The sequence below is a fragment of the Callospermophilus lateralis genome, chromosome 3, assembly GCF_048772815.1.
Source record: "Callospermophilus lateralis isolate mCalLat2 chromosome 3, mCalLat2.hap1, whole genome shotgun sequence".
NCBI classification, from domain to species: Eukaryota; Metazoa; Chordata; class Mammalia; order Rodentia; family Sciuridae; genus Callospermophilus; species Callospermophilus lateralis.
The window spans coordinates 27,732,370-27,804,458 of NC_135307.1; the positions used below are offsets into that span (position 1 = coordinate 27,732,370).

At 38.7% G+C, this 72,089-nt stretch overlaps 1 protein-coding gene across 7 annotated transcripts; it reads right to left on the bottom strand.

The window, feature by feature from the left end:
* Window positions 1–2,777: 2,777 nt before the first annotated feature.
* Gpatch2l (G-patch domain containing 2 like) lies at window positions 2,778–58,962 on the bottom strand. 7 transcript variants are annotated; one of them, XM_076849813.2, is made up of 10 exons: window positions 58,903–58,962; window positions 56,014–56,685; window positions 42,717–42,781; window positions 37,942–38,118; window positions 36,158–36,237; window positions 32,511–32,578; window positions 31,387–31,441; window positions 29,253–29,338; window positions 17,110–17,204; window positions 2,778–11,989 (listed from the first exon to the last, which is right to left on the bottom strand). In XM_076849813.2, the coding sequence occupies exons 2-10, from the start codon at window positions 56,673–56,675 to the stop codon at window positions 11,829–11,831; spliced, it is 1,449 nt and encodes a 482-aa protein (XP_076705928.1). In that variant the 5' UTR covers window positions 56,676–56,685; window positions 58,903–58,962; the 3' UTR covers window positions 2,778–11,828. The 7 variants fall into 7 exon arrangements, with proteins under 7 accessions (XP_076705928.1, XP_076705930.1, XP_076705929.1 ...); XM_076849815.2 differs by lacking the exon at window positions 31,387–31,441 and adding an exon at window positions 31,498–31,537; XM_076849814.2 differs by having other exon boundaries at window positions 58,919–58,948.
* Window positions 58,963–72,089: the final 13,127 nt, after the last annotated feature.

A 72,089-nucleotide genomic window follows, 5' to 3' on the forward strand; every position in this document is an offset into this window, starting at 1 on the left:
TTTAATCTGTGGTATCTATAATTATTTCCTTCTTTGGTTTGTGGTTTTTAACAGTTATTTATATGCTACATGACTATCTGTGGAAGTTCTTCTTTTTGTGTGTGTATTTGTTTTTTGTGGCACTAGGGATCAAACCAAAGTCCTATACAGGCTAGGCAAGTACTCTCCACTAAGACACATTCCCATGCTTTCATTTCTTATGTGCACTTAGGAAAAAAAATTTAACACTGGGGATCAATGATACAACTAATCCAAATAGTAAAACAATTTAGTAAAGAGGCAGGGTATAAAATTAGATACAAAAATCAATATATATATATATATTATATAATATTTTTTTCCTATATAACCAGTTAGAAAATAAAAAGGCAGAGAAAACCTCCCACTTACCAGAAATAAAGAGATTTAAATATTCAGGGATAAAGTTAACTAGAAGTGCACAACACCTATAAAAGGGATATTTTAAAATACTACCAAAAAGGAACAAAGATAGACTTGAACAAATGAAAACACATCCTCTATTCTTGGAGATGTGTTTGGGGTCATGGCAAAGGGGTCAGTTCACCTTAATTAGTTAACAACAAAACAATATCAATAAAAAGCCAACACACTTTATTTTAATGGAGTCAGACAAGTTGATACTAAATTTCATATGGAAAAATAAACATGTAAGAATAGGCAGGAACACACTAAAAGAGAAAAATTATGAATGGGACGAACTCTACCGGTCATTAAAACATATTATTAAAGTCTCTAAAATTCAACAGTGTGGTCCTGTCAAAAGTAGACAAGTAGACCATGGAGCAGAATATCAGTCCCAGAAAACACAAGTACATATGGATCTTGCACTGAATCCTGAGCCAGAAAAAAGAACATTAGTGAGAAAACTGGTGAATTCTAATAAAGTATGTAGTTCATAGGATTGTGTCAATGTTAATTTCCTAGTTTGGTAACTGCAACAGGGGTAGTTAACATTAGGAGAAGCTGGGAGAAGGGCTTAAGAAATGTCGAGAGGAGGCCCTGTGTCACACTAATGTGGACACGAGAAGGACCATAAATCATTACCGCTCATGTTCCCTAAACTGTTCTTACTTCAATTCTGACTGAACTTTTGCTTGGACTCTAAAATACACATCTTTCAAATAAATTCTATTTCATGCTGAAAACTAATACAACAAAAAGTTCTTAAAATTTTTCCATATATATATATATATATATATATATATGTATTTTTTGAGAGGGTCATTTGAGGTATGTCATATTAATACAAATAATACTTTTATTTCTTCATAATAATCAGTACATTAGACTTCTCTCTTTCCAAGTCATTTTTGGCAAATTATATTTTCCTTAAAAAATTATCCTCTAGCCCAAGTTTTCAAAATTATTTGCATATAGTTGGGCAAAGTATAATTTATGACTCAATCCATTTTAGTGTCTCATGGTTCTACCTTATTTCACCTGTGTTCTGTTATCATTTTATCACATATTTTTAAAAATGAGCTCTATTAAATCTATCTTCCCATTTAAAAAATTAATTTCTTATCTTTATTTTTTCTTTTAAAAGATTCATTTTGCATCTTTTTCCTAATATCTTGAGCAGTGTTTAAATTTTTATTTTTTTTTGGTACACAATATTAAGGCTATGAATTTTCCTCTAGGCACTGCTTCATTTGAATCTGATAGGAACAAGTGTATTTTTAGGTATAAAATAATGCTCTTTAATGCTTTGCAGTTCCTCTTCAATCCAAGTTTTCCAGTTATATTCTATTGCATTCATATCACTAAATGCCATTGGTACTACTTCTCCATTCTGGAATTTATGTATATACAATATACAATAAATTAGGGGGAAAAGTTCATGAACACTTGAAAATAACGTGTAGTCACTCTATTAGGGCACAGTCTAAATATATAAAATACTTTATTTAAATGTTCCCATGTTCTAGTTTTTATCACTTGATCTGTCATAAATTGATGACTGCATTAAAATCTCTAACATTGTATGTTTCTTCCTTTTATCCTATGGTTGGTAATATATGAATGGCTATTCTGTTATTTATGCAGGTATCTATTATATTTTCAGTGTTAAGTGCCTTCTTTCACATTATATAATGCTCTTTTTTTCTTTTAATTCTTCTTTAGTTCAACTTTTTCTGATATTAAAGTCTACCACTGGTTTTCTTATTGGTTTATCTTGCTCAACCTTTCTGAACCATTCTGAATCTTACAACATGGAATTAATGTTTGATATTTTTGTCTTCTACTTATTGGTAAGTTTACTTTAATGTGACAGATTTGTTTGGCCTTATTCTAGTTTTAAAAAATAACTTATATGGCTTGGTTGTGTATACATGTGTTTTTTTTTTCTTCTCATAATTAACAGTCTGAATTTTCCTTCTAGCAAACTATTTTAAATGCTTTTACACAGAATCCCCTAAAATTCTCTATTTCTTAATTCCCTACTATATAAGCAATGATTTTTTATTCTCCCTACTATCTTAATAATGGGGCATAAAAGGCATTTTCCTATTTCTATATACAAAAGCTGCTAATTTAAATGCTGGTCAATCAGAAGCTGTTCAGCAAAAATAATGACTAAAAACTCACACTTATTTCACTTTTAGTTCTAGAGGACTTAGAAAACTTTGCTTACAGCATGGTACTAACGAGGTGGAAATTAAGGGATCAGAGATTAGGGTGGGCCAGCTGAATTGGTTTTACTCTATGGATGGAGTACTTTATGCAGGCTTAAAATATCAATGACTGAAAAGGTGTAAATGGATCAACACAAATTTATTGTCACTACTGAGAAACAAACTAAAAATGCTTTACAGATAGTAACAACTTTGTTACTGAAGAAGAGTATAGGAACAAGGACCATCACAATGTACATTAAATTCTACCAAAATAAGTACGTGGTTCCAAGGGAATAATCTCAGACTGGTATCATGCTAGAATATGTAAGGCAATCAGACAAGTCATGGGATAAATCTTATTCCCAATTCATTTCAATCTTAAACATATCAGTAGTTCCTACCAATAGGTGGGCTGGTTCTATTTCCCAGGGAAGGTGATCAAGGGAATGCAAACCTGTTCAGCTCTCAGTTCCAGCTTTGCACAATGGCCAAACAGTAGCAGGGTTTCCATAACCACAGCTGAACTCAGCTGAAATACCACAGCTCTCCAAATCAGCAAGCCAGGCCGCCACTACCATCTACCTCAAGCACAAGGGCCCATCGCTCCCTCTACCTCTCCCTGCTTTATATACTGGCCACACCAGAACATGTGCCGTGCTCTGAACAAAGCATGCTTCCACCCTCGGAAGACTTCAACTTTTCCATTTAACTCCTGTTCGTTGCTCGAGACTCAGAGTCATGGTTTTTTTGACTCCTTCTTCTGCCCAGTTTTAATTAAAGTGCCCTCAACTGTACTGCCAAAATACTGATATTCTCCTCCCGCACAAACCCCCAGCATAATACTTGTTTTTCTACTCTCTTCCTCATCAGACTATGAACTTTATGAAAGCAGGAATTCCACAGTACTCAGCTCCTATTATGTATGGTTTGGCATAAAATGTATTCTTTACACATCTACTGAATAAAGAGCATTCCTAAAAGCCAAGACTTTAAGACAGCTGTTTTGCTAGCAAAGAGATGTCTAGCAAGATGTTTAACAGTCCATCACTACCATTAACAACTTGAAATACATGTCGTTCTGGCTGAGAAATCTGTTGAACCTTAGTACACAAAGGACAATACTTCTCTCTTCTTTTTTTCAGACAGTGTCTTCCTATGTTGCTGAGGTTGGCTTTGAACTCACAATCCTCCTACCTCAGCCTCACACCATACTAAGGTTACAAGTGTGCACCACTACACCCAGCACAGGGCAGTACTTTTTTATTGCCACAGCCTTGATTTTATTGTCTTTTCCTTTGCTCTGGCCACCTTTGAAACAAAAAAAATGGGTTGTAATAAGACAATGTCCCAGAAATTGTCTATTTCCTTTCAATGATGTAGACAGAGAGAGTGAATCCACTCACAATTAGCGGATAAATAGCCTACCAGGAGCAACAAGCCAAAGGTTTAAGGGGTTTCACCAGACACCTGGTCCTGGGCCCAGTGACCCACAGTGTATTTCTTCCATGTATGGCCTCCAACAGTTCATTTGTATTGTGAAGAAGCAGCATAGGTACTGGCTGGGATCAGTCACTCTAATATCAAACAGATGAGATTGAATCTAGGCAGACACTTCATAACTACGACTTTGAGCAAGTTAATCTGTAACTATTTCCTTACTTTAAAATGGATAAGTACCAACCTTAGTTGTTGAGAAATAAATGAAATGCTAAGATGGCATATAATAATCACTTGGTAAATATTCTCCACTATCATGATTAAGGACAGCAGATAGGTTCTAGTGGTTTCAAAGGCGTATATCTAAGGGACCCTAGAATATTCCCCTCTGGGGCAGCTACTCCCTTCCCTAAGAGGTTCCTGAGGAGGATTGGATTAGTGCCAGTGTTCAGCTGAATGAGGGACTAGGGCAATGACTCCAGTGGACCCATTTTATTTTGGCTGTCCCACATGTGAGGTACCTTCCTGTGTTTAGTGCTAGTTTCCCATCCCATCTTTTAACACATTAGAATGTTAAACACTGCAGAAGGCTTCTCACTTTCTACGGCTAGGACATGACTACTAAGCAGACCCACCTACCCTAGACATTGAATTAGAAATTAGTAATTTGAAGGAGCCAGGTACATATAAGGTCCCTTCTGAGTGGAACCCCTACATGTCCAGGGCAGCATGCAGAGATGGCCAAGCAGGAGGGCCAGTGTCTAAAACCCCAGTAAGTCACGAGTAAAAAGAGCATGTGACGGGGGAGGGTACTGTTCAAGCCTGACTTTTCACGAATAGCAGCTCTACCCTCTAGTCTACAGGGTGATCTCTTAGATTCTAATCTGATTAGCAAATCCTACCTTATGATTTGGAGAAACTCCTGGGCAGGATGGGCACTTGTAAAGAAGCATAGGAGACCCTGAATATGCTTTTCTCAAAGCTTACAATAATTATTAATGAATCTAAGTGCCTCATTCTAAACCCATGCTTTAAGTTGATGCACAAGGTGGTAGGGCAAAGGAATTCATTAGCCTATGGGCATCAATTAAAATAACAGGTGGAATCAGAGACAAGACATCCAGTCTGTGCTGGACTCACCTACCAACCAATCTGCCCGCTTGTGCAAATAGAGAAAGTGCAAACCACTTCCTTCTAAAATTCTTCCTTTTCTGACCTTGCTCCCGATAAAGAAAGTAGTCTAACAACACCAGCATCATAAAGATCAACCCAAGGACTAAATATTCGCAGTGAAAAGTTACTGCTGAACCCAGCAAGAACAACTTCAATGGTGACAACGGTAACAGGCAGGTTTTATAGTAGTTCTCAGCCCTTGCTGCAGTTTTTAAAAGAATAGTCTGTTCCCTCTTTCTCTGATATAATTGGTCCAGTTGGGGAATTCAACTTTTATTAATGCTCTCTAGGTGATCCCCATGTGCACCTGGGGTTAAAAAAACCCACTGCTTCAGTGGACTGCAGAATGAGTGGACTCACAGGTAAGGGTGGTATATTTCTGCAGTCTTCAATGGTAGCAGGGGTTCAGAGCTGAGGAATTTTTGTTTGAAGAGAGTCTTTTAACACATTAGAATGTAAAGCTGTGAGTGGAGAGGCTGTAGCCAGAGTAAGAGTGCAAGGGGTAGAGAAGGGTTCTCCTGGGCAGGATGGGCATTTGTAAGAACAGGCGAAGACATGTGCATGGGAGGACGAGTGAGCAAGAAGTGCTGCCTAGTGCTGCCTCAGAGAAGGTGGAGGTAACAAGGATTTGGAATGGCTGTGTAAAAGCTCCTACCAACAGGAGAGGTGTTGACTGAGATTAAAAACGGAGCAATCCAATCTCAATCACCATGATTTTGGGGTGGCATCAGTTTGCTTGGTCATAAAATTTCTTCCATGGAATACCAGGAGGAACAAGATATAGAATCTATACACAGTAAAGCAGGTTGATTTTAAGTTAAACCTACTATGGCCATTTTAAAGTTTTCTAATATTTGCTTTCACTTTTCCAATTAAAAATATTTGACTGAATAGGCTGCAAGGGTCACAACTTTCAGAGAATGAAAACATTAATCTACATAATTCATATCATAAAGGGCTTCTTGATAATTTCTAGTAAAACTGAGTATTTTTGGCCAGAGGTAGTTTTAACTGATCTTTACGGAGGAAAAGAAAAATTGGTGTAGACTGCAACAATTGAAATGACATTTAAACAACTCATCATAAACACCTAAGGAAACATTACAGAACTCCTAGTACATCTCTGCAAATACAAGAACTCCTTAACCACACATATCTTCTGAAAGGGGACTTGATTTCCTAGGCTTTGGCAACAAGCTAGGATCCAGCCTAATTACTAAAAATAAAATACAAAAATGGTCATTATGTCTTTTCGAAGCTTTAAAATTACAGTATCAATTTGAAATGTTGAATCCAGAGTCAGACAACAGAAATAGCATGATATTGCTGTTAAGTTTCCAACCCTTAAAGACTCAACTAGCTGCAATGTAAAACAAAGACAAAAGAATGTTAATGGAATTGTGGAAAACTCATTTTTGTATGCTCTGAGGTACTAAGATAAAGCATTAGCAGATGATTACCAAAAACTGAACAGATATTGATTATATATATGCAATGTTCCCTAGGAGTTTTTTTCCTTCCTTTTTTTTTTTGGTACCAAGGATTGAACCCAGGGGCACTTAACCAGGAAGCCACATCCTCTGTCCTTTGTTAAGGCTGGCTTTGAACTTGCTATCCTCCTGTCTCAGCGTTCGAGTCACTGAGATACAGACATGAACCACCACACCCAGCAAACTTTTTCATTTTTATAAGCCACACTTTAAAGGATTCATCATTATCATGCTGGATATGTGATATTCCCTTGAAACTAAGATTTAATGAACAAATATGTTAAACCAATAAGTGGTAGTATCTTATACAAATAATGTTTTTACTGTGAATTGTGAAAATGACTATCATTCAAAGGCTAAAAATCTACTGCTATATTTATACCCATTTAAAAAAGGTTATTTCCGTCCACCTGAATATGGCCTTGATGCCATTCTCCTCTATATCATCCTTTCTCGATATTTCCAATCTTTCAAGTGCTCGTGGAGGAAAAAACATGGGAAATGAAAACATGAATAATTTCTGCAAAGCAGCATACACAAAACATCCCTTTACTTATACAGGGAAGAAAAGAGCGCCTCAGAGCTTAGGCACCATTAAAACATTTCATTGTGGCAAAGCCTGTGGTTCTCAGATGTTGGCATGCACAGGAAGGCAAGCTAAAGGCTTGCTGGGCTAACCCTGTTTTTGATTCAGTAGGTCTGGCAATGAAAACATAATCTAGGGACCATACTCTGAGAACCTCTGCTCTATGCATCTCCCCTTCTCCTTTTGCCTTCCCACATCTTTATCTTGCCAAGATGAGATGGTCAGTGAATATAAGAATGTTTTAATATTACATCAGGATCTTTCAATACTATACTTTGGAAATTCACCAAATCTGACCATTGTGCTAAGTGATTTACACAAAAATTTTTTCTTTTGACCATAATCTGTTTTACCTGGCTTATTAAGAATCTTATAATCCACAATCCAACAACATTGCTCATCATCTTTATTTTGCTATATAGTGATGTTTCCAGGAGAACACATCTGTGTCCTTTGTTTAGCGCCTGGTGGTAAAACTTACCATTTTCTTCACCTTTGCCTTCTATTGTAGTTTTCTTTTCTTTTTATTTTTTTAAAATATTATTTAGTTATACTTGGACACAATACCTTTATTTTATTTATTCATTTCTATGTGGTGCTGAGGATCAAACTCAGTGCCTCACACATGCTAGGCGAGCGCATTACCAGTGAGCCCCAACCTCAGCCCCTCTATTGTAGTTTTCTGATGGATTAGGAACTCCACTGACTATTGCCTGCAAGAGTAATTCTGCTAAGAGGAATAAGAGATAAGGAAATACTGACAAGTAAAATTGGCAGCTCAAGCATCAGCAAAGAAAGCAGCGACAAGAGCAAATTATCCCCACCACCATCCCACAACCCATGACCCATCTAAACTATGTCTCAAACAGATTGCATCCACAGCTGCTAGCGTAAGCCACTCTGTTCTCAGCTCAGGTAAGATTCACAAGACACGGGACACTGCATATAGCTTCTAACGTGGAGACTTTCACACGGCCTTCACCCCCAGGAAGTGGGGGTAGGAAACTGTGGCTTGGAACCACAGTAATGAAAACCAAAGAAAGTAAAGACCTAAAATGAATCATGCATCACCAGGAACCTTCACCTGGAGCCCAAGCGAAGCACCCAGCACATCAGCGAAGACTGAACCAGTCTAGCTCCTTTGTTGCAACACTGGCTTTCTCAACTCCAAGTGGCTTCAGGGATAACTCAGCAGCATCAGAACTTTCTAGGCCAAGGGAGAATGATATATAGCTATGTGCATAGCATCTCTAATCCTGAAATGCAGATCTATGTCAGATTAAACTATCTGAGATTCCTAACTAGTATAATTACTGTTCTAGGTGTTGCGCTTTACTTAACAAAGTATGCCAACCACAAGCACAGCAGATTAAGCCTTACTTCAGCATTGGGTCACTTGGCTGCAAGAACTAGCTTGCTTGGAGCCTATTTCACAGCCAGAAAAACAGTATTATCTGAAATCTTTAACTGAAATTGATTTCTAAAAAACTCAAGGCTAAATGTGGCCTATTTTCCAACCACCTACCACTCAGTAAAAATTATATTCTGCCTCCTCCACATTTGGAAACATGTAAAAAGCTACTAATTTCCTCTTCTCATCAAGCCTTACCAAAAAGTGAAACAGAAAGATGGGAGTTCATATCCCACTTGAATCAAAGTGTGAAATATGATATATCAAGAACTATGTAATGTTTTGAACAACCAACAATAAAAATTAACTTAAAAAAAAAAGTGAAACAGAGTTTTGATACAAATTAAATTTTTCCTTTAAAATATTGCATCCGAGAAACAATGTGAAAATTCCCTAAACTCATAAGTAAAACTTACTTTTTTATGAATGGTCCTCATGCAAGTGGATAATGTCTTGACTTCTGCCCATTGTGGAACACACATAAGAGCAGAGTTCAGAGAATTTGTGTAGCCAGACCCAGAAATAAAAACCATGAAACTCAGCTTCAGTTATACTTTTGATCAGATCAAACATGTGAGCTCATGATTATTCTCAAAGTATGTTCTGCTTTCATTTTTTTTTTCAAAACTGATTACAAAATCTGATTTTGAAACTACATCTTTTCTCAAAAGGCAACAGATTTGTCTTAATTTATAACATTATATATTAAAATTTAAGATTTAAAATACACTTGATTCCATGGCGAGCCTCTGGCATTGGTTAATACAAAAAAAAAAAAAACAAGCAGAATAAGTTGATTAATAATTTTGTATGCACATTCAGCACCTTAAAATGAGGAGCACAATTTGCCACCCTGTATTGGAAAGTATTTGTGTGCTTAAATTTCTATTCTCACAGTCAACTAATTTTATCTTCCCATTTATTACAGGCAGATGTTGCATTCTTGAGTGAGTGCTGTTGAAAGTGTTCAAACTGTATAGCAAAGCATGTCCAAGAAAGATGATAAACATTCATGGCAAACTGTTTCATAAACATGGGTCTAAGACTGATTATTTGGGTCTACAAAGGAAAAAACAGATTATAACCCAAGGGAGAAAAGTCTGAAACTATGGAATTTTAGTCCTGGCTTAGTCATGTGATAGGCAAGTCACTCAACTCCATGACTGTTTTCATCTCTGTAAAATGGCATAACTTCACAGAGATGTTTAAAATGTAAATAAGGCTGCATATATAAATTATTTTAAATCATAGGTAGAAAGGTAGGCAAATGTCATTAAAAAAAGATGCTGGAACACCTTTGCACCTGAACCGTAGAGGTCTTACCAGGTCATGACATGATCAATCTCTGCATGAATCACAGAGCTTGGCACTAACAACAACAAAAAAAGTTATATCCACAGATTTCTCCCTTAAATCAAACTATGTAGGTTGGATTAATGTGCCCCTGGCCACTATGGGGAGACTGCACACGGCCACAAAACCTACCTTCTTCATTAAGAAAATTCAGCAGTGCCATTTTATATCCAACAGACATTACATTCTCTATATTTCTTGAGTATAGCCTTAGACTTCTGTTGGTACACTCCCTCCTGCCTGAGAGCCAGGGATGATTCCCAGGTGCTGGGCTGGCTTCAGTCATTGCAAGAACTCCACCAGCCCCTCCCTCATTTTCCTTGTTATGGTTAACTGTCATGTTCTCAGTCTTACATAAAGTGCTATGTAAACTCATCTTCAAGTTCCCCTTTTCAACTAGATTCCTACCCGTCCACCTGCCCACCTCATTCACCAAGACATTCTGGAGTTTCTACTGATAAGAACAATTTTTAAAGGGTACACAATAAAACAACCCACTATTACATTCTGTGTGGGAGGAAGAGAGAATCACACTTTGGGGGAAGGAGGTGCTGCTCCACTCAGCACCTCTTTTTAAGACAGAAAATATCCAGGTGCTGGGGTGGATGGATGCTCCTCTCCCATGTGACCATAGCAGTGAGCATTTAACAAACAGTCTCCATGTATTTCAGAGTAAAAACACTCAATTCGTACAAAAAAAAAGAGCTCTTCTGTCAACCAGGCCCCCGAATGACACTCTTAATAATACTTTTTGAGAAAGTGTGGCTTTTCTCCAGCAGCTCCAGGCAATCACTTATTCCTCATTTTGACAAAGTAGCTTCCAACTTCAGGCACGACTGTATATCTACCTCTGCATGCAGCTGAGCCGTCATAAACACGCCAACTATAAAGGTATGTCAAAAAGACACTTTTTCTCACCAAAGTATGGCCCCGAGAAGCCATAATTATAATAGAGTATAAATTTCTGCTATAGGTTACTGACTTATAACACTAGCAATAAAGTCCCACTTAGAACATAAAGGCTTACACTGTAACATGAAATAGACACAATTCATGACTATTTTAAGTTTGCTGTATACCTAAACCATCTTCCTCATCTTTAAGTATGGATATGTCCTCTTTCACTAAAACATAAACTTTGAAGATGAGGTGAAGTACCATGCAGCTGCTGCTGATCCCATTAGATCATCTGCAGAAAAACTGAAGTTCCCAATGGCCACACTGCTGGTGTCTCTTTTTAGAACATGACAAATACAGCTTATTGGCACTCTGAATGAATCAAGACCTGGCTCCAAGGTGAACCTAATCTCCTGCAAACATAATTCCATTCAGGAATGTGGAACTGGCTGCAAATTTGGGACTTCATCAAGTGATATTAAAAGCTCTTCACAAAAGGTATGCAAAAGCAGTTATCAGTTTTTCAAGAACAAAGACATACCTGCAAAAGGCAACAGCTCTGTAAATGGAGCTACAGGTAAATGGTGGGATAGCAATAATGTACCAGATGGGGCATAATAGGATGACCTTTTTTTTTTCTTCTTTTTTTTCTCTTTACATTGTTGCCTCAATACTTCACTAGCTTAAAAAAAAAAGATTCCCACAACATGATTTTCTAAGAGTTTGCAGCTGTGTGAGGAGTCGTCCATCCCGGTGATAAAAACACTGGAAAGGACTACACGTTAGGAAGGCTAATGCTTCTTTCAACACCAAGTCAGCTCCAGGTGGGTGAACAGTGCTCTCTAGCTGCATCCAGGACTCTTTTCTTGTGGCATTTTAAAAAATGTAGCTGTAATTGAGTCAGTGGCTTTCTCTGTGGCAGAGGTCCTGACCAACCACTCAGGGTGTGGAGTCTTCTGGGCTTGTGCTGCTGGTGTGGCTGGCTCCATCGCATCCAAGTGAACTGGGTGCAACAATAAAAGCAACAAGGAAAACAATCAAGGGGAGACAAAACAGAATGAGAAATCAGAATAAAAAATATTTGGAAATAAATTTTTTTTAATCCTTACATTTCGTGTCCTGTTAACCAAGTGGCCCCATAAAGTTTTTTCCTTCATTCATTCATTCATTCATTCACTCACTCAATTCATGCATATGTACATTCATTCCATTTTGAAACACAGCCTAACTTGCTGAGGCTGGCTTCAGTCTTGTGATGCCTCTGTCTCAGCCTTTTGGTTTCAAGTAGCTGATATTTACAGGCATGTGCCAAGGTAACCGGCTCTTTTTTCTTTATGGAAACCAAAAGGCAAGTAAAACCTGAAAAGAAAAATGGGTTTAACTGAACCAATTAATAAATTGGGCAGTACAGATTCATAGTGTAGTAAACATCACTTATTGAACATTTAAGTGCCAGGCACTGTATATCTCTAAATACTGAACACTCATGACCCTATTTCTTAATGCAAACTCTCAGAAGTAGAAATAATCACTTCCATTTTCTGAATCAAGAAACTGAGGCATGGAGAGATCACATAACTTGTTCAGTAATTCAACAAAACTGGTTAAGTAGCAACAGATACTTGATCCACATCCTATGCTCTTTATGCCATACCTCAGGCCACCAAGGTGACAGTGTCCCCAACAAATACTATACAAGGAAAATGATACAAAAATAATGCAATCTGGCCAGGTGCATGGATCCCCACAGCTTGGGAGGCTAAGGCAGGAGAATTATATGTTCAAAGCCAGCCTCAGCAACAGTGAGGTGCTAAGTAACTCAGTGAGACTCTGTCTCTAAATAAAATACAAAGAAATAGATTTGGGATGTGGCTCAGTGGTTGAGTGCCCCTAAGTTCAATACCCAGTACCCAAAAAAACAAAACAAACAAACAAAAAAACCCACAATCAGGCACAATATTTTTCAACAAAGTTACTAAAGACATCTGGACAGAATAATCATTGCTGGTGCTTGGTTGTGCTGGGTATTTCAGAACATTCAGGATTCTGGATCCTATCTACTGAATGCCAATAGCATTTCCCCGCCTCCTACTATGACAACCAAACATTTTCTTCACATTTCCAAATGTCTCTGAACAGAGTAGTACAAACTACCATTGTCACCACTCACTCCATTGAGAACAAATATAACAAAATACAGTAAAGTTTAAATTTTACCCTATCACTCAATAATCCTACTCTCAGAAATGTAACCTAGAATAGTAATTTTCAAACGAGAATCGAAAAATTAACTTAATGGGTCATGACCAGTATTCCCTTTTTCTTTCCTCAGTGAAAAAAAAGAAAATATCAGAACACACCCTGAATTTATTTCAGATTTACATGTACATCACAAACATATTCAAACACAAATTTTTTACTACAGTCAATAAATATAAAAGCATCTTGAAATCTCTTACTTTACAGCACATACATAAAAGTTTTTAAAATCAATGACTGTGCAAAATGTATTTGGAATCTCAACTATAGCAGCAAGAAATACATATGAACAGTTCAAATCTATCTTTATGTCTCTCTCTCACTCTAACACACACACACACACACACACACACACACACTCACACAAACTCATGCATACATATTCATATTTAACAGAACATAAAATTCACCACAGTAAAACATTAACCCTCAAAAAAAAAAATTGGTGTTGTGTGTGTGTGTGTGTGTGTGTGTGTGTTCCCTTTTAAAATTTTAATTTAAAATTTTTTGCAGAAGTGGGGATTAAATTCAGGCTGGGCCTCACCCACGCTAGGCCAGCATTTTACCCAACCCTGTTACTGAGGATTGAACGCAGTGCCTCACATATGTGAGGCAAGTGCTCTACTACTGAGCCCCAGCCCCAGCCCCAGCCCCCAACTGTCATTTTTTTATTATGATAAAATATTCATAATATTTACTGTCTTAACCATTTTTAAGCAGAGTTTAGTAGTATTAAGTTCATTTTATACCATCACCGCATATACATTGCCAGAAAACTCAAATGGCAACTCTGCAACCATTAAGCAATAACTGACTATTCTCTTCCTTCCCTGGGTTCAATTCCCAGCACTGGAAAAAGGGGAGGGGGTGGGCACCATGTGTTTACTTTGTGAAGAAATGGAATTTGCATGCCAGCAGCTCTGATTTACTACTCTGATAAAGAAAATCATTTCAAGGAAATGAAGCCTGGTTTTCAACCAAGTTATGTTCCTTTAAGCTACTTAGTCTCAAATTTGGGAGAAAATAATCAATTTTTTTTTTTCTTTTCCAAGTACACTCTTAAAAGCATATTCAGAAGTTCACTTTAACATGAGATACAGACTTGCTGGGCAATCCCTATCCTGGGTATCAGTCTTGGAAGCAGGTTTGCATGCTTACTCACTAAGGTCCAGGGTGTGGCTCTGTGCACTAGATACCTGCATGCAATAAAGAGGTGAGGGGAGATTAAAAAGAAGAAAATAAAGGTGCTGCTCTTTCAAGAAGGTTCTACATAAATAGCATTATGAAAGGGGCCTTTTCATGGCCTTTTGTTACTATTAGACAAAAAAGACTCACTGTTCCTTCTCACTCTTTACCTCTACAGCCTTATTAATATCTTTAAATTCAGTCAATTTCAACTCAAAACTTTCTACCAGTGGGGGAGGGAGGAAAGAGAAAAGATTTGTGGCTGCATGTTTAAGAAAGAAGCTGAATTCATCACAATGACAGGGGAGAGTGTTGGCAGAGATCTGAGCTATTTATTCTTTTAGGAAAATCCTATAAAGAATGACACAAGGAAGCCTCTATCTGCAGTCTTGTTCATCACACTGGTGAAGAGTCCGATAACAGATGTATGCAGGAGCGTGATTTAGTGCCAGGAGCTGGCCCCTGATGTGTATTAATACAGCGGCAAAGCAGGACGCACCTCTCTTCATCACTCATTTCTATAAAAGAGGTGGAATCCGAGATGGCCCGATGTTAGGCAGAGCAAGCCCATTTGTTCTACTGACTGATGGCGCAGGCTTGGGCTATGTCCTTCACCTCCATGGGGCACTCAGGTTGTAGGTAGAAAAAAAAATGCTCAGTGAAGCAGGGCTTAGTCAACAAGTGAGATGAGAGTAGTTGGGTTCAGTAGGGGAAATGTTTAACACTAAGGTCTTGTTTAATTCCCCCACTACATTTCCTGATTTGAATATGGAATAAGTATTTTATACTCATCCCAATGGCTCTGTTTTTATAAAGAATTAAAAGCTAAAAAAAGGAAGTTGATATTAAGGAGAAAAAAAGATGAGAGGAAGTTTTGTTTAACACTTCAAATACACAGACTGAATGAGGACATGGGTTTTGATGCAGGGTCACAATCTGGAACCAATCCTGCCGTATATTAAAAACCAGAACATCCACAGTGTTTAGAGGGCAGCTCTACGGGCGCTAGACTCTAATATTAATCAATCACGTGAACTTGCAGAAGTGATTTAAGCCTCAGTTTTCTCATGTATAAATGGGAATAAAAATAGCATCTATCTTATGAAGATGTTGCATAATTTAAATGAAATAATGCATGCAAAGTATTCAGTGAAAGGCCTGGCCATATGGCCATATTAAAAGCACTATATAAACTTATCATAATCATTAAACCTGTAATTTAAGATTGTCCTATATGAACCACCATCAGGCAATCATCTCAAACAGAAGCTCAAAGAGGTTGATACCAGAGTATGCTGAAACTCACTAAGTAAAGGCAGGCAGGTAGAATTCCATACCTGCCTAAGGTTTACTCTTCATTCAGCTGTCAATCATGCTATACTTGTATGGTACAGACTGAGTATCCCTTTCTAAAGATGCTTGGGACCAGAGTGTTTCCGATTTGAGATTTTTTTTTTCAGATTTTGGAACATTTGCATATATGGAACATTTAGGATGGAACCCAAGTTCAAACAACAAAATTCATTTTTATTTCATGAACACTTTATATGCATAGCCTAAAAGTAATTTTATACAATATTTTTACTGCATCTGCATTTTGGCTGCAACCTGTCACATGAGATCAAGTGTAGAATAATCCATTTATGGTGTATCACGTCAATGCTCAGAAAAGTTTCAGATTTTGGAGCATTTCAGATTTCAGATTTTTGAATTTGGGGTGTTCAATCTGTATTTTCTAAGGAGAATAAAACAATTTATTATGTGCTCAATATCCAATGTATATTTTTAACAGTACTGGATTTGAACCCAGGTCCTTACATGTGGTAGGTAATGCTCTACCACTGAGCTACATTCCCAGCCTTTCTTTTAAATTTTATTTTGAGATAAGGTATCACTAAATTGCCCAGGCTGGCCTTAAACTTGCAATCTTTCTACCTCAGTCTCCCAAGTATCTTAATATCTGACATTTTTAACAATATGCATGTAGTGAATTACATAAATCTTAAATGTCTAGCTCAATAATCTTCACAGAAATTATGCAGCTATATAAACATCCAGGTAATCCCTACCTGGTTCATGATATATAGCATTTCCAGCATCCCAGGTTTTTTGATATCCTTTCTTGGTCATTACCTCCCACACCAAATATAACCACTATTTTGGCTCCTACCAACTAGTATTAGTTTTGAACAGCAAAGTAAAAAGTTTTAACCTGAAAAAACTGTTTTTTTATTAAAAATTTCATGACTTGTAAAATACTACCACTCTACTATACATAAAGATAGTAAGACTGTATCACACTACACACAAAAATAAGAATGTAAATGAAACCACAATTCCCTGGCTACTTACCAAACTGCCACCCCCAAATGGATTTTCTATTAACATGAACCCAATTTCCTGTCTATGCCAGAACAAGAGTCAGATAACTGAAGACTGATAATAGTGGAATATAAGGTTTCAAAATCTAGAAAGCCACATGACAAAGTGAAAGGTACAGACTTTGGGATTAGAGAGAATGGGGCAGATTACTTCTCACAATCTGTTTTCCTATGTAAAATGGGAATAAAATGACCTACCTAATTTGTAAAGATTACACAAAAAGGTATATGAAACACATTATAATTTAGTCCCTGAAACACAGAAGGTACTCAATAACTGGTAACTACATATAATCACCTGCACTGGGGCTGGACAGAGATGCTGCAGCCACAGGTTTCCGTTTCCTCTTGATGTCACGTGAACATGGTGGTCCCCAATGTACATTTGGCTGCCTGCAGAAATGAAAAGAGAAAATGTGCTTTTAACTTTGTACTTCTTATTGTCTGAAAGACATTATGTTTAACCCAGATGAAAGCCATGACCCGTTACAAACAAAACGGGCATCATGTGTCATTAAGCATTAGCACAAGATTATTCAGAAATTAATCAAAATTCACTCTTTACCCATAATACACACCATTCTAAATATTTTTACCTGCTCTCAGAGTAGCAGACATTCAAGATTAATTTCAATAAATGTTTTATCACATGCTGATTTTTATAAAGTTATTTTTCATAAAAATGATAACTGCAATTGTTCTAAATTCACTAATGAAATACCTACTCCCAAGTGATAATATATTGAAAAGTTTAATGCTGCATGAACATAGATATTTGCACAGAATTTAAATAGGAAGTTTAACCCTTCTTCTATATATCTGGATTTTTAATACTATCTGTATCACAAGTTAAATAAATTGGTGTCTGAGACTTTTTAAAAAATATATTTGTAGTTGGACACAATACATTTATTTATTTATTTTTATGTGGTGCTGAGAATCGAACCCAGGGCCTTGCATGTGCTAGGTGAGCGCTCTACAACTGAACCATAATCCCAGCTCAGTTTCTGAGACTTTTAAAAATATAAATTATGTACTAATATTGTGCTCCCTCATCCAAATATTTAGTTTATTTTTAAAAACAATAGACTGAGAACTTAAATCTTGGGGGAGAAAAAAGATTCTCTGAAAGATGATAGACTTAACAATGAAATAGCTTACATACTATTTTAGTTCCTCACTGTTCCCCACTTTCTCCTTTCTCTTGTACTAGACAGATCCTGCCCCTGTTAAAGGACCAAGTAGAGTTTCACCTTTACATAAACCTTTCAAACATCTAAGGCCTTATCTACCATGAGTTATTACTTAACTGGTGTACACATATCTTGTTTTCCTAATGAAGCTTAATCTGAAATTAAGAGCAGAGATCCTGAGAACAAGAACCATATTTATTTATACTTCTTTCACAATTTTCCCATGATCTACCAACATCAGCACAAGGCACATCCTTGATGCTTGTCAGGTACGTATTGACTAGAATAAAAATTTTAGTGAGCTGGGGATAATGATTCAGTGGGAGAACACTTTCTTGCATGAATGAGGCCCTGGAGTTCCATCCCCAGCACCACAAAAATAAAAAGAATAAAAATTCTAAAAACCAAATGGCCAACAGAATACTTAAAAGTGGTTTAAATGGTAAATACAGTAAATTTTAAATGTTTTACCACAATATTAAAAAATAGCCCAAGTATAAAACATAAAAAGGAGCTTGGTGCCGCATGCCTATAATCCCAGGAGCTTGGGAGACTGAGGCAGAAGGATCAAGAGTTCAAATCCACCCTCAGCAAAAGCAAGGCACTAAGCAATTCAGTGAGACCCTATCTCTAAATTAAATACAAAGTAGGGCTGGGAATACGGCTCAGTGGTCGAATGCCGCTGAGTTCAATCCCTGGTACACCCCCTCACCCTCCCCCGAAAAAAACACATATAAAAATGAATTTAATAAAATTATACAAGATGAACTCCTAATTTGTAGTCCCAGCTGGGGATCAAGTCTCATGGCTGAATAGTCTTAAAACTAGAACCTCAAATCTAAAAGAATCTAGGTAATAAGGGAATAATAATAAGACAAAAGTCAAATGGACAAATTCTCCTATTCAGCAGGCCCTCAATCTGGCAATTTCCACAGCGCATGTACACATATGGATGTTTCTCTAAAGAGCAAAAGCTTAAGAGTTGATTCAATTTATAAAAAGAAGAATATAAGTATCTGACTGGAATCTTAGCAAGATTTTTAGAATGCAAAGAATGTTATATGATGAGATTTACAATGTAAGGCCAGTGGTCATGAAAATTCCATCCAGATCACCTTTTATCGATCAGTCCCCCCACATGGAAAAAGAGTTCATTTTAAGTTATATACTCCATGAGTAGTTAATTCTCAAAGCTGAAATAATTAATTCTGAATAAATGTGTAGAGAAAACAGTTCATTTCTCATATCCTGTGCAAATCCAGGGAATGAGTCTAAATTCAGCATGTTGATTTAGTAATAAATTAACACAGATGACAGAGCATCAAAGTTACTTCTGACTGAACAGAGGTGGTAACTCCCCTTGAAGCCAAGAAACAGGCAGAAAAGAAAGTGGCACTACAAAATTGTGTTCCTCAGCCAAAGAGAGGAGAAAATGTGCAGAAAAGAGCTTCCATTTTTTCCATCAACAAGGTACATGGGCCCCAAACTCAAACTCCCAAGAGCTTTTTCCTAATTCAGTCATGCTTAGTTGCAAATATTACAGAAACGGAAATAAAGTCAAAAGAAAACTGTTTGTATTCATACTTCTTTCTTCTTTAACCAAGCTCACTAAAGAAATCTCCAGAACTCCTCAGAGTAAGTGTTAACACCATTTCTTCAACCCAAACTATGTTATTAGACTTCAGTAAGGTGTGAGACGGAAAGGACTAGAAGGGTTCTTTTCTGGTAATGTTCATTTTCTTGATCTGGATGCTGATTAACTTAGTTATGACTTTGACAAGTCATCGAGTGTATATTTCTTTGTATACTTTTTTGTGTATATTTAAAATTTTAATTAAAAATTGCTTCTTTGAGATCAGTATTTACAATTTTCTGAGTTTTATGTGAAAAGCAAAATGAGAAGCAAAAGAGAAGTACTCAAGAGAATGTTAAGACATTAATTCCTAGAAGATCAACTTAGGCCAAACTCATTAAGTTCTGGCATTTTTTCTACATTTCCACCATCATTTTCCCAGCTTTGCATGTTTCATTATGTCAGTAACAAGGTTCAGGATCCATATTCTAGAATCCTTTATGGATCTAGTCAGTAACACTTACCTCACAATTTCAAGGAAGTAAAAAGATGAAACTATTAATGTACCAAAATGTTCATAAATTTTGGAGTTTTAAAAAACATTTTAGCAAAATGAAAATAAGTATTATCTACCTATTATTATGCACACAAGTTATTAAACAGTATTACACTGTGTAACATTCTCTGGGGGCCACCTGTGGACTCACTGACTCAGCCAGTCATCACATTTCCCTGCCCAAAGGTGATGGTTCTTTGGTGCCCATCCATGCTCTATTCAGTAACACTAAGCACTTTAGTGTTAACATTGAATGAACCCTGACTGCTAAGCCACCAGCCTATTATTTCTCTTGGCGGTAAATTGTCTACATTTACCATGTCATTCCCATTTCTAATTGTTGTTGAGCACTCTAAATCCTTCAAATTTTATAAATTCCTCTGGTTAAAACTTAGGAAAAAAAACCTGTCATCTAAAGAAACCAAGTAACAAAGCTTATTAAGACAATAACCTTATTTTGTTGTAATAGTATGTTATTTTTGTGTGGACTATTTTCTTTCTACTCAGCAGTTTTGGTTCTTTCTCTATTTACTAAGTTTTTACTGAACACCTCCTCTGTGCTAAGCATTGTACTAAACACGAGGATACAGTTACAAAGCACACAATCTCTGCCTTCATGGGTTTTAACCTAGTCGTACAAGCAGCCGCATAGTTTTTCTGGTTACAGGAAACAAATAATGGAGAAACAGAAGTGGCAATAAAGAGGGGCAAGTTCATTCCTAAAACTCAGCTTAAATATGTCACTCCTCTTAAAACACTTCTCTCAAGACTCATCTCCAGTTTGAAGAGCTATATCACAGGAGGCAGAACACAACAGCATAGCTCTGGGCTGAGTAGATGAAGAAAATTTTTCATTTTCTATGTCCCTTCCTATATTTGAGAGGAAAGAAGAGAAACTGTTGAATTGTTACAAAAGAACAATTAGGATATTTTTCTTCTTTTTTGATTTTAAGTAAATGCTTATATTTAGGTTGTATTTATAGCCCACATGAGGGCTCCATGTGCTTGGGAAGAACATCACAGAATAAAGAAGGAAGTGGACCCAGAATAAGCCTGGGAAAAATAAAAAAGAATCTGGGTGCTTGGAGCAAAAGGATGTGAAGGCAACTGGAAGTGGAACCAGCAGGCCGTAGAGCACACCAAGAACACCAAAACGGCCCTGCTTGGGAGTAAAGAATATTAAGTGTGGGACTGGATGGGCCCCTCATGTTATTCTGTAAAACCTAAGCATGTGGGTAGGCAATTACTGCAGTCTCCACCTCCTATTCAAGAGGCTGTTCCAGGTTTATTTTAAATTCCCAAATAATTCCATATGATCAAGTGTATACATAAAAAATTTAGGAAGGAGAAGAAAAATAAAGAGGTTGATTTCCTCCTCATACCATTTTCATTTAGGCATACAACTACCTGGCTCCCTTTCTTATTTACTCAATGTGTATATAACTTTTTACCATCACAAAATGGAAACTAAAAAGGGACAATGAAGAAATGAGGTAGCAGAAAGAATTAAAAAAAAAAAAAAAGAGTTGAAGCTTCCCCAACACAAAGACCTTTCCTGCAGACAGAAAAGGCAGAAGATTTAACCAGATTTTTAAAAATTCTCTTGCAAGAGAAGTATGTAACTATATACTGTTGTTCTTGTACTACAAACCATGTCCATCAGGGGAAGGATCTTTCAGCCATTCAGGATACAACAGAAGCTAAGTAGAAATTGAGCTAAGAGCTCTACCACCTTATAAAACTTCACTAAATTAGAGTGGTAAATGGTTACCAGAATCATATAATATATAGAGCATTTATAAAATACACATGTCCCATCAAACTCCTTATTTAATAGGCTGGAGTGGGAATAGAATCAGTAATATACTTGTTTTGAAATTTGTCCTGAGATAATTCTGGTTAAGTGCCTACTTACTGTAGAAATGACTGAGTTAAAAAATCTACCAAATTCCCAAAGCCAACCTAGTCAATAAAAAAGATCTAACTATTTAGCCTAAAGAATAATAGAATGATTAAATGAATATAAATTTAGATAAAAATATTGCTCCCTGGTACACAAGCAATTAACCTAGAGAAAAGACAGGCTCCACTTGCTCCATTTCATCTGATCAGGGCCTCAGGGACAATCTACACTCAGGCCAGTGAACACTTGGGGCACAGGCTTCTTTTCTAATGTGAGTACTGGGCTCCAGGCTTTCCCTCTGAAGGCTGCATTCTTCACTGTGGCAGCATTTGCCAGAAAGGATGCAGAGAAGGCAGAGGAAATGAGCATTAAAAGCAATAAATATAACTTCTTTAAAAATTCTTACTTCAGAAATGGTCACTAAATTCTTATAAGTGTGAAGGTGAATGCTGAAGATTAACAATTAATTGAAAGAGTATTCTTTACATCTACACATAAACACAACATTTCTACTTTATTTTTACTGCAGGGAACTGAAAGATCAGGTGAGTTGTTTAAACTGCAGTGTTACTTAGGAAACGGGGCAGATCACCATGTCCCTGGGGCAGGAATGTACTTTTAGGTGAAAAAAAAAAAAAAGATACTTTGAGAAATACATGCATGTTTAATAGAACCAATGTTGGCAAAAAATAACTGAAGTGACTGCTTTCAGTTTAGAACAAAGATGTTGAGTCACTCCTAAGGAGCAAAAACAGTCTTTTTCTGCCAATGGCACACTAATTTAAGGGATAGTTCACCTTCAAAAAATCACTTGTTTTTAAAAGCCACTGAGAAGTTCACTTTTGTATGAAGTAGAAATAAAATTTAATGTAAAAAGTATTGCTGCACCTTTTTAAAAATATAAACAAATAACTACTACTATCAGGGGGAAAATGTGATGTTTTTAAGGACCAAAGGTCTATCTATCATATACTCCAACTATTCTCTTTAATTACTCATCTATTCACCTCAATTATTGTAAAAAAATTTATAGGGGCCCACCCTGGTTGTAAAATACTATGTTGGCTGTGGAAAGGGGAGGCACATAATAACTGAGCTACGGCCTTGTTCCCCAGGAGCTCATGACATGGGGGAAAGTTTATTTGTAAATACAGAAGTAATAATTAGAAACAGTGAGATGTAATCAAGGAACAAGTCAAGTGCTAGGGTAAAATGAGGGAGAGGATTAAACTTAGGGAAGAGACATCCCTCAGTAAGCTGTGATTTTTACATTTGAAGTTAACTGTCATTTATTAAACACCCAGTACTGGAAAGACTTTCATGGACTTGTGCATGGGAAGATCCAGTCTAGGACACCAGGAGCAGCTAGAGAGAGAAAACCACTTCACAATTACCATAGGGAACAGAGAGGATTTGTTTCGGAGGAAGAGAGCCTCAATGTCTTTCACTCAAATCTAACACTCAGCAATCTGTGACAAACTGCTCACTAGCCCCTGAAAAGCCTCTTTAATCTACTTCCGTCAGCTGGACCAAGACACAGGACAACATCAAGCTGGCTTATTCCAGCCAAAGGAGCAGAATCACTTGGCATCCACTTGGAACATGGGTAAACCACAACAGAAAAACTGGAAGAGAATTCTTTTATCACTCCACCTAGGCAGTAAGATGCCAGCCAGCTGAGAGCTGCTGTAAACAAGACCTTCCAACAGAGGACAAAAGACCCAAGGACTGCTCAGTATATTGAGAGGTTCCAATAGGCTTGAGCAGTTTTAAGGACAACATTTTAGCAGAAGCATTACTTCACACACAGCTAAAACTAAGGCACCAGAGGTGAGCAAGAGCTTCTGCACATCCTAGCATCCCAACACCCCGGCATCCCAGCATCCCAGACTCTTGACAAAGAACTAACTAAAGGTTTCTTCCTCCAAGCCCTGGGGTAAAACCTGAGGCTGTTTATTATGGCTCCAAAGGTCAAAATTAATAGCATGAATTGGGTCGTCTTCTTGTTCTTTGAAACTCCTTGTCAAATGGCACAGCCAGCTGGGCACACAACTCTGATATGCAGATCATAACGTTTTTGAACAGATAAAATGAATTACAATGAGTGCAGCCTATCATATTTCAACTCTCTAATGGGCAGGAAGGTCTCTCTCTTCTTTACCCAACACTGTCCAAATGCCTCCTTGTACAGGCTATTTGAGGCCATTTAAGGTTCTCAAGAATCTGTACTACATCTTATTAGCAAATGACTCTGGAAGCTAATTCAAAGTTCTTAAAATTACAATTACCCTAAGGACAGGATAGGGAAGAAACTATAAGAAAAATAATGTTTGCTACCAGGATATCAAATATTCATGTATATTATTTCATTTCGATCCTCACCAGCCCAGTAAGAAAAGTATTAGTACTTTCACTTTAAACATAAGTAACTGGAGAATGGGGAGGTTGTCATTTGCCCAGGTGAAGCCAAGAGTCTTACCTGTGTCTGCCTCACATTCATACCCACACTCTTAATCTCATACTGACTTTGCCAGGATATCACAACAAAGAAAAAAAACATAAAAACTATGAGACTTTTCATTTGTTCATTAAAGAACACATATAATATCTGCATACCAAACTGGCATCTGCCACTCTTACTGGAAATGAAAATGAGATTTCTCAAATGAAAAGCTGTCTATTTACAAAGGAACTGACCTATGAAAATAAGATATAAAACAATTGCTTTGCTATTTTAGAACTTAAGAAAGAAGAAATGGAAATAGTGGTGCATTACCAAATCACCATCCAAAACAGAGGAAAAGTCATGAAAGTTGGAGAAAAATCTAACTGCTATGAAATACTCAATAATGACAACTGGTGACTTGTACATTATACAGAGAGCAGACAGTAGCAATTGGTTAAGTTCTAGTTAGTGTTTCCTATAGGTAATAATGGTAAGAAAAGCTATCCATCACAATCAATCTCTCGTTTTGGGAAAGGCTGCCTATAGCTATAACGCTAGTCTCATCACAAATCTGTGACTGTGTCCTTGACAACAATACCCCTGCCTCTATCAGAGCACCAATCACACCATCTGCTGTTTGAGCAGCAGCAATTTTAAACACAAAGTATTACTACTTTAATGGTAAATCTCAGTACTAGCAACCAAAACAAAACAAAACAAAAAAAAACAAAACAGTTAGTTTGTGAATTTTATCCACACACCCAGCCAACTATATAACTGTCCACTCATCTATCCAACAAGCCTCCAACCTCCCCATTTATCACTATGTGCTGGGCACTGTGCTAGATACTAACACTTTCCTTCATCTGCAGTGGCTTCTCCAAAGCTAAGAGAAGTCTAGAGGCCTACCTCCCATGAGGAGTCATGCTCATGATGCCAAAGTACAGAGATTGTGCCAATTCTGCAACGTGAGTCCTTATTAAGCAAACTACAAAGCATCGTCATTCAAACCATATGCATTTGGGATGACAGTTCTTAACCCTGGCTGCATATTAGCCACCTGAAGAGCTTTAAAATAATGCCAATGCCTGGGTCTCATTCCAGACCAACTAAATCAGAATCTCTGGAGGTGGGGCCCAGCATGGATATATTTTTTAAAGCCTCTCAGGTGGTTCCAAAGGGCAATTCCAGGGTTGAAAACCCTAAACTAAGTATTTTTAGAGTGGTATTTCTGAAAACCCCTTAATTCACAAATCTATTAGATGGTATAAAGACCACAAAATTCCCCCTGCACCCACTGCCTGGCCATCTGAGCTGCATTAAAATGATACATCCATAGTGTTATCTTAAAATTACAGTCCCATTACTTTTTGTTTATAGCAATGAAATACTAAAAAAGAGGTTATTCATTGCTGCCTCCCTCCAGATGCCCCCAGGCCTATGCTGAGAACCACGAGCTGCATGTGGATCTTGAGGTGGCCTTGTTCTCGTGCAATAGCTGAGTGCTTGGTAGAGTGCAACTGGCAGTGTCCAGGCAAGCAGCAGCCTCAGCTCAGTTCCAGGACAGGAGGGAACCTTCATAGTCCAGGCATGATTATCAGACTCTTTGTGCTCTTAAAGGAGAGTAATTATAGGCATGTGAAAAAAGGAAAGCTCTCCCGGAGGAACTCTTCCTCACATGCTTCCCAAGAGGCATGAGGGCCATTAAAAATTCCATGATGAAGAGGAAAAACAGCCTGGGAACAGCCAGGAGGCAATACAGCAAATTAATACACCAGCCCTCCTCGGGGAAAGCTGTGATAAAACAGGAAACACTTCTCTCTTTGCAAAATAAAATTATACCACTAATGATAACATAGTCACCACACACACGAATTGTTCTAATGATGGGTGTAAAATTCCCACTGCTGCCTAAATGCTTTGAAAGAAATATTTTCTTACTACAAATAAAATGGGACAAGAAAAAGAAAAAATTTCCATTCAAAACACTTTTTAACATAAGTCACTCAGCTGCCTCTTCTCTGCCATCACTCCTCGTTTACATTCCCTCCTTGGGGCCAGGCTTTTGTTAATGGTCACCTCTTCACAAAACCCACTGTGCTGTTCCAAGTCCAATCTCCTCAGTCCCTCACACTGGAGATGGACTGCACCTTCTCCACTGACCCCTTGCTAGGCAGGAGTACCCCCAAGAACTTAGTCTTTCATCATTCACATTTCCTGGAAACTGCATAGAGGTCACTTGTGCTGATCATTTCCCACAGAGAAGTGGTTGCTAAACTTGACTGACTGACCCTCATTCAGTAAAAACTGTGAGGAAATAGTTATTATATATAATACATTATGTGTGTGCATATTATGTATGTACACATTAAACATGTGCTAGTAGACAAATAGGTATACAGTTTAAAACAAAAGAAAAACTTCAAAGATAAGCTAATAAATAAATGTGAAGTTTAAAAAAGTTTTTTACCCCTACCTTCAAGAACTTCATGCATGCAACTTAGAACTCACCAGCCTGGGAATGCTACCCAGGAGTAAGGACAAAGATTATCCATAATTGTTCAGTTTCTCTCCTTTGCTTTTAGCAGTGGTCTAAAGCAACAGCCAGTATTTCCCTAGAGCCAAGTGTACCAAAGCTCGGCTGAGACTTCCTAGTATTTCCCAGCCCATCTACAAGCAAGCCAGGTAAAGGAATGAAGATAATGATGTGGATAATGAGATACACAAAGAAATAAGAAACTGCCACCTATCCCAGCCAGAGGGCTGAGACTTTTAAAGGAATTAAAATCTAAGGAAAGTACTGATATTGACCCTAGCACAGCACAGCTCTAGGCAGCAGAGGAAAAGGGAAGAGGGCAAAGTAATCTGCTTTGAGTACTAGATATGACAGGGTGAAGCTCATAAGCTCATACCTTCTTCCCAGAGTATACACAGCCATTAATTTGTTTGGTATCAAGATAAAAAGCTAGAGGACTGCTCTCCCATGCAGTGAACTTTTTTTTTTTTTTTTTTTTTTTTTGGTTACTGGGGATTGAACCCAGGGGCACTCAACCACTGAGCCACATCCCTAGCCTTTTTATATTTTATTTAGACACAGAATCTCACTAAGTTGCTCAGGGACTTGCTAAGTTGCTGAGGCTAACTTTGAACTCACCATCCTCCTACCTCAGGGTATTACAGGTGTGTGCCACCACACTTGGCTTGGAGTGAACTCTTGAGGCTTTCTGAGCATCACCACCTCTACGAAAATCTCCCCTAAACCTTTAAGTTAGGGCTCTCCTCTGTACTTTGTATCATCCAGATACAAATCGCCATTGCAGCTGTCAAGTTTCTATAAATGACTTTCCCACAAGAATATAAGCTCCTTTAGGGAAGTACCTGAAAAAGAGGCTGGCACATAGTAGGGAGTCAGCAAATGTTGAACGAATGAATGATAAGTAAACAGCATGATACTGAAGGAAAGGCCTTACGGTGGCAGTTTACATGGGCCCACAATTTTCCACATTCTTATTAACACCATTTATGATGAACTCTCTCTTTTTTTAAGTTGTAGATGGAAACAATATCTTGATTTATTTTTATGTGGTGCTGAGGACTGAACCCAGTGCCTCACACATGGTAGGCAAACGCCCTACCACTGAGCCACAACCCCAACTCCTAATGGTCTCTTTTCAAAAGATTTTTCCCCACTGAAATGCTACTTCTCCAAGTAGAAAGAGCTGGCAGTAGGTTATGGTACACAGTTCCAACTACTTCCATAAAAGAACAACTTCTTTGTGTAGCCTGCACACAAAATTTATGAGTATATCTATTTAAGAATTTATTAGAAAGAAAGAAAATTATCAGAACTTGAAAAGAAATTCTTTGTTACCAGAAATAATAATTCTAAGGTCCACCAGTTAGCTGCTCTTTTGTCCACAATAAGCCTGCTGAGGAATTCTATAAAACTATATGTACTTTCCATGACACCTAAATTAAGAAAATTCACAATGAGAGGCATAAGATTCATTCATTTGACAATACCAGACACCTAACAAGTGCCAGACACAGATGCTAGAGGGAATTATTAGACAATAAGGCAAGACCCCTGCCCTTTGAAGCTGCTATTCTAGTTCAAGAAACATGTGGGGGAAAAAAAAAAACCTAATACGTAAAAGCATTACAGATTGTGGTAAGAGCTAAACAGGAAGGAAACACAATGAACAGAGAGTACTGCAGGTTGCCCCTTTAGGAAGGTGGTCTGAGTGGTCCTCCCTGAAGAGGTAACAACTGAGTTTTGGTGAGTAGGACCTCGAGGAGGTTTCCAAGCAAAAGAAACAAGAGTGAAGGTCTGAGGCAGGAAAAGCCTGTTCTTTTTGAAGAACAAAATGGAGCTCTCCAGTGCAGATGGATCTCTTCCCCAGAGACGGGGAAGAATTATATGAAAGGAGGCTGGACAAGTAGGCAGAAATCAGATTATGCAGGGTTTTGCAGGTCATGGCAAGGAACATTAATAATGTTCTTTGAAGATGGGGCTTTTAGCAGCAGAAATAATATGAAATATGAGCCAGAAGACTGAGGTCACAGTTGAGACTTAATCACATACTAGCCATGTGACCACAGCAAAGACACCTCAGCCCTCAGCCTCAGTTTCTGCATCTGTAAAACATCTATTTATCTCTGAAGGTTGTATGGATAAACCTGGACCTATATACAAACTTTATAATCTGAAGTGTTATAAAAGAAGAAAATAATGTCCAGAAGAAAATAACAGTCACTAAACAACAATACCTGGCAGAGCAGTGTGCTGGTGAACATCTTCGATGAGAAGCATCAGCAAGAACATCCAGGGAGTAAAGAGGAGAAAGGGGATTAAACTGTGGGGATAAATAAGATTTTTTTAGTAAGGTTTAAATGAAACAGACCTGTTCCAAAAGGGCAGCCTACTATTTACTTTTCTTTGACTATCTAATTCTCTGTCGTACTAACATAGACACCATTCCATAAGGTTGTGCATAGTTAATAATGTGCCCAGGAGTGTGGCATAACTCATCTAGCACATCTCCAAAAAAAGAATTCCTTGTTAAACAATAGTTCTTCAAAAACTTCTGATACCCAGTATATATTTAAGTGGCACAAGTGTGTACTTTTCAACTGTCATCACAGGAACTTACATCTAATGATTATCAACTGTTTATCAGCCCCCTTTCCCAAGACTAGTGCAAAATTACCTTTTTTGTTCCCTTATTCTGACAAATGTTTTTAACAGTAACTAGTGAGCACAGACCAGCAGCACAGTACAGCAAAAAGAGACTACACTACACTACACTAGAATTGAAATACCTAATCCCAGTCCATCAAGTCACTCAGTATTTAAAATGACAAAGCCTCTTTGAGTTGTATTATCCTCATCTGCAGAATATATGTTATAGGGGTTTTGTTTGTTTTTTTTAAAGGATAACTGAAATATTGCTTTAAGGTTTCAAAATAATTTCAACTTTTCATCTGTAAACATTTATTGACCTCAAAAGGTAAGCCATGAGGAACAGAGTAATAGTTCAGAGGTGGAGTACACGCTTAGCATGTGCAAAGCCTTGGGTTCATCTCCAGCAAAAAAACAGAAACAAAAACAAAAAGGAGGCTGTGAGGTCAAATGGAATACAGTATGTGTAAAAGTACCTTGCTTTATGTTTGTTAGCTTTCTTTGGACTTTTCCCAAAATAGCCCATTGTCAGCAACTTAATGCATCTTAAGATTGAAAGAGGGCTGGGCTGTAGTTCAGTGGCAGAGCACTTCCTAGCATGTGTGAGGCACTGGGTTCAATCCTTAGCACCACATAAAAATGAACAGATAAAATAAAGGCATTCTGTCCATCTACAACTACAAAACAATTTCTAAAAAAGATTGGAAGAATTTTGAATGACAACTTCAAAAGAACATAAGAATGTATAGTAAACCATAAAGGTGCTGGACCCAGTTCTACTTGCTGTATGACCTTGGGCAAACATTTTACAATACATGGACCTCCAGTTCCTCATTTGTACTTAACAGATCTGTAGTAGGTGATGACCACAGGTATCCTTCTGCCTGTGAATTCTCTGATATGAACATGATCAGAGCTCTAACTTAAGAATACCTAAACAGCAGTCTGTCACATGTTGCCTTCGTGATTTTTTTCCTTACCTGACTCCCCACTACATAGTTTACCTAGTACTTTTCTTTATGCCAATTATTTTAACGTGGACTTGTCCTAACTATGTTTCCAACAAGTGACAAGTTTGATGTAGTGATTACATTTCTTTGAATACATAACTTAAAATTAGGTGAAATCAACTCATGAGATGATTACATCTTCCACTACTTTAGTACGTTTTGAAACAGCAACTTTACAATGAAAGTTCCAAGTCTAAAATGTACGTCAACTTGGTATGCTACTAAGTAGTCCAAAAAACAAACCAACCACTGAGCAACAGAAGCCTGAAAATTTTTACCCATCAGTCTTCATCAATTCTACAACTCATTACTAAGATAAAGAAACCCCTATCCCTCCCAAAATGAAAGAGTTTCAAACATGAATAAAACCAACAGTAGCCACTATGAGCAATTTTTAGATAGTGAACTCTAGCAGCTCTACCCTCTTCTGCTTCAGATGTCAAGGCTTCATTCAGTAAAGGACTTCACAACTTCACAGTACAGGATTCTGGTGCTAAACAAAACCATAAGCAGATAAGATTCACTCTACTTTCTTACTACAAATTCAAAACTGAAAATAAAAACAGAATCCCCTTGATAAGTAAGAAACTGACAATCATGGGTAAACCTCAAAAGGAGGAAGTGTCTACGATTCTCATCAGTAAGTATCAGATATTCTTGGGGAACAGTCCTCTGAGAAAGTCAGAATAACGTAGGGAAAAGGAAACCTTACCTCTTGTGCACAGGCAGAAATGTGAGGAAAATCAGAAGCCAATGTTTTATTCTTTCTAAAGAAAAGGAAATCAAATGATAAAATAAAGATGATAAGGAAAAGTGATCTTACCTGATTTCGCTCTCTTTTCCCAGCTGATGGTAACCAGAAACTAAAGAGAGGGAGAGAATAACAGGGAAGAAAACAATAAAAGAAGTGGTAGAAAATTACAGAGGGGAGAAGATAAACAGATGGAATAATGAAGTGAAGACAAAGAAAATGGGAGAAGACACAACTGGAGGAGTAAGGACAAAGACTATATGTGAATTTTTTGGCTGAAAGAAACTCTTCAGGGCTAGGGTTGTGGCTCAGTGGTAAAGTGTCCGCCACCTGGCACGTGCAGGGCGCTGGGTTCAATCCTCAGCACCACATAAAAACAAATAAATAAAATAAGGGTTAAAAAAAAAAAGTAACTCTTCAAAGCCTCATAATGGAATGTAAATGACTGGGCAGGCTACAATAAACCCAAGGTCACAGAGCAACATCAATGCTCTCTCTGCTGTGCAATGACAATGGGAGTTTCAGTTCAAGAGGGGCTTAAAGGGGCATAAACCATGTACACATCTTGCCTATTTTATAAATTAAAAATCAGAATGGGCTGAACGCATACAAGATCATAACTGGGTACTAACCATAAGTCATACGGGCAAGAAACATGGCAGAGCCAACCATGCTAGGTGACAAGGCTCTCATTAAGAATGTGTAGATGATTCTCCTATAGCTATATACAGGCTTTCCATTGCACTTATCAAAGTGATTAGACAGAAGAGATTTCTCTATAAAGAGCTCTGAAAATGGGAAAAAATACAGAATAGAGAAAAATCACTCATTTAAAAACAATTATGAGGTAGAAATGTTGGCAGGCATTAATGTAACACCTAGAAACATAAAAACCAAGAAAATACAAACTAGCCTATAAAGAAAATCATTGTCATGGTTCTGGCCATCTTAACTATTATAAAGAACGTATCTTTTAGATCACCTCTTTCAGCTCTGTAGCCTGACACTAGGTTGCTTCATAAAACCTCCTCTGCTTCCTTCTCCAAAGAATAATGTGCACAGCCAGTAAACACTTCAGCACTTACTCTTTCTGCCGGGGGTCATTGATGATATGGCTTATCCTCTCAGTACCCAGAGTACTTATGCTGGACTCCTAAAAAGGCAAGGAAAAAAAGTAACATCCTACCACAGAAGCAAATTATACAAAGTACAATGTTTCTAAGCTCACGCTTTCCCATAATTGTGCCACCTGAAGCAACCTCAAATGAACAGCTCAAATGTCATTTGTTTTTGTTACCCCTGGGGATCGAACCCAGGGCCTCACACATGCTAGACAAATGCTCTACCACTAAGCTACACTTCCAGCCCTCTCTATATTGAGACAAGGTCTTGCTAAATCTCCCAAGCTAGCCTCACATTTGCAATCTCTTGCCTCAGCCTCCTGAGTAGCTGGGATTACAGGTGTATGCCATAGGACCCAGTTCAAATGTCAATCTTGTAACCCAATAGCAACTCTTTTTTTTTAATGGGAATCTATCTGAAAAATATTACATGTTATCCTTATTAATTCTGTACTGATCCAAAGACATTATAAATAGTGTTTAATGTGATTTTTATTCTAATCGATATATACAACCTAAAAATTATACACATTAGTAGGTACCATAGTGATACTTCAATACATGCATACATCGTTTCTTTATGCATACTGTGGTTACTAACGTATATAGCAGAAACACTTTTGCAGAAAATTCAACAGCAGCCAATATTTAACAGGCCAGCATACCAAGCTGAGTCAGCCATGTGAGTGTAGCCCCACTCACATGTGGGAAAATTTCACAGTGGGAAAATAAATGAGTTCTCACTGGTAAACCCTAAATAGCTGCTAACTAAATGAATACATATCACAGGACTTTTATGACTTATAAAAATTGTCACCCTGTACCTAATCCATTAAACATCATCTCAAAGTAAAAACAGAAATTTGTAAAAGCTGACTTGTAAATTCAGGATTCTCAAGACTGTAATGTGAACACTTACCCATAACACTATAAGCAATTCAGAAACTAATCATCTCCAAAAATTGGAAAGTGGCAGAAGGCACTCACTGTTCATTGAACTTGAGTACATTCATAATGACTATCTATCACAGAACCTAGAAAAGGACACCAACCCCTATGTGAATAATGGTTACACACTTGTGTGTAAGTGTTAAGAGAACATGAGTCATGAATGTCAAGATTGGCAAGACTGTTATTCAAACACATTTGTTTCTGGACAAGTATTGTTATCTGTACTCATTATGTGTATGGACTAGCCTAAACATTAGGATACATATTTTAACAGAACCACTGGCTATAAAAAAAATTAATCTGAGGTCAGATTCTGGAAAAGAGTTTCACATGTGCATTTTTCATATTTCTTATTCCTACAGCTATGCCTCCTACTTACAGACACAGAATGGTAGGGGGCCAAGGGGAAAAGATGGGTGAAAAATGAGCTATTTGCTATGGCAGAAAAATTATTAACTTAAAATGCCGCAATGTTTAAATTTACAGTTTATTACTGTGTAAATTACAAGCAGTACTTTGCGTAATTAGCAGCTCGCTGGCAGGGAGCTGTGAATGAAACTCATTATTTATGATTACAATTTAGAAAAAGAGGAGAGAGACTGGGGAAGGGGAAAAAGGGGGGCAGAGCAGTGACCTCTGCTAGAAATGACAAATATCCCTTTAAGGTGATGAAGATGAATTAAACAAGTAAATATTATCCTATTCATTTGAAATCATTAGAGGCTTGTCCAATAGGCCCTAGTTCCCTCCCAGGCAAGCTGAAGTCAGTTGGAGATGAACTGACTCACTTCCATGGAAGTAGAAGGCTCTTATTTTATAAGAGCTGAAAGAAAGAAAAGCAGGTGGTAGGGAGAACCTCATCTGTCCAACCTAACCAATAAAGAGAAAAAGTAATCCCACCTGTCTGTTCCCCACTCCTAACCTCTTACCACCCTCAACCATACATACTTCTATTCCAGTAGCTGTCCTATAAACTCCCAAAACAGCAAACACAGCACTCTATTAATAGTCTCAAAAGTGAATGATCCAAAAAGATCAAGTTATCATTCTTCCAATAATCAAATCTTACTACTTAGTGAGATTCAAATTAGAATTTAAAAATAAGGAGTAAGAATCTGAATTGTCTACAAATAAACAGCCTCATTTCTTTTGTATGGCTAAAATTTCAGAATACAGTTCCCTGAAGCCTGGCACAGTGGCATACACCTGTAATACTAGCTATGAAGCTGAGGCAGAAGGATCACATGAGTGAACCTGGGCAACTAGGTAAGACCCTGTCTTAAAAAAAAAAAAAATGTAAAGGAGACTAGAGATGTAGCTCAGTGATAAAGCACCCCTGGGTTCAATCCCCAGTACTGGGGCAGGGTGCACCAGTCCCTTAAGAGAAGTCAGACTATGACTGACTGCTATATACCTAGCTCAGCACAGAGCCTATATAGCAGGCATTCTAAATGCTTACTGAGAGAACAAACAAATCAATGCTCTCAAATGTCTTTCCTTCTTATCCCTCACCTACCTTCATCTTCAAGTAAGTATTAGCCCTTGTCTTTGCCTGTCTCTTGGTCTCAAAGCTAGAGTAAAAAATAAAAAAAATAAATAAAGTAGCTCTGGATTCCAATATCTATTCTGTCACTACAATCCAGGTAACATCAGACATTACTTAACTTCTTTGAATCTAAGTTTTCCTCATCTATAAAAGGAACTTTCAGGGCTGGGGTTGTAACTCAGTGGTAAAGTGCTCGCCTAGCATGTGCAAGGTCCTGTGTTTGACCCTCAGCACCACATAAAAATAAGTAAAATAAAATAAAGGCATTGTGTCCAACTATACCGAAAAAATAAATATTTTAAAAAAAGAAACTATTAACATTTTGACAAGATTGTAGGGAGGAGTGAAATAAGCCAAGTGTCTCTCACAGTCTTGGCTAAGCTGAACTAGAGACTCCTCTCTTGTGACCAAGGAGGAGATATTGTAATTTGATAATAGAGGTTTTTGTTTTGTTTTAATGAATTCTAGGATAAAAAGACCAAAGTTAGAATATAACAAAGAAACATTCCTTAACACACAAGTTGTTAAAGAGCCAAGAGTATTTTAACTTAAACCATAATAATGATGATTAATCAAAAGTGCAGAGAGACAAGAGAGCAGGCCTGTAAATGCATTCACAATAGAGGCTGTGAAGAGAGTATCTGCTTTGTCAGAACTCCTGTGTGGATTACATTTTTATCATTTATGTGTGTATAAACTTAAATCCTACATAATGTTCACTCTTGCAAACTCCCAAAACATTCCAGTTGGCTTATTACATTTTTATCATTTATGTGTGTATAAACTTAAATCCTACATAATGTTCACTCTTGCAAACTCCCAAAACATTCCAGTTGGCTTCCCTAACACCAGGGAGTTCTGTAGCATCTTTGATCGCCAATAGGATACACAAATCCCATGGGGAGTTTCATCTTCCTAGGGCACCCAGACAACCATGAAAGCTGTCACCTTCCCAACCAGCAACAGGATACACAAATCCCATGGGGAGTTTCATCTTCTTAGGGCACCCAGGAAACCATGAAAGCTGTCTCCTTCCCAACCAGCAATAGGATACACAAATCCCATGGGGAGTTGCATCTTCCTAGGGCACCCAGGAAACCATGAAAGCTGTCACCTTCCCAACCAGCCTTCTTCGCCCCTTTCTGAGGCATCGTGCTGCAGCCCCTGGAAGACGATTCAAACGAGCATGGTATCCTGGAAAAAGAAGGCCTCAGTTACTGAATGTGGAAAATCCATACACAGGGAGATGTTTCTAGTACACTGGAGCCCTTATACCCAGGATCTTCACAGTGTTATTTGCCAAGGACTTGTTCCCATGTCTTCGTCACTAGCTGAATGATCTTAGGCACACCATTCACCTTTTACCTAGGCATCCGCACCTACATCACTTGGTCCTACTTTATAGAGCTGTTTTGAAGACCCAGTGAAATAGCATATGGAAGGTTCTTTATAAACTGCAAGTGCAATGTAAATATAAGGTATATTAACATTTTTAATTTTAAATTAAATGCTAGTTACAATCTCAAAAGCATTCTAATATTACAAAGTAATGGTGAAAAGAGAATGCACACTAAAACCCCATTTTCTTTTTTTTTTAATATTTATTTTTTAGTTGTAGTTAGATATGATATCCTTATTTTATTTATTTTTATGTGGGACCTCGCACGTGCTAGGCAAGCGCTCTACCACTGAGCCACAACCGCAGCCCTAAGAACCCCATTTTCTTAACTGTTCTATGTGTTCCCCACACAGAAAGAACAGGAAGAATTCACACAACAATGTTATCAATGACATGGTTTCTGGATCTGGGATTGCAAGTCATTTTGTTTTTGTTTTTTTTACTTTTTGTGCCTATGTTAAGTGGTCCAAAAAGAACTTTTAGAAATGTTCATTGAAGGGGGCTGGGGATATAGCTCAGTTGATAGGGTGCTTGCCTAGCATGCACAAGGCCCTGGGTTCAATCCCCAGCACCATAAAAAAGGAAAAATAAAAAGAGAAGAAAAAAAGAAATGTTCATTGAAATGTTTGATAGAATTTAATAGGGTAGCAAAGAATGTGCCTCAGCCAGGCAATAATCTTTACCAAGTACCCACTGCTTTGAGAAAGTCTATCAAGCTCCAAAATTCATCAAAATAAAATCCTATTTCACAGGTATTTATAGCTCTTAGTGTAACCCTGACCACCTACAATAATCAACAAATACTTGATAACTGACTAACAGGTTGATTATTGGTTACTGGGAATTCTAGAGTTATAAATTTACAGAGCTAAAGAACCCCCTCCCCCCCCCAAAAAAAACAGTTTTGTTCAACTTCACATATCTTAAGCAAGGCCCCTGACATTGAAGGAAATGAAGCAACCACAGAGGTAGCAGAAAGTATCAAAGAATAACATGACATTTCCTTCTCCCCGTCCTGGGCTGGGTTTTTCACCCCACTGTGCTACCTCACAATTGAAAAAAAAGCAAAAGAAAAGGACATATATTTATGCTTAAGTATGCAATAATAGAATCATTAAAATAAAAATCATCCATTTAAAAAGTACCATTACACCTTGTAGGTGGACATTCTTACTGAAATCTGTTCTTTTCCAAGAGATAGATTTCCAATGAATAGACAATAACCCATCATTACAGCAGAGCAAGCAGCTTAGCAAGCTGAAGAAATGCCTTGTTAATATATATTCTAAGAATCTCCACAGATTGAATCAGGTAAGAATGCAGAGAATCTCAAGCTAAGACTCACCCTTGAATCCTCCAGAAACCCCTGAATGGTGTACTATCTCCACCATTCAGATAGTACTGCATGCTTAGAGGCATGAGTATCCTTGACAATGACATGATTCCTCCCAAAAGAACTACAAAGGCATGAATCATATTTTAGTTTTCTCCAAACTCACCTCTTTGAGCTGGTCGAGAAGGTAAAAGGAATGTGGAATCTGAAAGTTTATCTAGTCCAGAATCCATTCTTTCTACTTCAGCGCAATGATCAGAAGTCCACTTAGGCAGAAGATTAGGGACAGTGAATCCTGGAACACATTCTCCTTCATAGAACCAATCACTCTGTTCATCATCCCCTAAAGCAAACAGACCATATCATGAGCTGGAATTTTAACATCCATTGGGGCGGGGCGGGGCGGGGCGGGGGGGGGGGGTCAGGGAGGAAGATGACCGCTCAGCACTACAGTTTTTATTATATTTTTAAATAAATCAAAGTACCAAAAAATTGTTCTGGAAAACATTATGATGAAAACTGGGACAACAAACTAGTTCCCCTGAATGTCATATTATGCTAGACTGGAACACTTTAATAAAAAACTAATAAGACTACACTTACTAAGACTTTACAGTCTATAAGAATCCATGCTGAAAATCTGTAAATATGTTATTTCTTCCAAGTCCTACACTAACTCTAACTTACAATGAGAAATCATGGTTGTTAGTAAATGATGAAGCAAGAATTTGAAACAAAAGCCTAATTAACTCCAAAGCCTGATGTCTTTTCCACAAAAAATAAACTGCCCCCTTCCCATTTTCCATGGCATAGGTAAACCTAGGGGCTCAAAATCCAATTCAAACTAGTTGTTTCTGAGGATTTTTTTTTTCTCTTGGTTCTCAAGTATTTGCTCAAGATTTCCAATAATAGACACACACACACACACACACACACACACACCAAAAAAAAAAAAAAAACTGAATTAGAAGTAACTTGTGAAATTATCTATAAACCAGCAGACTTCAACCTGTGTTCACTAGATGCCTGGCACAGGAGCTCCCTAAAAGAACGCTGCCACGGCATAAGAAGAGGCTGAGTGGATTGGGCTACCAACCTCCAGTTCTTCTGGAATCATGCTTTAACCAAACTGGCTCAGCTGTCTTATAATTTGAGATTCTATAAATAGTTCTGTTTCAAGAAGAAAAAAGAGAGTGCTCTCTTTATCTGCGTTTCTCAATACTATTAGGAAGTCCCTATATGCTAGGCAATGTATTAGGTATTATGGTTGCAAATAATCACACAATTCCTCCCTTTGGAAAGCTTCAAAGGAAAGAATACTATAAATAATAACTTAATATGGCAAATGATAAAAAAGCAATAAATACAAGGAACCACAAGAGCATAAAGACTATAAAGATTATCAGTTAGAATCCCTTTAGGAAGCATGCACATTTAAATTGGGTGCCTGAGGACAATTTAATGAAGTGACTATTTACAAAGGTATAGATGTATAGATAAGGAAAACACCAAGGGATGCTAAAGCCCAGAGCCAGCACAGAAGGGCATTTTACAAGTACTCGACATGGAGTGGCAAGGAAAAGAATGGTTAACAAGGACTACAGAAAGAACTGTAGCCATTGGTGCACACTGCCAAACAGGAGTGATATTTTTCTGTAGAGGAACAAAATCAGTGCCAATGGGCCACCTAACAGGGAGCCAGAGAAAGCTATCATGAAACGTGGTAGTTTTCCAAGTTCTGACTGCCCCTACAACAGAATAATTTAACCTTGTCCTCTGCCCTTCACCAGTGGAATCTACAGTGCCTTCTCCTGGGGCAGAGCATACTTCCTTAACCTGCTGACACTGGACTTGGTCAATTCACTTGCTATAAGAAGAGAACATTAACAGACGTGATTCAACAAAGACTTTAACTATGCACACAAACATGGTCTGGATGGGTCACTTAGCAATTGTCTTCTGCCATAAGAAGTGAATGCTGCATTTAGCCAGCTCCATTACCCTAAAGAGATGAGCCCAGGCAAGATCAGTTGAACTACAGCCGACCCATAAACCCACAGCAAGAAATAAATGTAAACTATTGATATCTGGGGGCTGTTACGTAGCATTATCACAATAAAAACTTGATAAATAACAACAAATCTCATTCACCTCTCTCTAAACTTCTGCAGATGCTCAACAAGAAATTGGGGGAGGGGGACACTGATACAGTCCATAACTTTGCCCTGGAGGGGCAAAAAAGGAGTACTCTTTCTTGGTGGATGACCAGCCATTCAAGGAAAGATAAGGGTGAGATTTCAGAGAGAAAGACCCATGTAAACAAAGGCACAGAAGCAGGCAATAACATGGCTTTTTGTGCTGAGAACTCTTAAACATCTAAGTATCACCAGAATGTGTAAAGTTGAGGCAGAGACAAAGTGGAGAGCTGGGCTACAGAATATTCTACATCTTTCATGATAAATCAAGCAATTCTTATTTTTTAATGGAAAGACTTTCAAAGGCCCAAAAACTTTACCTGCTGTAATGGGTCCCACACTTTGTTCCAACTCTGTATAATTATGTATCATAGTCTTTAAAAAGAATAGTATGAACATTTTTTCATATTTTTGTTGGCTATCTGCATTGCATCTTTTGAGAAGTGTCCATTAAGCTCTTATGTCCATTTATTAATTGGGGTTTTTTTTTTTCTTTAGTGTTAAAATTTTTTGAGTTCTTTATATATTGTGGATACTAATCCTCTGTCGGGAAGCAGCAGGCAAAGGTTTCTCCCATTCTGTAGGCCCTCTCTTCACACTCTTGTTTCCTTTGCTGTGCAGAAGCTTTTTAATTTGATGCCATCCCACTTACTGATTCTTGGTTTTATTTCTTGTACTTTTGGTGGGACTGCAAATTAGTACAACTGCTCTGGAATGCAGCATAGCGATTCTTCAAAAGACTAGGAATGGAACCACCATATGACCCAGTTATACTACTCCTTGGTATTTATCCTAAAAAACTAAAATCAGCATACTATAGTGATGCACACACATCAATGTTTATAGCAGTGCAACTTAATGGTCAAGTTATGGAACCAGCCCAAGTGCCTATCAACAAATGAATGGATAAAGAAAATGTGGTATATATTAACAATGGAGTTTTACTCAGCCATAAAGAAGGATAAAATTATAGCACCTGTTGATAAATGGATGGAACTGAAAAACATGCTAAGTGAAATAAGCCAGACTCAGAAAGTCAAGGGTTCAATGTTTTCTCTCATATGTGGAAAATAGATCAAAATAAGGAAAAAAGGGAGAGAGAATTCCATGAAAATAGAAGGGAGATCAGTGAAGCAGAGAAAGGGACTGATGAGTAGGAAGGAAGGACAGGAAAAGGGAAGAATGGTTGACTGAAATTGACCAAATTATGCTATGTACATATATAAATATGCCACAATGAATTTCACCTTTATGTTATATCTATAAAGCACTCATTTAAAAATATATAAATAAATAAAGAGAAAGAAGACCAGTAGACTAGAGGAAGGAGAAGCGAAAAGGAGGAGAGGAGGAAAAGAGGAAGTACCAGGTACTAAAGTGGAGGAAATTACATTCTAGGTATATATGTTATGTCAAAATGAATCCCAGTATTATACATAGCTATAATGCACTAATAAAGCATAAAAAGGTATATCATGCTACTTCACAGCACTATAGTAAAAGCAAAGAAAAAAGACAAATATTAGTAACTCTGAATGATATCACCAAATCATGAATGGAAGACAACCAGATTTTTCTCAGTATGAGAAAAGAATTAAGACCCTAGCTAGAGCCAACATGTACATGCACACAGTTCCTAAGGCACCCTTTGTCCCTCAGAATCAGAGAAAGAGAAATTTACTCATAAGATCCTCCCTTATAGTAGGAAGCTCAATAACTCCACAGGGATAAACAGTTTCATCTGTTTCTATGCCAATTACTCTGAGGTGTGAATGAGATGCCCCCCACACAGTACCTTTTCAAAATCAGAACTTGGATGCTTGAGTTACTGGGAAGCCTAACTGGATCAACCTAAAAATGTGGTCACTGTGCCTCTGTTATTTAAACACTTAATTCTTGGAGAAAAATTATTAGATTTCAGAACTAATAGAGACTTTAGAAATCTATGAATTCGGGCTGGGGATGTGGCTCAAGTGGTAACGCAATCGCCTGGCATGCACGGGGCATTGGTTCGACCCTCAGCACCACCTAACAATAAAATAAAGATGTTGTGTCCACCAAAAACTGAAAAATAAATATTAAAAGATTCTCTCTCTTGTCTCTTAAAAAAGAAATCTATGAATTCCTTATCGTAAATTAAGAAAACTAGAATCCAAAAAGGTTACGTGAAATTCTTATTGGCACACTAAGCAAGAGAACAAGAATTTTGTAAATGCCCTTAGATCACTGCAAAATCTCAAATTACTACTTACGCAGTAAAAACAAAGAACTGACAATATACACTAGTCTTCTTCATAGGTCTCTATACTAATCTTCAGGAGTTTTAACTTGAGAAAAACATTTTATATAATATATTCACCCGGAACGCTATAAACATTTATAAATAAGGTAAAATTCTCCCTCTGTAATAAAAATATCTCATATATCTCATCAAAAAAAAAAAAAAAGACAGTAGTGCATGAGGATACTTCTTGGTTCTAAACCCCCAAACAATGATTCTCAAAATCTGAATTACCTGCATAAAAATCATGCTTGTGGAAAATGCAGATTCCAGAGCCAATTCTAGACTTACTTGATTTCTAGCTCAGGAATCTACAATTTTAGCAGTCCCTCAGGTGACCTCCATGCCATAAAGCTTGAGAACCACTACCACAAACAATCATTCTACTGTCAGTGAGTCACCCCTAGTCATTTGCATCTTCCCATCAACAATGAACCCGTGTCCCAAAGCTGGGATCCAAATTACCTTGCCGTCCTTCATCATTGGTGAAGAGCCCAGTGTCACTGCTGCTACACACACTGCTGGTTTCACTGAAAAAAAAAAAAGAGTAAAACTCAGAGAACTCATCAACTCCAGTCAAAAACCACTGTACATTCTTCTGATTTTCCAAAGAAAAGACCTCAAGCTTTCCTAATTTCACTCCAGTCCATTAGCCAATCGTGTAGGTAAATTTCACAGGGAAGCCACAGGTAAAGTTTCTTTATCCCCAAACAACAACAACAAAAAAAATATGTAAAAAGAAAAATGCTAAAATTTTACATGTACTTCAAAGTACTTAAAAAAAATCTAAGATTACTTTGTTAGTTTAGGATCTAAAATATTTATTGAAACTCATACAAGTAATCTCAACCTGGTTTGGCATATTAACCAATACAAATTTATCAATTTTATTTTTTAAATATTGCCAACTATTAATTTCAAATGAAGATAAGCAACTTTGACATTTAACATCTCTTAAAATTTCTCCCACTTGCAAAGCAGTAAACATTCATAAGCAGAAAATAAATTAATATGGTCAGTTATATTCTCCAAAATTTCACGCCTTCCTTGACATCAAGTAGATACACAAAGCTTATTTTGAAGGGGAAAAAAGGTGTTAAGGTTAAAAATAAAAATATAAATATAAACTCCATTCAGACTCACTGAAATTAAACTTTTGACCTAACAATTGATTCCACTTCTTGTGCTATTTTCTTTCACCCAATCTTCATCAAATGTGCTTTACCTGGTTCAAGAAAAATTTCTTTATTTACAATATTAGCTATTTCCTTGATTGGGAATATTTGCTTCCAAATTACTCAATTTTGTTTCATCTGCTCTAGACGATGCAAGAAACCAAAGCAAGGAAAAAGCATTTTCACTATGGTGAAAAAGGAACAGGCCTGGCAAAATCCCAACCTATAGTCCTAGATCAAAACTCTGAAAATATTTTGTATTTTGCAACATTTTCAAATATCTTGCCAACACTAAATCCTCAAAATGCTGGTTAAATTAGTAGGAATGCTTTCCTCACAAGCTTAAGCTTGTTTCTGAATAACAGATGGCAAGAGACCTTTCACAGCAAGAACCAAAAAACAAAACATACTTGGATTCTATATAGGTTCTTTCACTTCATTTTCTTGTGCACTTATATATTCTCAAGGGTCATTTTAAGAAATGTCTCACAAAACCATACCACTATATCCTTTGAATCCTCAAAGGGCTCTACAGTAAAATCCAGAAGCATCCATACAGAGGACTGCATTCTTCCTACTTCTGAATTTAAGGAACTGTGCCTGTTCTTGAACTTAAGAAACTGGCTATTCGTATTTTCAGCAAATCTGAAAATCACTAGTGGTCTAATTCCATCAAGTCTTACAACACAGTCTCTCTCATATTACTACTTTATTATTCTCATCTTACCTCAAGGAGAAAGCATATTTTTTATTTTCTTTTGCAATGCTCAGAATTTTAAGGAGAGATACAAAGCACATTAGGTTGTGGGATATATGCTATTTCACCATCATATTTTACGCTTCACTGGTTAGCATCACTACTGAAACTTATGTCCTATCACCTGTTTTTATATGACCTATGAGTTCAGATGTTTGTTAGGGAAACATCAAAATGTAAATATTTTGTGATGTGTAGAGATGACGTGAAATTCAAATTTCAGTACATGTCAATAAAGTTTTATTGAAATCAACCATACTCACTCATTAATACATCTTCTACAACCTCTTTTGTACTCATCTGCAGAGATTATACAGTCCAGAAGACCCTAAAATATTTATTATCTATCTCTTTATAGAGAAAGTTTGAGGATTCTTGTTTAATGACTATGGTCCCATTTGAATATTTCCATTAGAAAGTTAAAACAATTACTTTATCACAAAATCTGTCAATTCTCTTCCCCATTCATTTCCAGCCACTTGTAGGTACTACAAGATACAGTGCTTCCTAGATCTTTTTACATGGAACCCAGTCTCTCCTAATATTTTAAATAAAAAGGCAGACTCAAAGAATATCTGCTAAATCAAGAAAGGTGATAGTAACTGTCAGCATACATTTTTTATTGTTTTATCAATAGCATTTCAGGAGAATCAATCTTCTTGAAAAAACTTGAGAATGAACTTGTCTCAAAGAGTTTGTTCTATATAGTAAATTAATGACAATAATACCATGGAATTATCCTCAGGACGTTAAGACTATGATCAAGGGAGATATGTATTTTCTTCATAAAAAAATTATTTCTATAAAATTTATTCCATGCAAGTTAAGTACCATCCTTTTGCCAATGTCTGAAAACAAATGCATCATCTGATGGCATTGCTAATTTTATTTATTCCCTCAGAATAATTTATATTATGAAAATGTAATCAATGTATAAAAAAAGTGTTAGCATGATTTGCTAAGGAAAAATGTGAGGAGTTCCATGGCATGCTTGCACATAAACACTATAAAAAAAAGTTTGCAAAAATGTAGTACTAAATAAAAAATAAATGTAAATATAAATATTTTTCCTTCCGAGTTTCAAGTCAAAGTTTCTTGTCATGCATCCCTCACTCACTCCTGACTCTTAGACTATGATTTAAAAAAAAAAAACAAAAAACCAGATCAGTATGATTTTAATTTAATATTTAGTCAACTATAAAATGTTAATTTAGTTACTTCAATTTAATATTCAGTTACAAATAAGGTCACATATTATGAATCTTTAGATATAAAGGAACAAGATAGAGTCAACAACAGCAGCAGGTAATGAAATCCTGTACTTTGTACTATCTCAAAATGACAGCAACTCCTAGAAGCATCCATGCCTCCTGCCTTTACTTCAGGAGTTGTTCCATATTCCCTGTGCCTCATAATTTATGAGCTTCTAACCTATGAATTGTTTGCATACAAAAATCTTCCTAGACTACTTCTAAAATATGCTGGAGAACTATTTTCAACCTTACAAAAATGTGTACTTTTTTTTTTTTTTTTTAAAGAAATCTAATCCCAAACCAAGCATGGTGCTGCATGCATGTAATGCCAGTGCTCAGAAAGCTGAAGCAGGAGAATCACAAGTTCAAGGCCAGCCTCAGCAATTTAGCAAGGCCCTAAGCAACTCATTGAGACCCTATCTCGAAATAAAAAACAAAAAGGGTTGGGGAATGAAGGGAAGGGAGGGTGAATGAGAATAGAAAAGACAGTAGAATGAATTTTCCATAACTTTCCTATGTTCATATATGAATACAAGCCCAGTGTAACTCCACGTTATGTTCAACACAAGAATGGGAAGTTATACCCCATGTATGTATACAATATGTCAAAATACATACTACTGTCATGTATAACTAAAAAAATAATAATAATAATTAAATTTTTAAAAGCTGAGGATGTGGTTCAGTGATAAAACGCCCCTGGGTTAGATCTTCCAGTACCAAAACAAATAAAAAACAAATAAATGAAAAATCTCTAACAGGAAAAAGGAGGAAGAAAGATTCCCACCCGTGTTTTTCCTAAATTTTAATTCATTCATTTAGGAAGTATTTATTATTTGCCATATACCAAACACTGCTATAACCAGCACTAAAACTAACAAAGAAACATTCACTCCCAATTTAAATAATGCATCTTGATTAAAAAAAGAAAGACTATGAAGAGATAGAAGAAAAATGCTTTCCAATGACAAACACTATACAATTAATAAAGGATGGTGTAAGCCTAGAATTTAACTTTACAATCCTGAGAAAAATCATCCCATTTTAGAAGCCAAGAAATGTCTTAAAAATATTCATATATGAATAAAAGTAGTAATAATACTTGACACTTCTATACAAAGCATATAGCTCAAATGTTTCCATACTTTATTCAGTAATATAATCACCATTTTAAATAAGACATAAACAAAATTACAATCTAGATTTTGGACCACCAATTCTATTACCTAATTACTATAATACTGTAAGAAAAGCAACTAAGCCACATAAAATAATAGAAGTGTAAAAAAAAAGTCAACTTAACCAGCAGTTAAAAAGGCCGATTCTCCCATCGACCTTTTATTATGAAAATTTTCAAACACACAAACTGTTTAAAAGTAGTCTCCCATCGACCTTTTATTATGAAAATTTTCAAACACACAAACTGTTTAAAAGTAGTTAGTTAACGAGGATTTCAATTCCGCAAGTAACATTCTGCTTTCTTTACTTTATTATACATCTATCCATCTAACCTTCCCATCAGAGCTTCTTTGTAATTAGAGGCACTCTCAGTGGACCAGATGATTGAGCACAGAATTCACTTCCACAGAAGTACACTATCACAGGAATGGAGCCCAATAAAACACTAGAGACACCTTTTGTCCAATAAAACAATTCCACCCAGATTTTTATAAGAAAAAACTGATCCTACCTTAATTGTCCGTCACATACGTGGTCCCCTAAAACTCAGTCAGGAAGACAGAAAAGGAACAACATGGAGCCAGTAAGGACAACAGAAATAATGTTAGCCAAACATTATAAATCCTGGTACTAACTTAAAAATGCTTTTATCTGAAATGTTCTCCTTTCAAGTTCTGAAAATGAATTGTTTGTCCTTTAGAGGAGCAATTAAAGGATATAATTTTTCAAATTAACCAAAACTCTAGTTTAAAACTATAGTATACTGGGCTGGGGATGTGGCTCAAGCGGTAACGCGCTCACCTGGCATGAGCCAGGCGCTGGGTTCCATCCTCAGCACCACATGAAAATAAAATAAAGATGTTGTATCCACCGAAAACTGAAAAATAAATATTAAAAAATTCTCTCTCTCTTCTCTTAAAAAAAAAAAAAAAAACCTCAATACCAGAAATATCTACAACTGTGGTTAACTGGAGGTAATTTTGCCCCCAACTCGGGGTCATTTGGCAATGTCTGGAAACACTTTTGATAACTACAACTTCAGGGGGAGCAGGAGGGGGAGCTATTGAACTACTGGCATCTAGTGGGTAAAGACTAGGGATATGTTGTTAAACATTCTACAATGTACAGGGCAGTCTCACAACAGAGAATTATGTGGCCCAAAATCTCAGTACTGCCCAAAGTGAGAATCCTGACCTAGATTAGTAACAAAATATGAGAATTATCATAAGTATGTATGTATAGAAAAAAATATATCAGGTTCAGTATTTTCCATGGCTTCAGGTATCACCTGAGGATAAGGTGATACTAATTCCTTAATCTAGCATCATACTAAATTAGGAAAAAATTTTAGAGAGCCAGTAGCCATCTGTGGTAACCAGACTTCTGGACCTCAGCCCCCAGCTATTCCATACCCTGGCACAGTCTTTCTCACATTGCACCAGGGATGGTCTGTGTAACTGACACCATACAACAGAAGATACAGAATGTCACTTCTGAGATCAGATATATGTGGCTTCCATCTTGGACTCCCCTCCCCTGCACCCACCTCTCTCAGATCCCTCACTCAAGGGGAAGCCAACTACCATGTCTCGAGGAAACTGACAGCACTGTGGAGGCTCACGTAAAAAGGAACTTACCAGGACCCTTCACCCCCAGTCAAGTTTTGCCTGACTGGGACTTCATGAGAGACTCTGAACCAAAGCAACTCCCAGACTCTTGACCTCAGGAACTGATGACAACATATGTTTGCTGTTTAGAGCTACTAAGTCTTAGGACAGTCATCTCTCACAATAGGTAATATGGTATAAATAATTCCCCTTTACTATTCCTAAACAATAGCTTCTGGTTTATAAAAATCTCTCTAAATTCCCATAGTTGGGAGAAGAAAGGAAAGCACAGCTTGCCCTCTGACCTGAGAGTTGGTCAATTCTTTCATATTCCTAACCATAGAAGACTACACATTTAGAAAAATATTGCTCTTAGATCCACTGCCCAAGACATCTTTGCTTTTACATTTTCCTCCCCATCTTTTCCTTGAGTAAAAGTGGTACATTTGCCACCACATGAAATCAAGAGTTCTGAATCTGGTGGTAAACAGAAGTATAAGAAAAGTTATTCAGGGAAATCTCTCTCGTCCATTTCCAAAATTATTCCATTAAGTTAAGAAAAGGGATAATGAAGGAGTTTTTCAGTTTCATTCAGGTGGTGCCATAAAAGAAGGCAACAAGCTCTCCAGCCTACAAGTTCATCAATGTGATGAGTATACTTTGATGAGTATACAATCAGTTATACTTTGCCAAGCTCATGACCTTCCTCAGGCCTCTGCTGTTGAGCTGGGGGCTAGGCCTCATAAAAGTCCACCTACCTTTTTAAGACTTACAGTTCTTCGAGCTAAAAATGATTTACCTTGAAGTGGATGAAATTTCTTTCCAGAGCAAATTTTTTTAAAGAATATATTTTTAAGTCTTATATCTGTCCTTCTGCTGCCTTTTGACATGAAATATATCTTTACTATACACAAATTTCAGGATGCGGTGCAGTGAGAGAGCAACTCTCTTCTCCTCAAAACTCTACAGGCAGGGTTGGGGATGTGGCTTAAGCGGTAGCGCGCTCGCCTGGCATGCGTGCGGCCCGGGTTCGATCCTCAGCACCACATACAAACAAACATGTTGACCGAAAACTGAAAAATGAATATTAAAAATTTTCTCTCTCTCTCTCTCCCCCTCCCTCTCTCTTTAAAAAAAAAAAAAAATACTCTACAGGCAAAGCCAGGCATGATGGCATATGCCATCATGTAAACTCAGCAATTCAGGAGGCTGAAGCAAGAGAATCACAAGTTCAAGGCTAACCTCAGCAACTCAGTGAGACCCTCAGCAATTTAGACACTGTCTCAAATTTTTTTTAAAAAGGGGGTGGGGGGATGTAGCTCTGTGGTAAAGCACCTCTGGGTTCAACCCCTAGTACCAAAAAACAAAAACAAACAAACAACAACAAAAACACCTCTATAGACAAACAAAGCCCCCCACATTTAGTACTGTAAGGATTAATGCCAGTCATATTTTCATCTTTAAGATTTATATTCAGACTTGCTCCACTCCCACCACCAATGCAGAATGCAAAAACTATTGACAGGATATATTTAGGCAGAGGTCTCTTTTCAGGGTTTTCCTTTTTAATCTTTAGATTTAACTTTTTCAACATTTCTCTTCAGCTAATTCTCTTAAATTTTTTTCCAATGTTTTGGTTTCTTCCCTGGGAATATTTACTTACTCAGACTGGGCCTCTATTCTCCATCCTTCAGGCCCAATTTTCTCTCATTTTTATCACTTGCCTTTGCATTTTGGGAGGGCTTCCAAAGTTTTCCACATCATCAACTTAATTTTCTGCAGAGTGAATTATCTTTCATTTTAATATTGTAATTACATCTTAAATTTCCCTATTATTTTTTTCTCTCAATCTACTGGATTTTTGAACAGTCATTTGTCTCTCCTTTTAACTGATCCTATTTCAACATGATCATATCTTCTTATATCCCAATGAAGATTTTTTAAAGTATTCTTCTGGTTCCCTTCAACAATCACCTTCAAAGATTTGTTCTTCCTCTGAAATTTCAGAATGCTATTCCCTTGCCTTTATTCTGAAAAATGTGTTCAAAAGTCTCTCTGTATTTGCCAACAAAAAGGGTGCACAGATTCTCCTTAATTCCATTCTCTACTCCTACAGATTTGGGTAATGTGCTCTTCTCAGATCTACAACTCACTGAGACATGCAGAGCCCCTAGCCTAATTCTCAAGTGTTCCTGGTGAGCTTTTACCCTAGGCAGATATGCCAGACTACAACAGAATCTTCTCCAAACCCTCACTGATTCTGACTCCACTCAAGGATAATTTCTAAATTAGTACAACCACTACAGAAATCAGTATGGAGGTTCCTCAAAAAAACTAGGAACGGAACCACCATATGACCTAGTTATACGACTCCTTGGTATTTATCCTAAAGCATAAATGTCATCAAACTATAGTGATACCTGCATCTCCATGCATACAGCACCGAAATTCCTAATAAACAAACAATGGAACCAGCCCAGGTATCTGTCAATGGATTAATGGATAAAGAAAATGTGATACACACACACACACACACACACACACACACAATGGAGTTGTATTCAGTCGTAAAGAATGAAATTATGTCATTTGTAGAAAAATGGGTGGAACTTGAGAGCATTATGTTAAGCAGGAAGTTAAGGGTCATATAAACATTTTCTCTTACATGTGGAAGTCAGAGAAGAAAAAGGAAAAGAAAGGTGAGAGGTGGGTCTTGTGGGAATCAAAGGGAGACTAGTAGAATAAAAGAAAGGGACGAGTGGGAAAGAGGAGGAGAGGGAAAGGGAAAGTTCTGGGAAACAAAATTAACCAAATTATATTATTATATGCCTTGTGCATGTATGAATATGTAATAAGAAATAACAAGGGACTACGGTTATAGTTCAGTGGTAGAGCACTTGCCTAGCAAGTGTGAGGCAATGGATTCGATTCTCAGCACCACATAAAAAAATAAATAGATAAAATAAAGATATTGTGTCCATCTTCAATTTAAAAAAGAAAAGTTTTAAATAACAAATCTATTACGTATAGTGCACCAATAAAAATGTGGAAAAATAAATAAATAAAACATTACAACCTCCAGGTTCACTAAAAAAAGGGTTTTTTCCTTCTCTGGCCAGGCCAATAATAAACTTTATTCTTGGACTCAACACCCTGCAGCTGCCTGCTATACCCAAATACAAACACACATAGAGAAAACATTAAACTTCCCCACCCAAGAGTATTCTGGAAGTCACAGGCTCTAAACAAAAACTAAAAGATACAGATCAGGAAGTGCAGGATGGAACAAAAGTGCAGCTACCCGATTTTCTGACTGTGACAGGCCTTGTACTTCTGAACCAAGGGCTGCCTGTGGAGAAGGACTCAGGGTCTCGAACCTTCATGGCAGGATCAGCACTGCCAACATCAGCCTCTAACTGCATTTTCCAGTGCAGCTCTTAGCCTAGCAGTTTGAAGAAATCTTGATAATGGGTCAAGTAGTACTAGTTTATGGTGATGTGAATGTGCAAATGTTTAATTTTTATTTTAAGTACTGTAGTAGAAAGTTGAGGTTACTCTTCAAATACCTGTTAAGAAGTCACAAAGGTGGGAATAAGTTGTGATTGTTAAGAATCACAGGACCTCTTGTTGCAAGGGTCCTTAAAAGTATTTCAATTCAGCCTTCTCAACTCCAAAGTAACACTAAGGGGTCCTCAGGCCCATGCCTGACTCCCTCTAGTGATCTGGAACTCATTACTTAGTAAAACAATTCACTTTGTTTTTACAGAGTTCTAATTTTTAGAATGTTATATTTTATACTGAAGCAAATATTTAACTCTTTGTACTTTTTAATCACAGAGTCCTAATTCTCTGGAATAATTCTAACATTTCTTCCAAGAAGGAACTTTCAAGGGATAGTCCTTTTTTCTCAACCGAGAGACTTCCAAATACAACAGTATTATACCACTTCCTATGCTGTCTTTTACAATTGTTCCTAAGGATAAACTAGCAGAACCTTGATTAAATCTAAATATGCACACTAAGCTAGCTATTCAATACTTTGAAGTGAATACTACCACTTGCAACAATGGTAAATATACTCTTGGTCAGCATCCGTATTTACAGAATAGAAAACAACATCTTCAACCTACTACATATATTCTTTTCCACAGCTCCTAGAACCCCTGATTAATGACCTCCACTTGCAAAGGAGGCTACTTACCTTAACCATGAAATAATGAATGTTATTGATCCAACAAGCTACTGCTATAGAGTGTTATTGATCACCCAATCTTTGGTTAAAATGGTCCTCGTTTAGCAATTTCACTGTCACAAACACCTGGAGCAAAGCATACTCATAATTAAAGAGTTTGGGGGAGTTCAAGTGAGAGGTGATAGACAGAGATCTCAGCTTTCTCCCATTTATTCTTGCTTCTGAGCTATTGTTTGTGTCAGAAAGGATATTGATTTTCTATAAAAATAAGAAAACAAGAGGCACCAAGGGGCCGCAGAAGGTCAGCTTGGGCTGCCAAAGGAGGGGGAAGGTTTAGCACTCTATCTCTGTCACTTGCCTTGCAAGAGAAGGGAATATTTTCTTTCCTGTGAGATAGGCCTCTAATACATCACCTAAGAAAGGCTTCTGAATGTGACTTCAGGCCATCACCCAACCAATGCACTTATAAAAGAAAAAGAAGGTAAACTATATTTAAGGAAAACAAACAAATAATATGTTAGTGAAGAAAGAGCAAAATTAGATTTCAGGCATCTAATTAATAGGTGCTATACAGACAATTTGAATAAGGATTAGAAAAAAATACATTTATAAGAGTCATCCCATTTTAAAGTATTCACAAACATAAATACACAAAGATTCAATAGATTGTAATTTGATCTTTATACAAACATTAAAAAAAAACCTATTATATCATAACTGAGTTCCTCAGAACCCACGAAGGATTAGTTGGTATAGAATTGAAGGGAGATCAGAAAAGTAAATACATCAGAAAGTAAATACAGAAAAGTAAATACATCAAATATACCAAACTTTATACATAAACTTAAAACTACTCTGTTTAGTTTGCAAAAAGAGAATTTAAGGGAATCAGAAATAAGCTGATTAAGATGGACATTTTCATATATAAAGCACCTAATATATTTTTTTGAAAACTCTAACTACTGATCAAGCTAAGGCTAATCTTAATGATTAACCTCATCTTAATAATTCTACAAAATGGATGGTGACTCTGACAACTCTCAACATCACTGATAAAAAGCAAAGTTTTACACTTTGATCTTTATGTAAATAAACTGTGGCACATCTAACCAGATTTATTAAAGAATATGCAAGAGGGTTCTTGAAAGTATTTCTTTTAATGCAAGAGAAAGAAAGTAGGAAATTTTTGACAGAATCAACTCATCAAGAGAGAATAATCATATCCAAATCATAAACTATTATCTACTTTACGTTCTAAAGCTAGTCCTGTTTAGCTGGGCTGGGAATGTAGCTCAGTGGTACAGCACTTGCCTAGCATGCACAAAACCCTGAGTTAAATCTTCAGCATCACAAAAAATAAAAAATAATAATAACTGAGCTTAAAAATGAAAAGATTTAAGCTCCACTTTACTACTGAATAAAAGCTGAACATCATAAGAAATCAATGAATAAAAAAGGATGACCCCTCTTTCCTTACAGAATGGATTCAGGGGGAAAAAATACAAAGCACTTCTGTTTTTGTAACTACAGATAAAAGGGGAATTGGGGCATCTTAAATAATTAGAAGATTTAAAAGACTTTTTCTCAGATCATGTCTGCTGTAACTCTGCCCATTATTCCTTCACAGCTACGAGCACTCTGGCATCTGTATTACTGAAAGAACTCTGAAGTCACGGACCACGGAGATAGCCCAAATGGGAGAATGAGTTCTCCTTAATTTGAAGACAGTTAAGAATTTCATAAGAACTCCTGTCTACTTCAATTTCTCCAGCTCTCAGATGACTAGAATTTATATCATCACAACCTGACCACAATTAATGGTCTAGGTTCAGAGAAAGAAAGACAGAAGTAACAGTAAGACCACAGGTTCTGCATCTGGAGCTATATATCTTAGAGTAGACAGTTAAAAATATCTAACATATACAATTATTTCACAGTTTAACAAGCAATTCGAATAGCCAACAGACTATTTTTTTAAACCACCATTTTCTTTTTTTTTGCAGCACTGGAGTAAAACTGCCATTTTCAATAGTAACAAGATTATAAGCTATATATGCTTCATATTAAAACAAACTTGAATATCTCAACAGAGAGTTTCAGTATCATGAAAGGATAGAAGTTGACTAAGAAGTTCTTGTTTGATTAAAAATGGCATGATAAGTCAAGCACAGAGGCACAGGCCTGTATTCCCAGCTTATCTGAGAAAACTGAGGCAGGAGGACAAGCAAGTTCGAAGCCAGCCTGGATAACTTAGCAGACCCTGTGTCAAAATAAAAAGAGCTAGAGATGTAGCTCAGCAGAAGAGCACTTGTCTAGCATGGGTGAGGCCCTGGGTTCAAATTCTCTGAAGAAAAAATAAAAGGCATGATGAGGAAGAAAAATACCTTTATAATCCAAAAATATATATCTGTTGAGTAAGCAGACCTAAAAACAAATTGGGCTTAGAGGAAAATGAAGAAAGCCAAACCAGGAGCCCATCTCAATATAGCTGAATAGACTGACAAATATAAAGTTAGGAAAAGTTTAAAAGCTGGATCAAAACCACCCATAAAACATGGAGACAGACCTACATAGCTTATCCTGTTACCAACACAGCCTCACCTCAAGGTACCTAAGATTTATGTCTTTGTTTTTAAGACAAACTTCAGAAGCCATGTCCTAAGAAAGGTCATATGTTCTACAGTTATAAAAGTTAAGATGAGACAGAAAAGGGTCATGGAAAAGGCACAAATCAGAGGGCCACAAAACATGGTGAAATATGAGCTTTGAAATGAGGTTTGATTCTCCATTTTGGCACAGGGTGACCTTGGACAAATTATCTAAACTCTAATCTCAAGTTTCCTCTTCCATAAAATACAAATAGTGCAATTTTACTACACAGTAGAACTATGAACATTAAATAGGAATATTAACAAAGCATATAGCACAGTGCCTGCCACAGTTATTGCTTAGTAAACGTTAACCAATATTAATAAGAATAGAAACAGTCTCAACCTGGAGAACTCAACTCATTTGGGTTGATACAATGAAGATTGGAAGGACCAAAGTAGGGATGCTAAATATCCTGCATTGCACCACAAAGAACTGTCACTCCCAAAGGCCAGTAGCATTTCTTGCTGAGAAACAGACATCACAAATTAATATTACAGCTGGGGAGTATTAATGTTCCTACAACTATCTGAAATATAGAAAAATTAACAGTTATCCAAAACCACACCAACATTTTAAGCATGCACCCACTGGAGACAAATTTCTCTGGCTTGACATATTTGGTCTAAGACAAATGGGACTGAACACTGTTATTTTTAAAGCCCACCATGTGTTCAGACAACTTGAACATCTGCTATAAAAAATATACTCAATATAGTCAAATTGTAAGTAGCAGAGCATAGAATTACACCTCAAGAGTACCTAAAACCATAATTTTTAAAGGGGAAAAGCATCATACCAGGAACATTTATTAACTGCATATGCCCGGCACCTGTGCATTTTCCCACACACACATACACTCCAGCCTCTGCTGAGACTGTGGTGCAACAGGACAGTATCTACGTATGAACTATGTGGCATAAACAGCATCCATGCAAGGGAGATCTCACCATTCTGACATGTTCTCATCAGAGCCCTGTTTTTGTTCATCTGCTTCACACTCCATTCTTTCTTTCCTTCCTGTTTTGCTTAGGAAAGTCCTGTTTTCTGCTGATTCACACAAACCATGGCCTGATGAGGTCCAGGGAGTATTCTCCTTCCAGCGGGACAGACGCTGCTTCTTAGCAGACTTGAACCTACAGCCTCTCTCATAGCTCCAATCTGATACTTTCAACTTCTGCTGAAGGCTGGCAGCCACCTCTGATGTCACTCGTTTCACCTTCCGCCGGCGCCTGAGTGGTCGACAAGGTGCATTTTCAGTAAAGGAGTCAGATTCATGCCAAGAATGTTGCTTACTCTTAACTAGGGCATTGAGAGCTGGGTGCCGTTTGGCTACCATTGTGTCATCAGAGTCACTGAAATTGGTGACTGGGGCCACTTCTCGACAATCCTTAATGGCCTCATCCAGGCTTGATTCAGAGGCCTCACTGTAGCAGCAAGTATGTTCTGCCAGGTGAGTAAAGTCAGACCTGCGTTTCCGGCCCCGGCGCTTCCGAAGCTGCCGCCTCTGTTGCCGAGGGCTAAGGGCCATTTCCTCCCACAGCTCACCAAGTTTATTCTGCTCAGATGTCTGCTCCAAGGCTGAGGCTAAGTCATGTACCAGCTCATCCATGAGGCCACATCTGCAAAAAAAAAAAAAAAAAGTTCAAAATTGAAAAAAATGAAAAGAAAAAAACACCTGAATAGGCTCTGTTGTTTTCAAATAATTTTATAAAACAGATTACAGCAATTCAGAGTCCAATCTATCTATAAAAAATAAAGACACCTTTTACTAACTACATGTAAGACTCTGTTCTTACCATTCATGATCCATTAAGGCATTAAAAATGGGTGTTTGTTTTTGTTAAATGTCAAGCTAACATTTCCTTAAATTCAAAAACTCAACTACTCACCAGACAGCAATTGGGATATTAGCAAAAACAAGCAAACTCTCTTTCTCCTTTCTCCCCAACTAAATTTGTCAGTGAATTATCTGTTGAAAAGACCCAAAAAGATTAAAAATGTTTCATCAGATAGGAATAGAACAGACAACTTTAAAACCATGATAGAGATGGGAGAACAAGGGTGGGACCCAGTGACACCAAGATATTGATAATGGATAAAGGACTACTCTGTGGTCTGGGATCACTGCTGAGAATGCATGTGGCAGGAATAAAGAGAGAACTTGGGGACACACTTCAAGGAAAACTGCTTGCAGTTTTAGTGATTCAAGAATTTGTAACGACCCAGTTTTGTAGTCAGAACAGAAAGAAGAGCCATCTGGAAGCTACTGGGTACAAAACCTTACAGATGTCATTATTATTTTTTGATACTTAGAAACTTTTAGGCTCCATTCCCCAACCTGATCATCCTAATTATGTACTTTAATGCCACATAATCATAAAAAATAGGAAATAAATGAAAAATGAAATGACAGGGATGGGACAGAGTCTCTTCAAATTTTTAACTAACTGCTTTCCAAAATTTCCTAGTTTTCTACTCATTCTTGTCAAACTATCAGAGGCAAATCTTTGAAGGGATGAGAGTAGCAGAGGCAATTTTCAAAACTGCCCCATAAAAGAAAATGTCCAATATAATCTGTACAATACCTAAAAAAAAAAAAATTTATATATATATACACATATATACACACATACACACTAAATCAGCACTTTCTCCCTAGCCCTTATTAAGCCCAAAGTATTTCAAGACCATAATTAGAGCTTAAAACTGTGTGGCACCACTCTCAGACCATATTTCCGTTCATGCAGTTTATATTTTGCAAAGGGCTTTCTAAAACCTACTCTCACTCTGTTCCTATTTGGACAAATGGCCAAAGAATTCAAAGGCAGGAAAAGTCTTCTGGCTTATGCGACACAATTTAGGAGGAAGGAGACAACTAATTCCAAAAGTACCACCCAAACAAAACTTCTTAGAGTGTCAAAACCCACACATATATAAAGGCCATATCCTTTTAAGCAATAAGTTGTTTTAAATGGCATGATAGGGATTTGGAAGACAACTGTTCCTAAGATAGATATAGATATAAATATATAAAATAGATAAACAAGTGGGAAAAGCACATCTAAATCTCGTTCCCCAATAAAGGGCTACCGCTTTAAAAACAGGCAGAACTGAGTAAACAAACGTGGAATGAAATTACCAAAGTAGTCAAATGCTTGTGCAGAATCCCACCCTACCTCAAAAACTGCAATTGGAACGCAGTTGATAGAAGAGAGACTCCCACACCTCCAATCACTCTGGGATGCCCGAGAGGACCCCGAGTCCAGGCACGCCCCGAAGGAGAAGCAAGCCGTCCAAATCACACATAGGAAGCTAGTGGACAGCAAGTCAGAAGAGGGCCAAGCGCTGAGTCCAAGGGGTGGGAGGTTGGGAGGCAGGAAGGTAACTTCTCATTTGGACCTGGGACACGGGAGTCAGCCCTTCAAAGGCAAAAACTGCCAAACAGCAACTGCTGGTGACGGGGCTCCCTCCGAGTTCGAGGGCCGCAAAAGGACCACATATGTGTGAAAAACCATGTTTAGAAGGATTCCCCGTCATCCCCGCCCGGCCCCGCGGGCTGGGGCGACCACGGCTAAGAACACCACGCCGAAGCTGTTGGCGACCCAAAAGAAACAGAGAGAGAAGAGACGGAAACTGTTGCCCTGGAGGCCGCCCGACCCTCATCGCCTGGGATCGGGGAGACAGGCCCTGAAAAACAAGGCCCCACCACCCACGTCGCTCCCGCCGGCCACCGCGGCCCCCTGGCGCCCTTTGCCGCCCAGCCGCATCCTAGAGTGCTGATCCCCTCTGTCGCTGGCCCTGGACCCCAGCCCTCTCAACCCATGCCTCCCCCTCACCGGCTGCCACAGCCACCTCCAACAGGCGCCGCTTTTTGGGCCGAGTCTCCCCGCCGGGGTTTCCCTCTCTGACCTCATTTCCGGTCTGGGCCGGAGGGGTGGGGCAGTGGCGTAGTGGGAGGGGCTTGTTGCTAAAGGGCCCGCCCAGAACCAGCGCTTCCGTCCCGCGGCCTCTCCCACTTCCGCCCCTCGGTGGGCGGGGACACGGGGAAGCTGGGAAGTGGGGCCGGAAGCAAAGAAGGAAGGAAAAAAGGGTTAGCTGGATGGCCAAGCGAGGCAGAGCGGGGCGTAGCAGGGCGTTGCGGGGCCTTGTGGAAGACCCTGAGAGCTGGCCTGGTCTCTATTGGGGGCGGCAGCAAGTTGGACGCTGAGGGTTTGTGAGGTTGGGGAGAAATGGATCTTTGTTCTTAAGAATTGTTAATACGACCTTTAAGAGGGGGTGATTTTGCATTGAATTATTTGTCTTTGGCTGGGGTTGTGGCTCAGTGGTAGCGCGCTTGCCTAACATGTGCGAGGCACTGGGTTCGATTCTCAGCACCACATAAAAAAGTAAACAAAGATATTGTGTCCATCTACAGCTAAAAAAACATTTATAAAATAATACATGTCTTGAGCCATAAAACAAATGTTGAATTATAGCAAAGTATAAAGAAATAGTCTTCCTTCCATACAGACTTAAGTACGTGAAAAAATAAATGAGGAAGAAAAATCTCCCAAGTAATTTATGTAGCTACCCCATGCTGAAGCATAACTCCCAACTCCTTAAGTGTGAGCTGTGCATAGTGCATAGTGACTTCCTTCCGAAGGGGACAGTGTGAAAATGCAGCAAAAATGAATAACTTTACAGTGGAGAAACCTGACAGAAACTATCACTCTGGGGATCAAGGTTAATGTCAACAGTACTAAATCATATTGATAGTGTAGGAACTCGATGTGATGAGATTGGCACTTTATGGCACTTACCTTCTATAACCCATAACCCTAACCTAATCACAAGCAGGGAAAAAAAAAAATCAAACCCCAGCAGAGAGACAGCCTACAGAATGCCTGACCAGCATTTCTCGATATTGTTTAAAGATCTTCAAAGACAAGAAAAGTCTCAGAAATTGTCACAGCCAAGAGGAGCCTGAGGAGACGTGACAAGTAATTAATTCTACTTTCCAAGTGCTGAATTTGCGACTCCCACAGGACAGAAATATGGAAATATTCAACAGGTGTCCACAGCCAGCAACCCTCTTTTTTGCTTAAGTGAATATTCTCTCCCACAAATGACATCAGATCCCGTGATGTCAGTTGCCTCCTTGAGGACTGAAGGTTCCCAAATTTCTTGAAATCCAGCTTTGATTTTCTGGTCTCAGCAAGATGCCTCCATTTTATGTGCTCCTCAGCATCTCTGAAATTTATCAACATAAATCTCAGTTTCTACCATAGTTCCTATCAAATCTGCCTCTTCTCCTCTGTTTCCTGTTTGAGAAACTTCACCACCACTATGCAATAAGAAAACTCAAAACCATTTTTTAAAGCAATTTATTTGTTCTAATTTGTTATACACTACAGTTGAAGGCATTTCGGTTCACAGTCAGAACCATTTTTAAAAGATTCCTTCTTCTTCCTTATTCCCCTTTATTTAGTTCAATGCTAGACCTAAGCTCATAGATTCCGCTCCTACACCATTCCTGCATCCATCCTCTCTCTGGTTTTTGCTCTGCCATTGGCCTCATCTGGGTAAGCAACCGCTCTTCTGGATGACCCAGCAACCTCAGTGGTTTTCCATTTCTGTTTGTTTTCAAAAAAGCCATTCTCTACAATAAGCACCCAGTGAGCTTTCTAAACACAGTCTGGATCATGTCCCTTCAACTTTCTTGAATCATGCTTCAGCACGCCATACCACTTGCTGCTTCTTGAACATCCTTGGGATTTGAGGTGATTTAAAGGCTCAGAGCTAATGTCACTTCCCTGAAGATTTCCCACTCCTTTGGCAAGCAATCTTCCCCCACCTCCACAGGCCAGAATCTTTACTACAGCACTTTCTTCAATCAACTTTGAATTAGAGGCAACTACATGCAAGTTTCCCTCCCTAATGAAATCATTCATCCAGCAAATATTTACTGAGCACCTACAAATACCTGGCCCAGTGCTGAACTCTACAGCAAAGCTTCCTCCATTGTACCAGAGGCCCAGCTGTACTATTACCTTCTCACCAGTGCCTGGCACAGTTCTTTGCATGTGGCAGGTGCTCAATAGATTAAAAACTAAGCCAGGCGTGGTGGCACTTGCCTGTTATCCCAGTGGCTGGAGAGGCTGAGGCAGGAGGATTGCAAGTTCAAAGCCAGCCCCGGTAACTTAGTGAGAACCTAAGCAACTCAGCAAGACCCTGTCTCTACATAAAATACAAAAAAAAGCGGGGGGGGGGGGGGGGGGGGGCGGGCTGGGAATGTGGCTCAGTAGTTAAGCACCCTTGGGTTCAATCCCCAGTACTCACCCACCCCCTCCAAAAATAAACCTAAATGCTTGTTTACTAAATGCTGGATCAGGAAATTAAAAGTACTTGCCTCAATCCTAAGAGAAAATTTTAATGAAAGCTCCACCTTCGTGGGATATGGAAGCCATGGGCAGAGCTACCATAAGAGGATGGAAACAGAGGAAATCTGCAGGGGATTAAGGGAAAGGCTCAGAAGGAAGAGGGAAGTTGAAGATAACCATGGTATAAAAGCCAGAGGAGGGAGAGTTTTAAGAAAAAGAAGACTCAAAGAACCATTGGGAATAAATAGTTCGAAGAAAAGGCCACACACTTGGGAACTGAGGAGGTCACTAATGGCGATGAGTGTGAGCCGACTGCAAGCAGGGCCACTGAGGAGGAGGGAGGGGAGAACTGACCAGCTGTGTCTAGGACTGGCTGCATAGCTTCCGGGCCTTCACTGCCTTGTCAATCATATGGGGACAATCGGTACACACATATCTCTTGGTTGGGGATAAAATAATAACTGTAAATAATGTAGCAGAGAATCTGACACAAATGAACTGCCCCCAAATTAATAACAGTTACTGAGAAAAGGAGAAGATTGGAGTAGATGAGGCAATCAGTGGAATGTGGAAAAAACCCTGCTGAAAAAAAAAAAATCTGCACATGGGAGGAAATAATAGCTCTCTCTCTCTCTTCCATCCTCCCCATCATGAAATATTTTAAATTAGTTAATAATAAATACAAATTTTCTATTGATTTATTAGATTCCCCGCACTTGTAACAAACCTAAAGTCCTCTCCATGGTCTCAACAACAAAATGTCTGCCCCCTATCTGCCTCTCATCTTGATCCTCTCCCCATGTTCACAGTATCAGCCCACCAAGATCTCTTTTTCCAACTTCCTCAGGGCCTTGACATATGCCCTGCACCTCAGAGCATCCTTGAGATCTTGTCTAAAAGGTCACCTTCACAGAGAGACCTTTCCTAATATGATCTCAAGTACTTTCCATCCTATCACCTTGTATCTTAATCCATCCTGTGCTGCTATAACAAAATGCCACAGACTAGTTAATATACAAAGAAGAGAAGTTCTTTCTTCACAGTTTTGAAGGCTGGGAAATTCAAGATGAAGTCTTTGGAAGATTGGGTTGTCTTATAAGGCCTTCTTGCTGCTTCTAAGATAGCTCCTTGTTGCTGCATCTTCCAGAAAGGGGTCAGGGTGTGTCTCCACGTGGCAGAAGGTGGACTGATGAGTGAGCCAAAAGCTCCGAGCTATAGAAAACCACTCTTCTATGGATTTAATCCCATTCATAAGGGGCATCCTCATGACCTAATCACTTCTTAAATTCTCCACTTCCTAAAACCATCACAGTGGCCATGAAGTTTCAATGCTGGATTTTGAAGGAGACACATTCAACCCACCTTCCGTATGGCACATATCACAATCCAGCATTGCCTTGACGGTTCTTCCACGTTTGGACCCATTGCCTCCCACTGTGATGGAGTTTCTTATAGGGACATTGCTATCCCTACAAAGACCTTTGATGTCTGAGCAGGGTGACACATGCCTGTAATCCCAGCAGCTCAGGATTACAGGCTGAGACAGGAGGATCGTGAGTTCAAAGCCAGCCTCTGCAACTTAGTGAGGCCCTAAGCAACTCAGCGAGACCCTGTCTATAAATAAAATATTTTTAAAAGGCTGGGGATGTGGCTCAGTGGTTGAGTGCCCCAGGGTTCAATCCCTGGTACCAAAAAAGAAAGAAAGAACTTTGATCCCTCTGGCACCTGGAAGAGTGCCTGTCACATAGCAGGTGCTCAATAAACATTTGATGAATGAATTCCTTATTCATCTCCACAGTTTTGTTGTTTTCATTTTCCCCTTTTCCAGACTCAGCTTTTCTCTAAACAAATCCAAGACACCCTGAAATATTCCCAGAAATTCTTTTCAGCAGGCACTGAAGAGATATTTCTAATAGAGGCAGCGTTCATCCATCAGGGAAGGCAGGAATGTTTTTTAGCATTTATTTGGAAAAAGAGTGACTCTCAGCAGTGTGCCCTCCTCCCTTGACCTGCACTCTTGGCACCCCCTCTTTGGCTTTATAGGAGATGTCCACGGGAGCAGGGATTAGGGTGGGGGTGTGGAGCACTCATTGACAGCTTTGGTAGTGGAAGCAGACTTCCTCCCTGTGGAGCACATTGTGGGAGGGGCTGTGCTGTGGTCCAGAGCCCGCCAAGGGGCAGGTGGCAGCTGGCAGGTCTGCCACACCCCTGGGCCCCACATCTCCCCTCACCTCTTCCCCTCTTGTTGAATTTTGTTGAAATAGCGTTTATTAAAGGCTTGCCATAGGCCAGGCAGCATGCCAAAGACCGTGATGTCGGGAGCTGCTCTGGAAGCAATCGCCCTTGAGCCCTGAAGCACAGGGCCCTGACTGATCACTACATCTGTAGTGACTTGGGCATTGTCCCAGCTGGGATAGCAAGGCGTGGCTTCAGGTGTTGGCTACCTGCTGGGGTTGAGTTACACGCACCTCTTCCTTTGTAATCCTACCCCTTGCCTCATTTGAATGGTTTGTCCCCAATAAAAGGGTTCATTCCACCTAAAGTCAGAGGAGCCATCACAAGACCCAGTTTACCTGGAGTGACCTTAAGTGTTCAGTCATGGGACACGACACTTTAACATTTTTCTTTCCTTCCCCCACGGTAACTGGGGGTAGAATCCAGGGCCTGACGCAGGCTCTACCACTGAGTTACATCCTCGAGACAGGGCCCAGGCCAGCCTGACACTGGCGAACTTCCCGCCTCAGTCTCCCCAGGAGCTGGGATTGCAGGGATGCCTCTCCGCATCCGACTCCTCGACTTACTATTTCCCTCAGTCTTCTCCACAATTGTTTTGACATAGGTGATTGTATTCGTTACGATAACAAGTTATCACAAACTCTGTGGCTGAAAACAACACAAACTGATTTTCTTCCCATTCTGTAAGAAGTCTGTTGTCGGCCTCACTGGGCTAAACTCAAAGTGTCAGCGGGGCTGCATTCCTTTCCAGAGGCTCTGGGAAAGGAATTTCATTTTCAAGCTTCTAGAAAAATCTAGACCACTCACATTCTCCTCCTGTGACCCCCTCCTCCATCTTCAAAGTCATCAACATGGAATCTCTCTGACCCTTCTTCCGTCCTCTCATCTGTTTCTGACCACAGTTGGCAAAGGTTCTCAGCTTTCGGGAACCCATGGGCTTAGGGTATGTCCACTTGGACACAGGATAACCGTTCCCTCTCAAGGTCCTTAACTTCAATCACAAAGTCACTTCTACTGTGTCACATATTCATAGATTCTGTGGGACCATTAGAGAAAACTGAAGCTTTGGAGAGAGTTGAATTTACCCCAATTCACAACTAGAAACTATAGAGCCCAGACAGAAATCTCAAAGTTATCTGATTCCAGTGCTTCATGTCGATATCAGCTGTGTTCATCTATTCCTACTGTGCTCTTTTCTGTCACATCAGCTGCAGTGGACACTGTTGGCTGGGTACCAGGAAACCTCCCCTTCCTTCGTCTTCCAGAACCTTCCCGCTGTATTACTCTGCGAGAGCTACCATGACCAAACACCACAGACTGGGTGGCTTAAACAAGAGAAGTCGGCTTCCTCCCAGTTCTTAAGGGTGGAAGTTCAAGATCAAGTGCTGGGAAGATGGGTCTCTTCCTGGACCTCTGGCCTTGGTTTGTAGATGGTCACTTTGTGACTGTCTCTACACACGAATGTCTTTCTGTATAGACACAACTATGGGGTCTCAGAGTCCAAATTTCTTCTTATAAAGACACTAGCCAAATTGGATTAGGGCGCAGCTTCACTTGAACTCGGTCACCTCTTTAAAGGCTCTGTCTCCAAATGCAGTCACTTTCTGAGGTCTTGGGGTTAGAGGATGACGAGAACTAGTTCATCCCCAAGAGTCCATGTGATGGCCCTCACTCCCATTTCCAGGGGTGACATATCCAATTCCCCGTGCAGATTATGTCAGGAGTGGATACACGACCCAAAAGGGAGCAATAGGACATGAGGGGACAGTCATTGGCACCTTTTGAGAGACAATCAAGGAGGAGTCTCCTCGAGAGCATCACAGGAAGAGACCTGCTCCTCTCTTTCTGGAAACTGTCTTGCCTGGTGTGACACCTAGAGCTGCCACACCTTCTTGCCAACGTCCTGAAGATGTTTCCAGCACTGAGGATGGAAGTTCAGAGAGATGGAAAAAACCCTGATCTCTGGGGAGACCCCTAAGCCCAGATCCACTAACTCTTTAGGATCTTATTCCAGAATGTTCTGTCATGTGACCTACTAATTAACCTTATTGTTCAACTTCAGTTGTGATTTGTCATTTCTTGAAGCCAAGAGTACCCTGGCTTTTCTACCTGCCCCACATCCAGGCCACTCTCCCATAATCACCACCATCTTCTTTCTTGCCCATTTCCAGGACCTTACCTCGGACCACTCACCTTGGAAAACCTCTAAGTCCTCTACTCATGTTCCTCCTTCTGACCATTTGCAGAAAGGAGAATTAAATAGATTCCCAGACTTCTATTCACAGAAACTCAAAACGTTCTGCTGTTAAAAGCTTGGAGATATTCCTCTAGATGTGTGTGTGGAAGAGATGCTCAAAGGTGCAGGAACCCTCTGGGCAGGTGAAAAGGGGCTTAAAGTAACTATACACAGGTCTCTCACCTCTCTGCCTGGATGACTTGTTCTTACACAGACATCATTGGAAATCTAGAAGAGCAAGAAATAAGCTGGACACAGTGGACACACCTGTAATCCCAGCAGCTCAGGAGGCTGAGGCAGGAGGAGCACAAGTTCAGAGCCAGCCTCAGCAATGGCAAAGTACTAGGCAACTCAGGGAGACCCTGTCTCTAAATAAAACACAAAATAGGGCTGGGGATGTGGCTCAGTGGTTGAGTGCCCCTGAGTTCAATCCCTGGAACCAAAGAAGAAGGAGGAGGAGGAGGAGGAGGAGGGGGAGGAGGAGGAGGAGGGAAGGAGGAGGGAAGGAGGAGGAGCAAGAAATGGGAGTGCTTGGAGCAAGGAGGAAAGTGACCAGAGGACAGCTGAACCTGACTTAGTGTTTGTAGGTACCAGGATTCCAGGAAATACCCAGAAATACATGGAAGATTAAATTAGATGACAATGAAATACAACCATGCATCACTTAACAACAAGGATACATTCTGAGAAAAGTGTCACTAGGCAATTGCATCATGTGCAGACATCACAGAGAGCCCTTGCACAAGCCTAGCTGGTATTGGCTGGTCACTAGATGTGGCCTCTCGATGCCACCCCTAGATGTGGTGAATGTGAGACGCATGAAACTGCTGACAGTACAACAGGGCACTCTGTGGTCGCGGCTGTTGTTTGGGGGGTTTTGTTTTGTTCTGTACTGGTAATGGAACCCAGAGGCACTTCACCATGGAGCTACATCCCCAGCTCTTTTTACTTTTTTTTTTCAGACAGGATCTTGCTAAGTTGCTTAGGGCCTCACAAAGTTACTGAGGCTGGCCTCAAACTTGTGATTCTCCTGCCTCAGCCTCCCAAGTCCCTGGGATTGGGAGATGTGCTTCACCATGCCCAGCACAACATACCGTTTTACAATAAATCTTTTACTTTTTTTTTATAAGTAGAGGCAATATACTCTAACAATAAATAATACAGTTTACAACATACATAAACCAGTAATATTAGTTGATTATGATCATTTAGTATTATATCCTGTACATAATTGTAGGTGCTAAATTTTCTATATGACCAGCATTGCAATAGGTTTATTTACACTAGCATTATCACACACATGAGTAAGACATGGTGCTATGCCATTATGAAGGCCATCATGTCACTGATTAATTAGAATTTTTCAGCTTCATGCGAATCTTATAATATCCCCATTATCTCTGTGGCCCATCGTTGACCAAAACATCTTCATTTGGTGTGTAAGAGTCTGTAGCAACTATCAAGCACTCGGTAGTGCAAGAGACTATTCTAACCATCAATGTGGATTTCATTAATCCTCTGAGGATTAATGAAATATTATGGGTAGGTAGAATGATTATTTCCTTTTACAGATGAGAAAACTAAGGCAAAAGCGGTGCCTCAACTTGTCTAAGGCTATATATCTAGTAATTGGGTCTCCAGGCGGGGCAGCTCTGGGAGCCATTCCCTCAACCAGGAAGCTATACTGACTCCAAAAGGAGAGTGTGTGCCTAGCATCTTGCATGGTCACACACAGATGATGCACAGTGACTGTTTGGCATGGAATGTTACACAAAGAAATTAGCACCTCCTTTATTTATTGATGACATCATTCAATCGATTCTCAAAATAACCCTTTAATCAAAGTGCAACTGTCCTTCTAAAGAGGTAGAAACTGAAGCTCAGAGAGATTACCCAGAGTCCCATGAAAGGTGTATAAAATAACCATGATTTGAATTGGGCATCTGACTCCAGAGGGTACACTTTGGAAGTGTATTTGGCAAGAATTTCCTGCACTAACACTCATTCATGGATTAACTCAATTTGCTAGGAAATAGTTATTCAGTGCCTACCACGTCTTAGATACCAAAGATGCACCCACAAACAAAACAGACAAAAGTCCCTGTCTTCAGGAATCTTCTATTTCCTGGGAAAGAGAACAACAATAAGTGGATCAATACATGAAATGTCAGGTGGTGGAAACGCTATGAAGAAGAATCTGCAGGATAAGGGGAAAGATGTGCTGGGGTGGGACTTGCTGCTACTTGTGACAGTATCTCTGAGCAGATACCTCAAAGAAGAGAGGAAGGGTGCCATCCAACCACTCCAGGAACATTCTAGGCAGAGAGAACAGCAAGAGCAAAGGTCACAAGGTGGTGTATTAGTTTCCTGTGAGGCCATAACAAAATAGCACAGACTGGGTGATTTTTTTAATATTTATTTTTTAATTATAGGTGGACACATTTTATATGTATGTGGTGCTGAGGATCAAACCCAGTGCCTCATGCATGCCAGGCGAGCGTACCTCTGAGCCACAACCCGGGCCCTGGAGACTAGGTGATTTTAAGCAACATAAATTTATTCTCTCAGAGGTCTGGAAGGTAAAAGTCCAAAATCAAGGTGTGAACAGGGTTGTGCTCCACCCAAAGGCTCTAGGGAAGGGTGCTTCCTTGCGGGCTTCTGGCCTCTGATGGTCGCCAGCCCTTGGTGCTCCTTGGCTTTCTAACACATCCCTCCAATCAGCCTCCATCTTTATATAGAAGTCTCCCTTTCTGTGTGGCTGACTCTGTCTCTTCTCCTCTACTTGTTAGGACTCTAGACACTGGATTAGGACCCACTTAATCCAGTATGATCTCATTTTCAAAATTTTTTTTTAGATGTTGATGGATCTTTATTTTATTCATTTATTTATATGTGGTGCTGAGAATCGAACTCAGTGCCTTGCACATGCTAGGTAAGCACTCTACCACTGAGACACAAGCCCAGCCCCAGTATGACCTCATTTTAACTTGAATATATCTTTGAAGGCTATTTCCAAATAAGGTCACCTTTATAGGTACCAGGGATTAGTTTATGACTTGAACATATATTTTTTTGGGGGGACACATTAAAAAAATTGGGGTTATTAATGGCATCATCTTATCACAGGCCTCCCTCTGACTACAAATTATTCACGTCCCTCCCACATGTAAAATATGTACACCTGGCCCACGGACACCCAGAAGTCTCACTCTACTGCACCGGGCTAGGAGTCTAGGGTGTTGGGATCCACATCAGGACCAGACACAGCTTCTTACATGTGGCTCCTTTTGATCCAGAGACCTATGACTCCAAGGGACCCGTTGGCTCTGGTCTGACTGAGCTGGTGGACGTGGTAGTAGGGCCACACATAAAACATTTACACTCTATAACAATATGGATACAGGGCATTGATATGGGGAACGTATTAGTTGGCCCAAGCTACCACGGCTAGGTACCTCACACTGGGTGACTGAAACAACAACAATTTGCTGACAGTTCTGAAGACTAGAAGTCTCACGTGTCATCAAGCTTCATTTCCTCTGAAGCCTTTCTCCTTGGCCTGTAGATGGCTTTTTCCTGGGTCTTGGCACGGTCTTCCCTCGGTGCACGTCTGTGTCCAGGTTTCCTAGGCCAAATCATATGGGACTAGGGCCCATCCTAATGACCTCATTTTAACTTCATAACCTCTTTAAAGACCCTATCTTCAAATGTAGGCACATTCTGGGGCACTGGGAATTAGGACTTTATGCTATTAATTTGGGGGAGATACAGCTCATCTCATAACATAGTTCTTCATGCTATTTGTTTTCTATGGGTCCCACCTGCCCTTTGTCCCCTTTCCCCCTTTTCTTCCTTCTAGATTGTTTTTATGGTCTCCTTTTTCCCCTTTGTCGGCTTACTCTGTACACCTCGGTTTTATATTTTTAGCAGGTGTGTAGGGTTTATAATACACATTAGGACTTATCTCAGTCTGCCTTCAAGTAACCTCATGCCTCTGCATGCCTAGGATAAGAACTTGCAACAGGGGCTGGGGATGTGGCTCAGAGGTGGAGCTTGGAGCAGAACATGACCATTTCCTCTGCCCTTGCCTCTGGGCCACCATATTGTAGGAGAGAAGGGATTTCTCAGCCTGTTACGAGGTTCGTGGCTGAGACATCTAAGACATATTAGCTAGAGAAAAGCATGCCCGTTTATTTTAAATAAGTTTCTTCAGATATGAAGACCCAAGGAAACCAAAATGTGTCAATTTTTATAGACAGTCACACAGAAGGTGTGACAAAAGGGCATGGACAAAAGGGCATGGGCTGATGGGAACAAACTGGGGGAACTAGCCAGGCCCCTTTGTTCAGATTCTTCTTGACATTTCCGTGTCTTTGAGGACAAGGCCATTCTTTTCCTTCAGGAGCAGGGAGGACCCCTCTGAAATAGGGATCTTTTGACTTATTTTCAGGGGAAGGTCAGCTAAGTTTTATGGCCCACTCGAGATGAGAAGGGGCAAGAGGAGGTCCTTCCGGTATCCTACGGCCTGCTTCTGCTGTTTCCTCCACGGACAATGAGTCATGTTTTGGGGTAGCATGTCCAGAACCCATCAGTTGTCACACCTCTTACTTCTACATATGGTGGGAGTCCTCTAATACATTGGTTTTTGTTTGTTTGTTCATTTGTTTGCCTTCAACAGCCAGTTATTGCTTAAAGAGATTTTTAAATAAAAATAAGTTTACACAGGGCCGGGGCTGTGGCTCCACGGAAGAGCGCTTGCCCAGCACGTGTGAGGTCCTGGGTTCGAGCCTCAAAACCAACTATAAAACAAATAAAATAAAGGTATTGTGTCCACCTACAACTAAAAAATAAATATCTAAAAATAAATAAATAAAGATCCACTGATAACTAAAAAATATTTTAAAAATAAAAATAAAATAATTTAAAAGCTTCAAACATACCATTTTTGGTGTCTTGATTCCTTGGTGCGGATTCAGATCTCCATTATGATTTTACTTTCATCTGCAATTTTTCCTTTAACATTTCTTGTCATCCTGGTTGTCTGTCAGGATTCTTTAGCTTTGCTTTCTCTGCAAAAGTCTTTATATTGTCTTCATTTTTGAAAGATGGCTTTGCAGAGTGTCAGATACCAGGTCGACAATGTTTTTCTTTTGGTATTTTTAAAATGTTACCCCACCCTCTTCTGGCTCACATTGCTCAGAGACTAAGTCGGCTGTTTTTCTTCTCTTTTCTCCTCTAGCCATGTCCCTTCTGTACTTGGTGCTGTTAATATTTTCTTGTTATCTCTAGCTTTTAGAAATCTATGATGAGCCTTGGTATTAGTTTCACCTTCATTTTTGTCCTTGGGGATCACTGGGCTTCTTGAATCTGTGGGTTTACAGCCTTTTATCTACTTTGAAAACCTTTTGACTATTCATTTTTTTTTAAATTAACTGATTTATATTGTGGTGCTGGGAATGGAACCCAGGGCCTTATGCACACTAAGCCAGCGCTCTGCCACTACACCGCACCTCCAGCCCTTTGTCTATTATTTCTTAAACTATTTTTCTCCTCCCACGTCCCTTCTGCTTCTGGAATTCTAATTATAGGCAATGACTCACAAACTGATGGTGGTTCACTTATGATTTTTGTTGTTGTTGTTGTTCTATAGTGATGTTAACTTTATGCACACACCATTCTGGTTTTTTCACTTTCAATAAAGTATTCAATAAACCACTTGAGATATACAACATTTTATTATAAAATAGGATCTCTGATGATTTTGCCCAAATATGGGCTAATGTAAGTACTCAGAGCATGTTTAAGGTGACATAGGCTAAGCTATGATGTTCACCACGTGACGTGATTAAAGGCATTTTAGGCTTATGATATTTTCAGCTTAGGATGGATTAATTGAGATGTAACTCCATTGTAAATCAGGAGCGTATATTAGGTTGTTCTCAGTTGTTCTTTTCAAAATCTTTCTCTCTTTCTTCCTTCCTCTGTTTTATATTCCTTTTTTTTTTCTTGGTATGTTTTATTTCAGATAGTTTATGTTGCTGTCTTCAAAATCATAAATCTGTCCTCCTCCTCCTCCTCCTTTTGCAGGAGCAGGGATTAAACCCAAGGACTTAGGCATGCTAGGCATCCTCAGTTCTTTTTCCTCTTCCTCTCCTTCTCCTTATTCTTCTTAGACAGGATCTCACTAAGTTGC

Bases quoted from the DNA above. Each gene is read 5' to 3' on its own strand.
- Gpatch2l (XM_076849813.2), bottom strand. From the start codon at position 56,675: ATGGATGAGCTGGTACATGACTTAGCCTCAGCCTTGGAGCAGACATCT. The intron at 32,579-36,157 runs GTGACAGCTTTC...TTGCCTTTTTAG, and splicing joins GAAGAAGGCTGGTTGGGAAG to GAGTCCAGCATAAGTACTCT. The intron at 11,990-17,109 runs GTGATTATATGT...TGTTGCACCCAG, and splicing joins TCTGTCCAGCCCCAGTGCAG to TTCACTTGGATGCGATGGAG.